This window comes from Akebia trifoliata, chromosome 2 (genome assembly GCF_017979445.1).
Source record: "Akebia trifoliata isolate Shusen 1 chromosome 2, ASM1797944v1, whole genome shotgun sequence".
Classification (NCBI taxonomy): Eukaryota; Viridiplantae; Streptophyta; class Magnoliopsida; order Ranunculales; family Lardizabalaceae; genus Akebia; species Akebia trifoliata.
In genome coordinates, this window is record NC_141376.1 from 19044514 (window position 1) to 19116602 (window position 72089).

Genomic DNA, 72089 nt, shown 5'->3' on the forward strand with positions numbered 1-72089 from the left:
GTTCAGGGGGTCGACTCGACCTCCCTATTGGAGTCGACCCCTTCACCCAGTCAACCCTTAAGGAGGTTCGACTTCCCTATTAGAGCTGACCCCTTCACTTTTCCAAACCTAAAAGAGGTTTGGTCTTCTCAAGGAGTCGGCCCCTTGCTATTTCATCTACAAGGGATCTAGACTCCTCAAGGATCCAATCCCTTGCAATTAGGTCTAGACACCTCAAGGAACTGGCCCTTGGTATTTTCATCTAAATGAGCTTTAGACTTCTAAAAATATAGCCAACCCCTTGGTATTTATATCTAAATGAGGTCTGGACTCCTTAAGGAGCCAACCCCTTGGTATTTTCATCTAAAAGAGGTCTAGACACCTCAAAGAGTCAACCATTTGTTATTTTCATCTGAAATAGGTTTGGCCTCCTCAAAGAGCCGACCCCTTGATATATCATCCGGTCTTTTCCTCAAACACTAAATTGATTCTACCAAGTTCTATCAACAATAGCAACTACTATAGTTGTTACTTCTTATTTCTATCATGTCCTACTTAGCATCTACTACTACTATTGCTACTTCTTCTTCTCTTCCTACTCTTGCTCAGTAGTTGACACTAGTATTGTTGTTATTACTACTATTATTACTCTTCCTTATAGTTTTTAAAATTATTCTAAGGAGATTGATACACTAAGTAAATTATGTGAAGTTACTCGAGTAACAACATACTATAGTACTATAACTAATCACCATAAAGCTATCCATGTAGCAAAGGGCATTACAATATGCTCAACCACCAAGGTAAAATATACATGGTGCCCAATAGAGTTGCAAGCACATAACTCGACTGAATTAACTCAAAAAATTGAACAAATACTGAGTTTGAGCAATTACATATGTAAGGTCAATCCTCGTGGAGGTTATAAGAACTATGAGTAGTGCGTCTTCATTATCATCAAAGCATCATGGGTTTTTATTATCATAAATGTTAGAGATCATAGGTGAATGCTTACAACTAAGTTTACTACCTCCTTTAATGAGTCCAATTTATAAATAAGGAAACTTCTCCCATTCAAGGCATGAGGCATAAGCCTCACATAATACTCTTACACTAATTATCTTCTTCTTGCTCTACAACTTAACTAAGATCTAACTTGATCGTCAGAGGCTCCTTAGCTGACACCCCATCGATGTCTTTTTAGGTTAAGACAACACCAAATTGCAACTAGAGACTTAGAAGTTTCATCGGAGAAGATGATTGGAGTTGTTCGTTTATTGTAATACATATCCCGGGGATGAGTTACTTATTATTTGTAATGTTGATCTTAAAGAAGATCTGATCATCAATTATAACACGTATCTCTAGGAGTGAGAGATCCTAAAAATCCCCACAATTAGTATTTTTTCATTTTGTTAAATTTTGCAATTGTTGGTGAAAAGCTTGATTTAGTCCCAAAATGATGATTTATATGGTCCAAAGTTACATGTGCCTAGCATAGCGTAATTTCTAAGTATATGTCATGCGTCGAGGATATTTTTGTCGTTTTGTTAATTTTTTGAATTTCTAACGAAAAGCTTATTTAGTCTAAAAATGATGACTTCTATGTCCTAGGGTTGTATTTACCTAACGTAGTGTGATTTCTAAAATTATTGAAATGTGTAGGCGAACCTAAACGTGTACATTTTCTACATCGGGTGTAAAATGTGACAGCAATCTTAAGCGTGCATAATTTCTACATTAAGCATGTCGAAGAAGAAAAGAAATTGAAAAGGAATCAAAGGAATCTAAGAAGAGTTCAGAGAGACTTCAATCAAGCTTTTCGATATTTTAACATTCTCTGCTCATCATTAGGAACCACAACAACCAGGGGTGAGGAGTTGTCGAATCAAGCAGCTGGAAAATGGGGTGTCCACAAGAGGTTCATAGGGGTAGACAAAGATGTTGATATTTGAAAGTTGAAGTGATGAGTAGGGTAAAAAAGATATTCAAAATGGTAAATTTTGGGGAAAAATCAGATTTTTTTATTCACAAATTGAAGATCTCGTGTTTGGTCATTTTCTATTAGTCTATAAATAAAGAAAAAGGTCAAAGGGACATCTATCAATTTTAAAATTTGGAGGGATTTGTCACACATTATCAATATGTGGAGGGAATATAAAACATTAATATAAAAAGAGTCGTGCTAGAGTGACCTCAGCGGGGGACACCTTGACGGTGGTGCATGCATGTCCATAGATGTGTTTTATTCATATCTCAGAAAAAATGCATCCACGGGCATGCGTTTGCCACCACATCAAGATGTCCCCCATGTGTCCCCCACTGAGGTCACTCTAGCATTAATCATATAAAAATTAATACTAAAGTCTCAAAAAAACAAAAAGATACTCCAGAAGAGAAACGCATAGTTCGTGAAGAATGGATGGAATCCATGTGATTTTAGAAGTTGGCATGAACAATTCCACGATATTATGATTCTGTATTAGACCGATAAATGCACTAGCCATAGCAAAATAAACAATATGTTTTAAATATCTCAAAATTTGTTTCACAATAGTCCAATGTGTTAAGAAATATAGGGTTATTTTGTTTTATTGTTTATTAAGGGTAGAATAGTCTTTTCAGTTTTCTTTGATTTAGCCTATATATAGTCTCTTTGTATTTAGGTTATATTATCTTTTTGTACTCAATTGCATTATGTAGAATCAATAAAACAGTAACCTTCTTTTTTTTTTCTGGATTGTTTAACATGGTATCAAAGCTTTCATGGAATGAGGTTTAATTTTACACAATTTTTGCGGATCCAACTTTTTTTAAGAAAAAAAAAAAAAGACGACGAGAGGGTTTTCGTTCAGTTTCTACAATCTGAAAAGTGGCGATTTCAATAGGATTTTCGTTCAGTTCCTGCAATCTGAAAAGCAACGATTTCGATAGGGTTTTCGTTCAGTTTCTACAATCTGAAAAACGACGATTTCAATAGGGTTTTCATTCAGTTTCTGCAATCTGGTATTTCGTTTTCCTTTCTTTTACGATCTGGTTATCTTTTTTTTTTAATTATGGCTACTAAAAGAGATAATTCGCTTCAGTTTGTGAGTGTGAGGTTGGATGGAAAGAATTATTCGTATTGGAGTTACGTGATGAGAAATTTTTTTAAAGGTAAAAAGATGTGGGGATATGTTAGTGGAACTTGTGTGAAGCCTAGGGATACTGATAAGGGTTATGCTGCTTTAATAGATGCCTGGGAAGCAAACAATGCAAAAATTATTACATGGATTAACAATTATGTTGAGTTAAAAGTGCCAGTTGCTACTGCTACTAGTGTTGATTTGTCTTCTTTTCATTTGAATCCTTCTTCTAGTTTTTATTTATGGCATTCTCGCCTAGATCATGTTTCGTTTTCTCATTTGAGATTTTTAGCTTCTACGGGGGCTTTAAGAAATTTGCAAACTTCTGATATTTCTTATTGTAGTGGATGTAAACTGGCAAAATTTTCAACTTTACCTTTTAATCAAAGTATTTTTGTTTCTTCTTCTCCATTTGATTTGATTCATTCTGATGTATGGGGACCTTCTCCTGTTGCCACAAAAGGAGGGTCTCGATATTATGTTTCTTTTATTTATGATCATACTCATTATTGTTGGGTTTATTTAATAACACATCATTCGGAATTCTTTGAGATATACACAACCTTTCGTGCTATTGTCAAAACTCAACATTCTACTGTTATCAAATGTTTTAGGTGTGATTTGGGTGGGGAATATACTTCTGATAAATTTTGTGAGTTGCTTGCCTTAGATGGAACTGTTCATCAAACTTCGTGTACAACTACTCATGAGCAAAATGGTGCTGCTAAAAGAAAACATAGGCACATTGTTGAAACTGCTCGTTCTCTCTTGTTGTCTGCTTCTGTTCCTAGTGTGTTTTGGGGTAAAGCTGTTCTTATTGCTGTAGGTTTGATTAATACAATTCCATCTTCTCATATTTCAGGTTTTTCTCCTTTTGAAAAGTTGTATGGGTATGCTCCTGATTATTCTTTCTTTAGAGTTTTTGGTTGTACTGGTTTCATTCTTCGTCCTCATGTAGAACGCAGCAAGTTGTCCTCTCGATCTGCTATTTGTGTTTTTCTTGGTTATGGTGAAGGCAAAAAGGGGTATCATTGTTTTGATCCAATAACTCAAAAACTTTATGTGTCTCGTCATGTTGTTTTTTTCGGCATATACCTTTCTTTTCTATTCCATCCACTACTCATAATTTGACTAGATTTGATCTTATTCGTATAGATCCTTTTTCTGAGGATTCTAATAGTTTGTCATCTCAGGTTCCTAGTACTTCAAATACTCCTTCTCATGTTCTTACCCCGTTATCTTTACAACTAATTTGTACTGATCATTCTGCTGGTACTGACACTTTGCTCTCTGGTACACCTGAAGCTCCCTCTTCTCCTATGGTCCCTCAAGCTCCGTCTAAGATTGTGGATCCACCTCTACGTCAATCCATACGCATTTTTAAGTCTACAAAGTTATCAGATTTTGCTTATTCTTATTATTCTTCATCTTTTACTTCCTTTTTAGCTTCTATTCATTATCTCTCTGAGCCCTCTTCCTATAAAGAGGCAATTCTTGATCATCTTTGGCAACAAGCTATGGATGATGAACTTTCTGCTTTGCATAAGATAGGTACTTGGAATTTGGTTCCTCTACCTCCAGGTAAGAGTGTTGTTGGTTGTCATTGGGTGTATAAGATCAAGACTAATTTTGATGGATTTATTGAGCGATACAAAGCTAGGTTGGTTGCAAAAGGGTACTCTCAACAGTATGGTATAGATTATGATGAGACATTTGCTCTTGTTACAAAAATGACTACTATTCGTACTCTTATTGCAGTGGCTTCGGTTCGTCGGTGGCATATCCCTCAACTTGATGTTAAAAATGCCTTCTTGAATGGAGATCTTCAAGAAGAAGTTTATATGGCACCCCCTCCTGGTGTTTCACATGATTCTAGATATGTTTGCAAGTTCAAGAAAGCGTTATATGGTCTTAAACAAGCACCTCGTGCTTGGTTTGAAAACTTTTCTATTGTGATATCTTCCCTTGGATTTACTTCTAATAGTCATGATTTTGCTCTTTTTGTTAAGTGCACTGATGCAGGTCATATCATTATCTTTATATGTTAATGACATGATTATTACTAGTGATGATATTGATGGTATCTCAATTTTGAAGATAGAGTTAACTAGACAATTTGAAATAGAAGATTTGGGTTCTCTACGATATTTCTTGGGTATTGAGATAGCTTGCTCACCCAGAGGTTATCTTCTTTCTCAGTCGAAATATGTTGCAGATATTCTTAAGCAGGCTAGACTTACTGATAATAAGACTGTTGATGCTCCCATTGAGGTTAACGCAAAGTATTCTTCTTCTGATGGTTTACCTTTGTCAGATCCTACGTTATATCGTACTATTGTTGGGAGCTTGGTATATCTCACTATTACTCGTCCAGATATTGCATATGTTGTTCATGTTGTTAGTCAGTTTGTTGCTTCTCCTACTATAGTTCATTGGACAGCTATTCTCATATTTTGCGGTATCTTCAGGGTACAGTCTTTCAGAGTCTTTTACTTTCATCCACCTCTTCCTTTAAGCTGCGTGCATACTCTGATGCTGATCATGGCAATGGTCCCACAGATCGCAAGTCTGTTACTGGTTTTTGTATCTTTTTGGGTGATTCTCTTATTTCTTGGAAGAGCATGAAACAATCTATTGTTTCTCAATCTTCAACCGAAGCAGAATATCGTGTTATGGCATCTATTACCAAAAAGATTGTTTGGTTACGTTAGTTACTTAAAGATATGGGAATTTCTCTTTCTCATCCCACTCCTATGTATTGTGACAACCAGAGTTCTATTCAGATTGCTCACAACTCGATTTTTCATGAACGAACTAAGCACATTGAGATCGATTGTCAACTTACTCGTCATCATCTCAAGCATGGCACCATTACTTTGCCCTTTGTTTCTTCTTCTTTGCAGCTTGCAAATTTCTTTACCAAGTCGCACTCTATTTCCCGTTTTCGTTTTCTAGTTGGCAAACTCTTGATGCTTGTAACTGCCGCATCGTGAATTTGAGGGGAGATGTTAAGAAATATAAGATTATTTTGTTTTATTGTTTATTAAAGGTAGAATAGTCTTTTCAATTTTCTTTGATTTAGCATATATATAGTCTCTTTGTATTTAGGTTATATTATCTTTTTGTACTCAATTGCATTATGTAGAATCAATAAAACAGTAACCTCCTTTTTTTTTTGAATTGTTTAACACAATGATCATTAATTGGATTTTGTATGAACTGATAAACTTTGTTGTCAAAGAAAGAAATGTCAGGGCATGTGAGAGTAAAATATTGTAGAGCACCAACTGTTCTACGATAAGTTAATAACATCAAAGACAAATCACCAAGACGTGAACTAGTAGCCATGGGAGTGGTGTATGGCTTGGAACCATCCACTTATGTTTTGTAAAGCAAATCCAATATATATTTGCACTGGGAGAGAAATGACGTTTTTGGTCCTCATGTGGCCTCGGTCCAAAGAAAGTAATGTAAAAGGACCCAGTCATTAATGGAGAAAGTTTGTTGAAGTTTGATTAATGAGTTGTGGAATGAGCATGGTAAGAGGAGCCAATAATTATGATATCATCAACTTTTATTAATTTATATATAATATCATGTGTGCCATACTTGATGAACAGAGATGTATTAGTAGCCTTAGATGCAATGAACCCACTAGTAAGAAAACATCAGCTTAGCTGATAGTACCATGCCTTGGGAGCCTGTTTGAGATCGTAAGGAGACTTATGCAGTCAAAATACATGATTTGGAGCTTGAGGATCAATTAAGCTAGGTGGTTACTTCATATAAACTTTTTCGTCTAACATGCCATGTAAGAAAGCATTTTGAACATCTATTTGACGGAGAGATCAGCCTTTAGAATATTGTGCAAGGCCTAACGATAGGGTCGAAAGTTTCACCAAAATTGAGCAACTCTTGTTGATGGAAACCTTTGGCTATTAACCAGGCTTGGTAGTAATCAATGAACTCATCGGCCTTTTGATTGAGGCAAAGAACCCATCTGTACCTGACTATGATCATAATAGGACAAGGCATTAATCTCATCAATCGAGGCATGTGGATCTCTATTTATCTTAGTAAAACAAGTCGGTTCAATAGGTGTAGAAATGATGGCATGTGTTGTAAATACCATTGGACCTAGTAACCATTGGGCGAAAAGGGGCATTAGGCATTTTTTTGGGGGTGTTGCATGAAAGAAATTGTCCACCATGTTGATAGAAGTAAACTCGGGTCAACAGGTAGGAAATTATTATTTGGAAGAGCCTAGTTTGTTATAATGTTTTCAGGAACGTCAGAGTTTAGGAAGGGGCACCAGTGAAGATCAAGTGTTGGTGGTGAATTCATGGGTGAGGGACAAAATGGATGAAGGGCCAATGACTTAACAGGAAAGTTACTTTGTAAAAATAAGACAGTCAACATGTACAAGGTGCACGATTAATCATGCTAAGGTCTTCATATAGCAACATAGGTTATTTTATGAATGATATAAATCAAGTGGAAAATCATACTAAAACAGATCTAGGCATTAAGAACAATAGTAAAGACATGTAATTGAACATTTATTCATTTTTTGTCGATAAGAGCTTCGAGGAACATGACTGATTCTACTTCAGTCGAGGTGATCGATTGTCCCAATATACTTCACTGGTGTGGAATGCCACCACCATTACTTCTTGATTTCGTGGCCGGCCATATGCAAAACCACACGTGGATGGCCTCTTTTTTGGCTTAGATTGGCCATTGACCAAGGCTCTTTTACGAGAATCAACTTGCATAGGTCAATCATTTGACTACTCTAGACTTTCAATTATCACTAACAAATCATCTAAATCTAAACCAATCAAAGTGAGCATGTGAACCTCAAACCATGTATAAACTCTACAAAGACTGCTTTTACAAACAAGGGTTTGTTCTCCATAAAAGGGAAGAGGAACTTCTCAGATATTATGAGTGATGTTTGGCGTCCCATACCACCAGGGAGGTCAGACACCCCAACTGTCGTATCAGGCAACCTACTGTATCCGAAAAAGCAATGTTAAATTACCCTTACATTATTCATTAATCCTTTAGTGGATCACATATAATATTTATCTAGAGAAAATACATTCTTTTCTTTGAAAATCATTTTTGAAAGATAAAAACAACACTTAAACATAGATTCCCGGTCACGAATAAATGAATAATATATATCTAACCCAACTTGGCGACCGCCAATACAAAAAATTCACTCATCCTGCACAGCCTACAATCATTGCAGCCTCACCACGCTGGGCCTCTCAACACGTATAACAACCAATGGGCCACCTCCAAGCCCCTTAACAACAATACAACCTCCAAGCCCCTTATCAACAATACAACCTCAAATCAATCTGAGGGAGAAAGAATATTGCTGCAACGAAATGGGAAAATGAAGTTCATTCTCTTTACTTACGGGAATCATGGTTAGTTTGACCATGATTCATGGTTGCATGGGTTGGGGTTGCCACATGGCATCATGGATCATGGCATGTATGGGAAGAGACACATGTACTTTTTTTATAATTTATCGTTTGAAAGAAATGATGGATTGATGTCCCATGATATGGCCAAGTGTGCTCAAGTCTTGATGTGACATCATTATGAGTCCTTGGCCATGAGACATGGCATGCCATTGGAAGAGACCCATTGTTTTTACCGTATGAAAGAAATGATGGGCTGATATCACATTCGAACCAGAATTTGACAGTCTTTGTCGAGAAAAGGTATCCCAATCCATATTTATATTTGTTGGGAAAAATCAATTCATCTCTTCTAACATAACCATAACTTTTTTTTTTTTTTTTTTTAATAAATATAACTTTTATAAATGAAGAAAAAGGAGTAAAGGAGGTTGAGATAGCCCCCCCAAACAACAAAACACCAACAACACCAAAGAAAGAAATAAACAACGGAAAAGAAAACACGTCTAACAGGAAATTATGAATCACAAATACTTCCTCGATTAAATACAAAATCTTGAAAGCACACTCCCTCAAAATCCTTACTCATCTTCGACCAAAGAAAAATCAGTCCCCAAAATCTCTAAGATCACTTGTTGAGATGAGCTTTCCTTACTGTGGAATATCCTATTGTTGCGTTCTTTCCAAAGACCCCAAACAATGACGGATGAAAAGATAGCCCAGAGATGCCTCTTTCTAGCAAAGAAGATATTGAAACTCCATCCCTTTAAAAAGTCAAAAAACGATCAAGGAAAAATCCATTCTACTTGGAATCGAGATATGAACATCCAAATAACACGAGAGAAAGAACAATGAATAAGAATGTGATTGACAGACTCCCCATCCCTATCCCTCGAGTAAAGATACCAAAAATTTGGGATAATCCACCCCCGACAAATCAAATTATCCCAAGTAAGAATTCTACCCAAAGAAACTAACCATATAAAAAAGGATACCTTAGAAGGAACAAGAGCGGACCAAATGACAGAAAGAGATAAGGAAACCTCACCCGCATGAAACGAGCAAACAATCATAACTTTTATAAATTTATCCTTATAGATTCAGGACTCAGCCATTATTACCCATGCTCTATCTTGATAAAAATGACCCAAATAGAACTTCATACTCGAAATGTCAAATCCTTAAAGTATTAACATTTTCAGGGATCTATCGGCTCAGGCCCAGCTCCCAAGCCTGACTGAGCCCTAAACATGAATCCAACCCAGACTGACCTAATAACACTTATCCAAACCCAGTTCAAGATGCCTCATGCTGGGTTTCGATAGTTCTACTCCACTTTTTGCCACATTGTCCCCCTTACCTAATAGCTAAATATTCCATACCCTACAACATTTATATCTGGAACATGTTCCCAGTAATCTAACGTTTGTAGACAACACTCCTGAAAGTGTTATGTGTTACCCTAGGCCTAATAGATGTGGAGCTTGAGATTCCTCTCACGGACTTGGACAGAGCTCTTCTCAATTTTTACAGTTTGACTCTTATTAAACCAAACCAAACCAAACCAATGGTAACTGCTGGAGCGTCCTTTGTGGCCTCAATCGCTATAACCCCCACTTGCCTTCTCCTCAACCACTACAACATTCCTCCTAGTCATTAAACAGATCTAACGTGTTACAATCATGAAAGCAACCAAGTGGGTCTCTATTATTATACAATTTTTTGATGACACCGAACTGATCCAATGGCGTGAGCACCCCAAACCAGGCCGTCTTTGAGCACACCAACTATAGATAGACAAATGTAATAAATAGCAGTGATCTAGTGTGCCAGAGAATGTCATCTGACTGAATGACACAGTTGCAGTGCGAGTTTGTTTTTGTTTTTTTAATGATAAGTTGCAGCACAAGTATGTCATCATCTGATCTCAATCAAAGTATAAATGAGCAATGCCCCACTTCCCGTCTTCCTTAGTTATGATATTATAATTACTAAATAATAAAATGCAATTCGAAAATCATATAAAAATTTTCGACTTACAAATACCTGCTATGGATCCCATCCGTGTTGGCTCATATGAAGAAACAGACCTAATTCTGCATGTCTAACGAATACCACCCAATGTAGTTCCACCCACATTGCACAGTTATTATAAGAAGATAAATGTCCTAGAACTAGCAAGATCTACCATATCTTTATTGTCCAATCATCAGTGATCCGCACATTTGGCTTGCGGATTGTAAGAACAGTGGGACTCCATACCCCTCGAAGATTGAGGGGGCCAGGTTCAATGCCGACTCGGTGATTTCCAGGCTCAATCAGAGCATTTTTACTGCCATGGACAAGTCCCAGTAGTATAATCCTCTCGATTACACAAGCCGAAGAGAACTTGCCTGAGGTGGGGGGAGCCATATTTGAAGACACAAGCTTGCCATCTGAGAATACGAAATGTCGATGTATGTAGGCCCCATGCTCAAATTCAAAACTCTTTCCATCATCAACATAGAGCTCACCTTCGGCCACTGAGGAACCATTCAGAGCTATCACCTAAATAAACACATTCAAGTGGACAATCAGTAGACATTGATCAGATAACATAAAGCCACAATCAGAACAGCAACCATTTTTAAGCAACTTGTAATTGTAATTCTCAAAATTACTAGAAAGTTGTATGAAATATGGAGAAGACAAATACGAAGGAAGCAGTTACCAGATAAGAAAAGAAATTAGATGAAAACCTAACCATGGTTGTATAATTGTTCTTATCTAAATTTCAGAGGATACATGTTTGCTGGTTGTTGTTTTAGTCAGGATGGATTGGCCGGATTCGAGCTGTGCTATTGTTCTAGCTCAATGGGTAATCTCTACTTCACCCCTTAGTAGATTGCACTCAGGCTTTGCTTTCTTTTCTAACAAACCGAACAAACTAAAAGAACCAAAATGGCATAGAATGGGACAATATTTCTGATATCAGATGATTCTTTAGGACCTTATCAATATATATATATGGGAAGTGTTCGGCAGCAACCATTAGGTGGCCAACATGCTGTCCTATATGGGTTAAAGTTTCGGGTTGGGCAGATTTTTTTGTGAGGATGATCTCTAAGCAAGGAGATTATCATCACAATAAATCAGCCCATCCTGAAACTTCTAATCCCATGAATAGTGATTTACAAGTTGAAGAATTGTGGACCATCAATTTTTACCATTAATCCTCACCATAGAGATCATCCTCACAAAAAATCAGCCCAATCCTAAATTTTTAAGCCATATAGGACAAATTTTGTCAACCGACGTAGTTGTCTTAAGATGGTCAGCCGAACACTACCCATATATATATATATAGGGTTGGGATCCATTGACTCCTAAGAAAGACTTGTGAAAAAACCACATGATTCCTACCCTTTAAACATAAAATCCAATGGTTGAGATTTATGAGTAACTTCATAACACAACTCTCGGAGATACTTATCCGGAGGATAAATCTCAACCATTGGATTTTGTGTTTAAAGGGTTGGGATCATGCATTTTTTTTCATGAGTCATTCTTAGGTGTCAAGGGATCCTGATCCATATATATATATATGGGTGGCATTTGGATGCCCTAAAGAGAGCCAAACATTGTGCCAAACAATTTTTCAATGTATGGGTTCGGAAGTTTCGGAATGGGCTGATTTTTGGTGAGGATGATCTCATCATCAAAAATTGGATGGTCCACAATTCTTCAACTTGTAAACTAGGGTTAGAAGGTTCGGAATGAGCTGATTTTTGGTGAGGATGATCTCTTCACCATAGAGATCATATCCTCACAAAAAAAAATCAGCCCATTCCGAATTTTCTAACCCCTATTTTGAAAAATGTTTGGCTCTCTTTAGGACCTCAGACCGCTTCTCTCTCTCTCTCTCTCTCTCTCTCTCTCTCTCTCTCTCTCTCTCTCTCTCTCTCTCTCTCTCTCTCTCTCTCTCTCTCTCTCTCTCTCTCTCTCTCTATATATATATATATATATATATAGAGAGAGAGAGAGAGAGAGAGAGAGAGAGCGGGCCATATACATATTGATAAGTAACTTAGCAATATTAGTCTGACTCAGGTGGAACATCCTCAAAGAGAGTGAATAACATTTTCAAAGGGAAGTTCTAAGTTAATACAAGAGGTACAAGATAACTTTAATGAATAGAAATATTTTGGTGAGTTGTCTCATCTGGATCCGAAGAAATTGCTTCTAAGGTTAGACAGAGGGACATATACATCTTAGTACAATCTACTAAGGATGTCGTGGGTCCAAAATGGTAGAGATAATTGGGTTAAAACTCTTCAAAACTGAAGCAAGAAAAATAAATAAAGGAATGGACAAACACACAGTTGGAAAAAGAGAAAAGTAGGATGAAGATCCCATCAGTTCTAAGTCTCTATTCAGAGTTCCAGGAATTTTCCAATGGCTTGGCTGTGTTAAATAAGATTAAATGGGTTAATTGAGTACAAGACCTACCAGTGTGTAAGGATCATTAACCATCTGTGTGGAGCTCCGGCGGAATCTATCTTTCCTTGGTACAATGGTGCCTGCCTTCTGGAAAGCAGGAATGCTCTCTTCTGAAACCTCCAGCTTGTGAATCAAGCCTCCTTTGTATGCAACACCAGTTCTCAGGTCATACCAAGACTGTCCCCGAGGCAAATATACAGATACATCTTTCGCCCGCTGATCCAAAAAGATGTTCAATTAAAAATATTTCATAACAAAACTTCAGAAAACTTAAAAATGACAAAATGGATAGAAAATACTAGAAGCAGACCTCAGTATAGATTCCCTGAACTAAAAGACTGTTTCCAACCATGAAAGCCTCATCATTGTTGAAAGTATTTTCATCTGAAGGGAACTCCATCCACAATGGGCGCATAATTGGAACACCGCTTGTGCTTGCCTCTCTGAATAATGTGTAGAAATATGGAAGTAACTTGTATCGAATGCGTATGGAATCCCTCATCAGTTCTGTATTCCGCTCTCTGTGGCACAGTATTGAAAATAACTAACAAATTCAGGCCTAGCATAGTAAACTATAAGGTCCAGAGCCTAAGATTTTGAAGCATAAATTTTATATGACAAACAGTTTGAGATTTGCATAAGCTGCTGGTAAGAGTTGAACCATAGACATAATACTCTGGTGGGTCGTAATTGAATTGTTTGTCTTCCGCTTGTTAGAAAACTATCAAAAAGATTGTCCCTGAAACTAGCCTAGAAATAAAGGTAGTAGAAAATAACTTGCCAATCTTCGATGCAGGCTTTTAAAATACCTACAATCTGTGTTACTTGAACAACAAAATGGATGTCATACCCATGGCCAATATTTTGATTATAAGTAGTAAACATTGTCCCATGGACCCATGTAAGGGTTGAACTAAACCTGGAGCTTTATAGCTTCATCTAGGGTCATGCTCTTCCACAAACATATTTTCCTGAATGGAGTACTTAATCTATAATGCAGATGGTATCATTGTTGCAGAGTGTTTAATGCAAGTGAAGAACATTTGAGGGAATATGAAGATCTCAAGCCACACATCTGAAACAGATCTTAAAATACAACTCAGCCATATCTGCATATTATGTTCCTCAGTAAGATTCAGTTCACATCCACTACTCAATGCCAGCATGTCTTGCTGACAAAAGAAATGCCACGAAAAGATCTATATACAGTTTCTTGCGTATACATAAACTAAGGCCCTGCTTGGTACACTGTAAAATGCAAAACTTTGCATTTATGGTGTTTTGCAATTGTTGAATAACTCTTATTTTATTAATTTTCAAGGTCTTTTTGTCCTTTTTAGTCTTTTCACTTATTAGACCATGTAATCACCTTAAAGCCTAATTAGGGCTAAGTACTTAATCACTTTTTATTGTTCTCTTCTTTCAACTTGGTATCAAAGCCTACCTCCATCTCCTTTTCTTCCTCCTTGCTACAACCCCATCGCACAATCTCTCTTGTAAATCCACCTCACAACCTCTCAGTCTAGTTTAAATCATCACCCCTATGGGGGTTGTTTTACTCCATCCCTAATCGCAATATGCAATAGGATTGTTAAATCTCATTGAAGCTTTATTGCAACAGCAAGGTGGTTGTTCTTAGGCCAACCAATAGCTCTAGAGGCTTGTGGCAACAAGTTCTAGGTCGTTTGCCCTAGAAACTCACAACAGGGCTGTTGTTTGCATTGTTTGGAACCCACAACCATAGTAGAGCTGCTATTTGGAACCCACAACCATAGCAAGGCTGCAGTTTGGAACCCACGACCGTAGCAGGGCTGCTGTTTGGAACCCACGACCACATCAGATGCATCGTCTGAGGCCTGCGATCACCACAGGGGTGGTGTTTGGAACCAGCAACCACAGCAAGACCATCGTCTGAGGCCTACAATCACAAGGGTGGTGATTGGAACTTGCGACCACAGCAGGTGCCTTGTTTGAAGGTTGAGACTACCACATGTGTGGTATTTAGAGACTACGATCCCAGCACAGATCTGTTTGAAGGCTGTGACCAGTACAAAGGTTGTTCGGAGCCTGTACTCACAACACAGGGGCTGTTGTGATCCCAACACAGGTCTGTTTGAAGGTTGCGACTAGTATAGAGGTTATTTGGAGATTGTACTCACAACATAGTGGTTGTTTAGAACCTGTACTCATAGCAAGGGTGCTGGTTGAAGGTTATGACAGTTATTTGGGGGTTGCGATCATTTTCTCCTTAAGAGTCGTCCCCTCGTCATCTTTGAACTCTCTTCAAACCAAAGTACACAGACTCTTTAATGGCCTCTGAGACGTCCTCTCTCTCGATCACCAGTAATAGTGATGGTTCGAGTGGTCTTCCTTCTCACTCAACTGACTTTCCAGGAATTTAAATTACCATCGTGAAATTAGATGGTCCTAATGATCTTCTTTGGACACGATCAGTTGAAATGTTCATTGGTGGAAAAGGAAAGATCGGTTACCTCACAGGGGCAGATAAACAACCTGCACAGACCGACACTTCTTACTACTACTGATTTGCTAATGATTTTATGATCCGTTCTTGGCAGGTTACATCTATACAACTACACATTGTGGCTGAGCTTATGTTCTCAACAACAAAACAGATATGGGACTCCACAAAGAGCATTTACTCACAACGTCAAAACAATGTCAGGATCTTTGACTTAAAGCGTGAGATTTCCCGTCTTTCGCAAGGGAACTCTTCAGTTATCACCTATGTATCACAGCTACGTGCTCAATGGGAAGAGTTGACCTTTTATTCCTCATCCTACGCCTAGAAAGAACATCTTGATGAGACATTATATACGTCAATTCTAGATAAGAATCGAGTTTTTCAATTTTTAACCAGTCTACAGGAGGAGTTTGAGTATGCGAGAGCTCATTTATTGGGTAAGGATCCTTTTCAGTTCCTAGAAACTACGTATTCCTATATCTCGGCTAATGAGAGTCGTCGCGTAGCTGTCCTACCTCATTCTTCAAGAGACCACTCAACTATGCTTACTCGCTTACTTTCTCCACAGCCTCTTAGTGGGTCTCTGCCTACTCATCAACAATATGTGTGATCATTGTGAAAAATTGGGTTATGTGAAAACTCGTTATTATGCATTTCATGGTCATCCTAATCAGCAACGTCAACAATTTCAACGATCTTCAGCTCTTGTAGTCTCTCAGCCAACTACTGATCTAGTACCTCTTTCAACTACTACCTCATCCTCGGATTCGGTATCTCTATCCCAGGTTGAGTTTGACAAGTTCAAGAAATTCTTCAATCAAATGGAGACTTCATCTCAACCAGTCTCTACTTTCGCTTACTCAAGTACCTTTGCATTTACACACAATGTTTCCACCATTTCCCCACTATGGATCATTGATTCTGATGTCTTATATAACATAAGCAGTATGTCCTCCCTGCTCAAAACCAATAGTGTTTGTTCTAATCATCGCAAGGTTCGCTTGGCTGATGATTCTTTGTCCATGGATCATTGATTCTGGTGCCTCGTATAATATGACCAGTATGTCCTCCCTACTCAAAATCAATAGTGTTTGTTCTGGTCATCGCAAGGTTCGCCTGACTGATGATTCTTTGTCCTTTATAGCTGGTTAAGGTCATTTTCCCGTTACATCTTTATCATTAACTAACACATTGCATATTCCTCAACTTACTCTTAATCTTATATCTGTTAGCAGCATTATCAAAAATTTGAATTACAGTGTAAATTTTTATCCCTCTCATTGTGTTTTTTAGAATTTGGGGTCGAAAAGGGCAATTGGCACTAGACGTAAAGTGAATGGCATGTATCTCTTAGACGTACCCAGTTCACCTAACACCTATTTTGCTTCTCAGCTTAGTAGTAGTAGTCAATCTAATAAGGTTCTTATAATGCGTTGGTACTTACGCTTAGATCATATTTTCTATGGATATTTAAAACACATGTTCCCTACTTTATTTAACAATAGCAATTTACTTGATTTTTTTTATGAAACTTGTCAATTAGATAAACATGTGCGTTCTTCTTATCCTATTAGTATAAATACTATTGCACCTACTATATTTGACCTAATTCATTCTGATGTGTGGGGTCCTTCCCCTGTCACATTAACTCTTGATTTTTGTTATTTTGTCTTGTTCATCGATGACCATAATCGTACCACTTGGATATATCTTATAAAACACAAGAGTGAAGTTTATGGGATCTTCAACCAATTTCTTGCTATGGTTCATACCCAGTTTGATCGTACCATCAAGATCTTCTATTCTAATCATAGTACTGAGTACACCTATAGTGAGGTCTTAAAAATTTGTTTAGAGTATGGCATTGAACATCAAATGTCCAATGTTCAGACCCCTCAGTAGAATGGTCAATCCGAACAAAAAAAGCATCATATTCTAGAGTTAGTCTGTGCCCTCTCTATTGGCATGGAACGTGCCACAATCCTATTGGGCAAATGCAGTTTTTATTGCTATTTACTTTATTAATCAGACCCCCTCCCGGGTTCTTTAGTTTCCCACGCCCCTCTCTCAGCTCTATTCGGATTGTCCCATGTTTTCACTTTTTCCGCGTGTATTTGAGTACGTCTGCTTTGTTCAAATTCTTGACCAAACTCGTACTAAACTTGACCCTAAGGCAGTAAAATGTATCTTTTTGGGATATTCCTCTACCCAGAAAAGATACCGTTGTTACCATCCTCCTTCTCGACGACGTTTCATTTCACGGGATGTTTCTTTTTTTTAGCATACCCCATACTACAATGGGTCCGTTAGCATTCAATCTTAGTGGTTTACCCTAGATTCCCCCAATGATCCCTTCCCTGTTTTATTTCCTCTTCTCATGTTTGTTCCTCCCTCTCCACCCTCTATCAGTTTGTCACATCCTCCACTGCAAGTTTTCTTTTAGTGTCCACACGATACTACCATCACTCCTATACCAGACCAGCTCGCCTCCTCGCCTCCAGTTCTGCATCCTTCTATCCCCTATGATGATCGTCTTATTGATACTCGTAAGGGTAAGCACACTTGTACTTATCCCATTTCTAATTATATATCTGATTCTGCCCTCTAACCCTCCTATCGGAGTTTTCTTGCTTCTATTTCCACTATTTCTCTTCCTACTACTGTTGCAGAAGCTATTAACCATCCTAAGTGGCGAGCAGTTATGATTGATGAGTTGCATGCTCTTGAAAAGACTCAGACTTAGGAACTTGTTCCTCTTCCATCTGGAAGGACAGCTGTGGGATGTCACTGGGTTTCACCTTTAAGCATAATCCGGATAGTTCTATTACTCGTTATAAGGCACGTCTAGTGGCCAAGGGTTATGCTCAAACTTATGGAATTGATTATCAGGAGACATTTGCCCCAATTACCAAGATGACCACCATTTGCGTTATTCTTTCTGTTGCCGCTATCAGAAGGTGGTATTTCTTTTATTTAGATGTCAAGAATGCATTTTTCAATGGTAATCTTCAGGAAGAAGTCTATATAGTCCAACCTACTGGGTTTCTCACATCTGTTTCTCCTACACATGTATGTCGTCTTCACCGTTCTCTTTATGGATTGAAGCAATCTTCTCGCGTATGGTTTGAGCGCTTTGTTAAGGTCATGCATCAATTTGGATTCCATTAGAGTTCTACTAATCACACCCTTTTCTTGCGTCACTCTCAGGGTAAAATTGTCGCTTAGATTGCTTATGTGGATGATATTGTTCTTATGGAGATGATGATGGCATTACCGAGGTAAAAACTTACTTAAGACGTCAATTTGAGATTAAGGACCTTGCGCATCTTCACTATTTATGGGTATTGAGGTTGCACGGTCCCATTCCATTATATTTATTTCTCAGCGTAAGTATGTCATTGATTTACTCAATGACTCGAGTCAACTTATTTCTCGTCTCGCTGATACTCCTATTAAGCAGAATCACAGGTTGGCTGATCCTGAGGGGGAGTGTTTGGAGGATATTGGCCAATAACAGCGTAATTGATTTACTTGTCTATGACTTGCCCTGACATTGCCTATGCAGTTAGTGTTGTAAATCAATTTATGCATTCGCCTCAAACATCTCATCTTATTGTTGTCTATCGTATTCTTAGATATCTTAAGGGATGTCCTAGTTGAGGTATTTTATTTAATAATCATGGTCATCATCGCATTGAAGTATGAATAGATGCTTCTTATGCTAGTTCAATGACTGACAAACAGTCCATTTCTGGGTATTGTACTAAGGTTGGTGGCAACTTTGTAACTTGGCACAGTAAGAAGCAGGATGTGATTTCTCGGTCTAATGCTGAATTAGAGTACTGAGCTATGGCACTTGGAATGTGTGAGTTGTTGTGGCTCAAGACCTTACTAGTTGATTTGTGTCTTCCAGTGACAACTCCTTTTTCACTATATTGTGATAATAAGTCAGCTATTAACATAATAACAAATCCGGTTCAGCATGACAGAACGAAACATATTGAAGTTGATTAATATTTCATTAAAGAGAAAATTGTTTCAGGACAAATTTGTATTCCATTTATTCCTACATTTTAGCAACTTGCTAATATTCTTACTAAATGTGTTAGCAAAGCCGCCTTTGAAGGTGCCTTGTCCAAGTTGGGTGTTGTTGACATCCACACACCAACTTGAGGGGGAGTGTTGAAAATCTTATTTTATTAGTTTTACAGGTCTTTTGTCTTTTTTAATCTTCACTTATTAGATCATATAATTACCTTAAAACCTAGTTAAGACTAAGTAATTAATCAATTTTTACTGTTCTCTTATTTTCACCTGTAATTACAAGTTTTTACAATTTTTCATGGGTGAGTTGCTTGGTAATGTCATCTCCGCAGAGTTTTGCAAACGCTTGGTTAACAAATAAAATGTAAAAAAAAAAAAAAATTATATTTTTATATTAAAATAATTTTTAACAAAAGTTGACCACACATATTACAATATTCTTTGTATACTCCATCTCATGGAAATTCAACCATTTGAAAAATGGTTGAACATGTATTTGATTCGAAAGTCCATCGAGTTGAAAAATTATAAGACTCAAAGAGTCAATTAAAACCAGGCATTTCTTCCGATCTCCCCTACTGATACCGAATTGAGTTGTACGAGTGATAAACCATTTAACTCGATATATCTATTTATCAATATATATGACATGTTCGGGGGACATCTAAAACTGACAACTATTTTTACACAACCACCCGGATGCTGTCCATTTTTTCAATGTTTTCTACAACACCGCCCCATGTTGTTGGATCTTGTAAAATGGATGGCATCCGAGAGATGTAAAAATAGTTGTCACTTGTAGATGTCCCCAACACGTGCTATATATATAAGAATTCTCTGGGATATCCAAGTTTGTGACAAATGAAAAGGTACATAATACAAATAAATTAATTTTAAAATTTAGAAATCAAGTGAATCCAATAAGTAAAGAATGTACTACCCAAATAGCCAAGGTTCTCTCCTTTTGGTGTCATGATGAGCATGGGCTCTAAAGAAAGGATAGTAGGCACCTAGCTGGTACCAGCGAACTAACAGTTCTGTTTCAGGATTTCCAAAAAACCCACCAACATCCGCACCTGCATGAAATATTATATGAACTTCTTTCCTGAAGAGAAATAAAAATTGCTACAAGCTGACTAAACAGCAAACTCCACTCACCAGAGAAAGAAATTCCTGTGAGACCAAGAGTCAAAACCATAGGGACTGAGACCCTGAGCTGATCCCAATCTGCCGAATTATCTCCTGTCCAAACAGCTCCAAACCTTTGACTTCCTGGAAAGAATGCTCTTGACAAAACAAAAGGCCTGTCCTTTCCATCTCCTCGCTTTAAAAGTCCATCAGCTGTAGCCATGTGAAAGTAGTACCCATAAGCATTATGTACCTCTCGATGTTCTACACCTCCATAATGTACCGCATCCCTAGGCATAGTGACCTAGTTAAGAAAAGATAATTGTAAAACTTAATCAGGAGAATAACAATTGAGCCTTAAAAATTTGGACGGTTGGCAATTCTATCAATCAATTTCAATCCACTCTTTTGTATAAGACATAACCACCAAGTCTTTTTCTTCCTTGTCCATAACTCAACTATTGCAAAGGAAAAAATTACTCCACCAAGTATAGCAATTCTATAAATCAATTTCAATCCACTCTTTTGTATAAGACATAACCACCAAGTCTTTTTCTTCCTTGTCCATAACTCAACTATTGCAAAGGAAAAAATTACTCCACCAAGTCTAGTACAACCTAAGGTTTTGATGGTGGTCAATTGAAAAGAAACTAAGGTTTAATTGAGTTAACTTAAAAGATCTAGGGTGCTGGAAATTGAGGTTAGGGCATAGGGCTTTACAGGTTTTGACACTATAGGGGCTGTGTAGAATAGAAGTTATGACTCATGAGAATGTTTGGGCTGCATGAATTCCAGTTTTAATGATTACAATGGCTGAGTTTAGTAGAGAAAATAAAATGGATAGTAGTAGAAAAATTAAGTAGTCGCACCACTAAATTTACCTACTCGTATGGAGTCTAACCAAACAAAAAGACAGTGAGTCTCATCAAAAGAGGGAACTTGAACGAGCAAAGTAAACTATTCATCTGATTCCATATCAGAAAGCAGTAGCTTACATACTTAAAATGGGTATAGTAAGTCTCACAACTGACTAAAAAACTGAAGTGGACACTCCAAGGACACTTAGTTGTCTAGATAAAAAGGCTTAAAATAGAACCCTAACCTTAATCAAACTCTAATATCTGGACATTTAAATATGATAGAAACCACAAATAGTAAGACCTTAACATACTAAAAACTAGAGGACCAAAATACTTTGATATCATATGTTTTTGGCATTCTCCATTTTACGCCTGACTGTTGAGCACTCTATTGAATGACTATTCTAAATCATTACTAAGTTAATCTTGTCACAAATTTGTTGCCATGCAACAAATTTGTCACTATAGTAGTGTGGTCCATTTTGGACGGTTTAACCTTGTGTTACATGGTTTGTCAGTTGGCTCGATTTGAATTCAAGTATGTAATTTACCAATCTAAGAACATTAGGGTGTGGAAGGAGAGCAAGAATGGGGAGTTTTCAATTAGATCCTTCTACTATTCACTTGTGAGTGATGGCCCTATGACTTTCCCCGAGCCACAATTTGGGGACCGAGTATCCTGTCCAAGGTGGCATTTTTAACTTGGACAGCATCGTTGAGAAGAATACAAACTATGGACTTGCTGATGCATAGAGGTTTTGCAGGGCAAACCCATGTATTTTGTGCATGAGTGATGCGGAGTCTGCAGATCACATTTTGCTTCACTGTAAGGTGGCAACAGTGATTGTTGAGTGTTGTGTTATCCACCTCTACTCCCAAGTGTAATGTACTCACGTATCGTGCCCGAACTCGACCTATGACCCCTCTTATATTCATAATTGCTCCTTGATATCAGACCCTAGGTTCGTATAGGTCTTGGATTCAAGTCTCCTTAAGGAATTTTCCACCTTTATGGGTGAGGGGGAGTGTTGAGTGTTGTGTTAGCCGCCTTCGCTCCCGAGTGTCATGTGCTCACGTATTGTGCCTCAGTTCAATCCTCGACAAATCGGACTTTTGGGGTAAATGGTTGTCAACAGAGATTTGGTCCTATTTTTTTTGTTTGTTCGGAATGGCGGATTGTGTGCCTAGGTCGGTGAGGTCCTAATGCAAAACGCAACTGATTTTGAGAATTACTACAATTTTATTTCGCAAATGGCGAAATCTTCCTAGTCAAGGAGAATTGATGGGGACATCAAATATACAAGAGTAGATTTTAATTTTTATTTAGTTTTCTATTTTAAGACTATAATTTTATGTTTTTTTAGTTTATTTTGATGTTTTATTAGCCTATGGTGTTATTATAGGTGTTACAGGACAATTTGATAACTCTATATTAATTCTTTAATGAGTTTTCATAGACTGAAAATTCAAGGGAAATAAAGTTACGAGATTGGGATATAGATGGTATTTTTTCTTTTATTTATTTAAGTTGTTTTAAGTTTATTTACAACCATTAGATCTCTTTATTTTAATTGGATGATTGATATTAGATTTAGGGCTTAGAGAACATTATAAATACTTATTTCTTGCTGTAATTTTCTTAAATAATGAATAAAATTGAGAATGAATGGAATAAAAATGAAGCTTTTGTTTTCTTTTGAATGTTGGTGCATTCAACATAGTTGATACCATGTAAATCATTAGGTGATTCCGAGATAAATATCATTTTTTCTTTCTTTAATTTTCTTCTTATCCTCTACCTCTTCTTCAATCAATTTTTTCTATTTTTTTATTTATTATTATTTGTGAGAGATTAAGAAACCTCTAATCCTTTCAAGAACCCAACCCATAAATTTTGTTTTCTTGATTTGTTTTCTAGAAATCTTGAATTCTTGATTCTTGATTTCTTAAAGTCTTTGATCCTTGAATCTTGGTTCTTGAAACCCTCTGTCTTGATTCTTAATTCTTAAAACCTACTAATCCTATTTTGTTTTACCCTTTAATCCTTCCCCACTTTCTTTAACCCTTACTTTATTAATCTCCTAAACAAAATCTACCCTATACCCCAATACCCTAAATCCGGGATTTTTCCTAAATCAAATTTCATTTTCTTATCACTCCTATTGTTGCCCAAATCCTTAACTCAATTCCCCAACCAAATTTCCCTAAATCCCTATTTTGCCTAAATCAAATTCTATTTTCTTATCTTTCCTCATTATCCTGCATCAGGGCCCTATTCGATCTTGGTATGATATTGGATACACTTTTTGTGGGATTAAACGAGCCCTATGGAGCATAACACACTTTGCCGTTTGTTGGGGCCTTTGGTTGGAACGTAACAATTACACTTTATTAAGAAAAACTTTCACCTCCCAAGATATCATCCTTTCAATTTTGGGACTCTTGTTTTTGTGATCTAAAGTCTTTAGAGATTTTAAGGGTGTGAGGTTTGAAGACTTTGTAGCTAATTGGGAAGGGGTGTGTTGTATTAAGTTCTAACCAAATTATGATGATCTTGCAAAATTAATTGTAATTGATGATCATAGTATGACAACGTTAAAGGATATGTCGTCTCTTGACGAGACAGGTCAATTATCATACTTTTTATTGAATATAATAATACTTTATTATACTTATTCACACCTATCAATTTCTTGTATTAGGAAATCGAACCACATTTCAAGATGATAAGAGCTTGGATGATAGTGTTGAAAATGTTATTTACAATGCTACCACGCATGTTAATCCTTCTATGTCTCTAGTGAGTGCATCTACGGATCGAAAAAGAAGTCATCGTGTTAGTAGTCAAGATAAAGTTTTACAGAACTTGGTTGATGCGGCAGATTGGCTAACCGTTGCATTGGAGTCTAGTAATGTACCAGATATAACTGTTATACAAGATGAGTTGCAAAATATGCCTCATATTTCTATTGATATTTTTTTGGACGCAATATACCTTGAAAACAACCCAACTGCTATTAGGACATTAGATGAAGCACTACAGGGTCATGCTTGTTTCGTCGTCTATCTCATGAAAACCGTTAAGATAATTGTTGCAATTTCTTATAGCTAGTTTATACTTGCATGAACAATGTTATTTTTTATAGGTTGAACAATCGTTATTGATAGAAAGGTTTTTAGTTTCACCAACACAAAACGATTTATCATTCGAGATTATTTTAGATTAGTCAATTTTTTTTTATTTTTAGTTGTTTTAGGACTTTATTTTTATATTTTTTGGACTTATTTTCATGTTTTATTGGCCCATGGTCTTAGTATAATATTTAGGAGTAGTTTGGTAACTTTATGATGACTTTTATTCAAGTTTATTAAAGTTGAAAATTTAGGAGAGAGAAAGTTACGAAAATTAGATTATTTATTTGGTATTTTAGTTTTATTACTATTAGGACTTTTTGTTGATTTTCTTTATTTATACATTGTATTAGGGTTTCTTTACGAAGATGATTTTCTTTATTATGGTAGGTTTCTTTTTGCAGGTTGTGATCCATCTTCCTTCAAAGAGGTGTCATCCATTGAATTTCAAGCAATTTTGCAAGGTTTACAAGGTGCATATAGCATTGGCATTAGAGGGTGGAAGTAAGTTCAGACTCTCAATATGCGGTGAATTGTTTAAATGGTGTCTTCAAGCGCTCTTGGAAGCATATCAACCTCATTAGATCCATCGATTCTATTCGGCAAAAGTTTGAAACGCTTATTTTTTTCTTCTCTTGGAGAGAATCTAAAAAAGCTACCGATTGGTTAGCAAGGAAAGGAGCTGCATCTCCTTATTTTATTAATTTTGTAGATCAATTCAATGTCCCCCATGAATTATCTCTCATCCTCTTTGAGGATTTGACTTGTAATTTCTTAAGGCTTTAGCCTCCTTTTAATAATATAGGGTTGGAATAAAAAAAAGTTTTTTTATTGCTTGGATGAAGGTGAATTCAACATAGTTGATGCCATGAAATTTTTTTTGTTTTTTTGATAAATGATACCATGAAAATCATTGGGGTGATTCCAAGGTAAATATCATTTTTGTTAAATCTCCTTCTTATCCTATATCTTCTTTTGTTTATTTGTGAGAGATCAAGAAAACTCTAATCCTTTCAAAAACCTAACCCGTAAACTTTGTTTTCTTGATTTTTAAATAATTCTTAAATTCTTAACTTTTGAATTTTTTATTCTCGAAACCTACAAACCTCAACCCTTAATCCTTTCTCCATTCTCTTAACCATTAATCATTACCCTACAAACCTTAACCTTTAACATTTTTCTCTACCCTAAAATACTTGCAAAAATATTCATTTACCTTTTGGGTTTACCCTTACCCTAACCCAATTCCAAATCCCCAACCTCCTCTTATTTTCATCTTCTTCCCTTATCGTCCAGCATAGCTTCTTGTTCTCTTTTCTCATAAAACTTTTACTTATCAAACAAAAAAAAAAAAAGCAAAGCAAAACAAAACAAAACAAAAGATGACAGTTGTGACAACTTAACATCCATTCAAAAACCCACCTTAAAGCATGAAGCCCTTATTCAAGGAGAATAAAAATATTCACTTAATCAACTGGTTATTTGTGTCTATTTAACACAAGACACGTCGACCATAAATGCTTGATTATGGTCACAAGAGGAGTCGATTTTCACTACATTTAATTAAAGCAGATGAAGGCGGCTTACAAACCCAAGTCTGGGGTATTGCCACTCACAAACTTTTCTAGATTACAAACAAACACCATCCCAATGCCCTCTACATTTTTATTCACAGTTAACATATAATGTTTTCACGGTATCAACAAGAATGCAACTAGCAGAAATATCCATCTCAATGGTAGCATAGAATGAGCAATGCATAGAATCGGAACTAAGAAACATACCTCAGGACCATTGAAGACAGAGGGCTCATTCATGTCATTCCAAATGTACAAGTTCGGAGTTGAACCAACATAATTTTGGAGAGAAAATTTCTCAGCCCACCACAACCGGATCTCCGGATTCAATATATCCGGGTAGGACGAGGAACCTGGCCAGCACCACCCATCGTAATCCCTACCAGAGGCATCCTTCACATAGTACCCTTTCTTGGTAGCCTCTTTGTGCACATAGTATGACTCATCCCTCTTAATATGGGGATCTACGATCGTAACCATATGCCTTCCCTTTAAAGCTAACTTCCTCTGCATCTCTTCAGGGTGAGGGAAGTGCACTCTATCCCAAGTGAAATACCTTTTACCATCCGTGTGTTCAATATCGAGCCAAAGAACATCATACGGGATATCAAACTCATCGAACTTAGAATCAACATTCTCAACATCCTCCTCATCCCTATAGTTCCATCGACACTGATGGTATGCAGTTGCAAACTGTTGGGGCATCGAAGGTTTCCCCGTAACACTGGTGTACTGCCGAATAACATCCTTTGGTCCAGGACCCACGAAGAAGAACGCATCGACAATGCCAGCCTCACTCATCCAAAGTGTATCCATCCGTCCTTGAGACGACGGAAGAGAAATCCCAGACTCAGCATCCCAACCTGACCCAAGAACATCTATCTGCATTTCGGCCGCATTCAACCAAAAAAACCCAGATGTTCCTCCAACTTTACCATGTGAAATCATGAATGGTATCGACCCGTAAAGTCCAAACGGAGAATCATGAATGTATTCGAAAACATCGAGATTAAATAGACGATAAGGCTCGGAATGTTCAATACCAGGGCCCTTAGTAGGCTTCAAAGCAACACTTGAAGCATGTTCAGGGATCCCAGAAACAAAATCAGCTCCATAAAATGATACATCGAAGCTAATCGATTGCGGACCGTAAGGCCTAGTATCAGTGTGGCTTCGGAATCTCTCTTCCCAATCTTCCCCTCCTTCGCCTTCTTCCCCTTCTTTCCTAATCCTCAATTGTTCAAAATCGAAGAGTCCATGAGAATTCAGAGACAAAACACGATCACCATCTTTCCTACGAGCGTAAATCTCAAAGGGATCGTGTCGAAGAACAACTTCATAACCATCAGATAAATAAAAAATCGAAGAAGAAACAGAATCACCATCGATTACCTCATTCGAAACCCTTTGCAACCAAAGCTTCTTATCGTTGAATTCGGGTAAAATCACATCAGGGACTTCGAATCGCTGCTTCGGTGGATCTAAGCTTGGATCTTCATCGATCTTGATCCTCAAAATCCCATCTTGATAAACTGATAACCTAAGAATTAAGGGTTTCGAGATTTCATGATCTTGTTCTTCATTTTCTCTGTTCTTAGGAAGAAGATTGGCGATGAGATCGCCATCCTTAATGGAGACATCAGTAGCTATAAGAGAACAAAATCCAGGTTTCCTCGATCGTGCTCGCTTGCAGAAAGGGGTTTGATTACAGTTCCTGAACTCTTCTTTCTTCCAAGATGAGACTGAGATCAAAAGTTGGAGTAGAACCAGTAGCAGAACTAGAAGCAGAGATGTAGTTCGAATCATAGTTCTTCTCTCCATGGCTGAGTTGACTCGATTAACTCGGCATGCTTGATCGAACTTTTTTATAGTCGGAGAGAAGAAGTGAAGAAATTTTTTGCATTCAAAGAATATGATGGTTCAAGGGATCAGTTGGGTTGTTTGGTAACTAACGCAAGTCTAATCCAGAATGTCATAAAATAATTTCTTTGTTTTTTTTTCAAAAATGTTTTCAATTTTTCAATATGCTTTTACGTTTGATCTTCAAAGGTTGTTTGGCAATTGGTACAAGTTTATTCTGATCCTAACACTAACTTTCACTTTTAACACTTTGTTTGATAATCATTTTTAATAGTTACTTAAAAGGATCTCGGTGGAGGGACTTTTTTCTAAATAATTCTTAAGTTTTGGATAATCTCATAATAGTCCATTTAGTAAAAAAAAATTCTTCTTAACAGTCCTTGGATCTCATCTCCCACATTTCTCACGATTGAATGTCCTAATCATTCAAATTCATCATTTTCATCTAAAAAAAAAATTGAATTTTTGGCATCTCAACCGAGTTACGAAAATTCCATTCCATCATAAAAGATTTAAAAAGAAAAAAGAAGAATTTTCATGGATTTTTTTCAAATATTTTGAAGATGTATGTAAAAATAAATTAAGATTTTGACACCTTTTTTTAAGTTTTTGGATGAAAATCAATCAAGAATAGTTCTTTTAGGTTAAAATCGTCTAAATAACTCATTATCTCAAGTTCTTAGTCAATCTTTCCATATATTTTAGTCGAAATAACTCGAAAATTGAAAATGGGTGGGTTTTACCAATGTCTTAAAAAGTGTTGAACACCAAAATAAATAAAAAGTGTTAAGTTTGACAGCAAATAAAAAATGATAAACTCGACAATAAATAAAAAAACAGTGAGTTCGTCAATAATGGGAGATCATTAAAAAATATAAAAAGTATACTAAGTGTTATTATCAAGCTACCACGCAAAACTTAAGGACTATTTAAAAATAAATCCCTTTATCCTTTAAGTAAGTTTCCATTTTTAATAAGTCATTGAGGCATATAGTCGGATTTATAACGGATTATTGACTTTATAGGTGTTTGAAAGTTAAACAATAAATAATTATCAAAGAATGAGAATGAGAATGAAATTTTTCATTAATATCATAAATAAAAAATACTTGATTGACACTACAAAAAAGATAAGAATTAGAGGCTAAAAATAAGGGCGTCTATGTAAAAAGCCTTTAAAACAAGGGATTTGCCTGCGTTTTTTAGGAAAACGCCTCTTAAACCCACGAATTTTTTTTTTTTTTTTTTCTCTCCAAAATGTCGATCGATTTTAATGGCGTCTTCTCGTAACAGCCACAAAATCAAGAGCATGGGAGGCAATCTTTCAAAAACCGCCGGAATTTTTATATGCTCAGATTTAACGCTGATCGATTGGAGGCGTTTCCGGAAACGCCTTTGAAGAAGGAAGAACCGATGGATTTTTCTTTGCAAAATTTGAGGTAATTTTCTTCAATCGTCGAGGCATTTCCAACGGCCATTTAGTGAACCGCCATTAGAAACCCCAAATCAAGGCTCCGCCATTAGAGAGACGACGAATCGAGGCGTTTTCAACATGGATTCTGCGCGGGTTCCAATTTGGCGGTAATTTTTCGTTTCCTCTTCTCCTCCCTCACTCTCTCCCACTCCCACTATATATTTCTGTCCCATTCTCTAATTCTCCCATTCTCTAATGATTTATCAAGGTTGAAGACGAAGAAGAAGAAGAAAAAAAGTAAGAAGAAAGAGGGTTTTTTTTTCAAAACCCCAATCTGTCGATAGTTGGAACAGGTAAATTTTGTTTCCCATTTTCTATGTATCAATTGGTTTTCTATGAATTTTTTTTAATCGTTAGGTTCAACATTAATTCGAATTAATTTATTTTTTTTTTCAGAAAATTTTATTTACAGTATTTGGTTGATCAGAGAGAACCAAGTCTCCAAAATTTCCGTTGTATTGTTCGCTCTAAATAATGTAAGTAGTCACCCCTCTTCTCAAACCCTTTGTTGCTCTATTTTTCAATTTTTTTTTAATATTTCTTTTAATTTGTTTATGTTTGATGGTAATTTGTGCTGTTTTTTGAAGAAAAATGGAAGGTGTTTGAATATAAAATATTATAGATGATATTTATATATGTAATGTACATTAAATCTTATACATATTTTTATCAAATCGAATAAAGATCAAATTGGGACCGATTAAAAAAATACTATTTTTTCTATTGGATCAGATCTGAAAAGAATACATTATTTTGGAAATCTGTTTCTTTTTTCTTTCTTATTTTCATATTTTTATACTTGGGTAACATCTTGGATGGACTACACCCCACAACCCAAGTGGTTTAATGATCCTAATACCTAACAATTTAATTAATTTGCTTTGATTCAGTTATTGAAGTTAAGCTAGAATGAAATATAGCCAATTAGCTGGATTAATAGACTGAACCAATCAGTGAGATCTTTGGGCTGTAGCTCAATTGTTACTCATTAATAGCCCACCTGGTATGATTTTGTGCATGATTCCCACACTTTGCACAGTGCTTCTATCATATGCTGCCTTTAAATCCCTCCTTAATAAGATGGAATTTCATTGTGGGATTTCGTATTATAGATGGTCAATATGGATGGTGATTGTGACTCAGATTCTTACCATCATAGTATGTTGTATTGCAACTGGCTATAGATGGTTTACTGTGATGAACAACATTGACTTTAAGGAAATCTGTGGTAGCATAGGAGGACAAGATACACCAGATTTACTGCATATCGATGTTGCGTCAAAGTTCAAAAGACTAAAATTTTTACTAAATCTTAAATTTGGCTTTGGTGTTTTTGTATTAGAGATCATCATTGTAATGCTATTCCTTGCATTCTTGACTTTGTTTGCTGCATATGTGATAAGAGTCATTAAAAAATGCTTTGGGAAACAAAGAAACAGTGAAGCCATAGATTTGGTGAGAGAAAAACAACTCTATATCAAGTGGAATATGGGATTAGTACGCTGGAAACAGAAGAAAGCTGATGACGATATTAAGTGGATGGTCGAGAAATTTAAAATCGATTACCAAACTCATATCTTCCAATTTTTTTGCAAAACTGCCCCATCTCAAGAGTTACTAACTAACAGACTTCAATTTTCATCACAAGATAGAGTATCTTGTCTTTCGATGGTTATCCTTGTAAGAATGGCCATTGTTTCTTTTATCAACGAACTTAACGGTATGAATTAGTGGAAAATATAACTATTTGATAAAGAATGACCTACTATTATGAATGAGTTGATTCTGCAAGATTCATTCGATTTCATACCTATTGTAAATTAGATATTAAAGATATGCATGTTTCCTAACCTAAACTCTTTTTTTGTGCTTATATTCTGTTATTTGATTCCTAGTCAGTTTTTCAAACAGATCAATTTAATGACTAAATCCATTCCACTGTTACCTATCCTTTAGATAGGATTTATAACTTCACGTCTGATGTGATTGAAGCCTTAGGTTGAAATTATCTGCCATCAGATTTATATTTGCTCTTTATCATGAAATAGTTTTAAAAAAAAGTGGTGGCTGCTGGTGTTTCAAATGGTTAAGTACATACCTTCTGCCTACCAAATTTTGTCTATTCCTCCCCTGTCCTCATTTTGTAAACTTTTCTTAAATGATTAAAAAAAATTGTTAGATAAAAAATCATATAGCTATTTTCTTTTTGGTATGTGTAAGCATCAGTGAATGAACTTTATGATAAATTTGGCAACTTATAAGAAGTTGTGTTTCCATATATCTGAGAACTGTACATATAATTGAATTATGTTGACACATTGGGGAAGCTTCATTTTTTTTCACTCCCAATGTTTCTTTTTTGTTCACTTATGCCCTCTTGGTTTCCCACTTTTCTCATTGTTCACTTTTTTCCTCACCTTTGGCCCCACCTTAAATGATACATTAATTCTGCTTCCATATCAATCCTTAATTCCTTAACTGTACATATAATTGAATTATGTTTATTTTTACTTTATTTTTTTTCACTCCCAATGTTTCTTTTTTTCTCATTGTTCAAAATTTTTTTTTCTAATAAGTTCATTTACTAATGCTTACAATTCTGCTTCCATATATCACATACATTAATTATGTGATATATGTGATCATATATCACATAGCAATATGATCACACTTGCATCAAAAGTGGTTATATGCCAATTCATAAACCTTGGTTATGTCATATGATAGGATTATATATCACTAATCCTAACTATCATATTGGCCCATTTTAATTAAAAAAACGAGTATGAATTACAATACCATCAACACAAAAGGTTGCCTTGAATTTGTAATCAAAGTGATTCTATTGTTATTACTCAATTAGTAGTCTTTTTTTCCATTGTTGTTATAAGAAAAGTTGGAAAGTTGTTTTATTTTTTTTTCCATATATGAAAACGAGAAATGAAATCAAGAAACCTCACATAAAAAATTCTCATTGATGGGAGGAACTAAAAATATAATGAACAAATTCTGATTGAAATGACTAGAAAACACATTAGTTTGGAAATTCCAATTGGATTGCCAAGAACATATAAACCTTAAAACAAGATATAGCGAGATCACTGGTATTTATTCTTCATAGAATTCATAAGTCTTGCTCCTATCTGGTTCACTAATTAATAAGTCACCCCCTCGGAAAGTCCTACACTAATTTTTTGTAAACATGAACATCTTTATGTTCATGAATTCTTTTTTTATTTTATTTTATTTTATTTCATGATTTACATATGAATTGGGGTGTTGTTAGCAAAAGTTGGTGTGACAATAGAACCTCTATAATAATAGGCTTTGTGCTTGTACTTTATTTTTTCTTCTTTAATTATGTTTACTAATGATATAGTTAATATAATTGAATAGCTATATATACTATTATTGTAGGGCATGGTGAACCTAATGGTGGAGGCAACCAACATTCTAACAAATTCATGGGAGACTAAAATTGAAAGTGAGGTTGGAGTTGCTGACATAAGAGCTGATATGTTGGTGAATGATGGAGAGGAGATTGTTAGGGAGTCTGAGTGCCCATATTGCAGAAGATTGTTTTGTGCACAGTGTAAGGTGCCATGGCATTCGGAGATGGTGTGCGAGGAATTTCAAAGCTTGGATGAGAATGACAGAGGAAGAGATGATCTTAAGGTCATAGAGCTTGCTAAGGATAACAAATGGATGAAATGCCCCAATTGCAAGTTTTATGTGGAAAAGAAAGATGGTTGCTTACATATCAATTGCAGGTTAGTTTGTTTTCATTAATTTATTTCCTGACTTACTCCCTAGCTATAGCTACTACATAAATATTGCATTCTCTTTTGCTGGGAGATTGGGCTTTAATTAATTTGATGATGTTCATACATATAAGTAAATTAAAAATCTTTTATGGTTGCAATTTGTTGCAGATGTGGATTTCAATTTTGCTATCGATGCGGATCCAAGTGGACTCAAACCCATAGATGTTAATTCGATCACAAGGGGAGCTTTGAGATTTTGAAGGATTATAGTTGGGGAACAATTCAAGGTCCAGTAATGTCAGTACCTTATTAAATATAAAACTATGTATGCTGGTGTCCTTGGAAGATTAAGGTTGATGTTTTTATTATGTTTAATTTTCTTACTGTGCATGGAACTAGTTCAATATTTTAATTTAAATAGGAAGCAAATATGTATCAAGTCAGTTTTCATTCCCAAGAGAGTTTCTATTGTTAATTTGTCCACATTAATCTCTATCAGACCTTGCCCTACCATGATTCAGTGATGTAGCATCATTGGTCCATTCTTTTTTATATGATATTTGGGGCCTTACTTCAATTATGGACTAGACCAAAGTCTCATGTAGGCACATTGTTACAGATTATTATTATTATTATTTTGTGATTTGATACAGCATCCAACGTGGATTGAACTAAAATCTAGATTTGAGCAGGCACGTGGATAGCGACAAGCTGTGTAACAAAGACACAGACATGTGCATAGGTGTCCTGCATTGATATGTTGTAGAAAACCATGACTTAGGTGTCCTGTATAATAGAGGTGTCGCATTAGTTTCTCATGATTTTCTCCAATCCATGACTTAGGTGCTAGACAAATATTTAAAAAGATGGACGTAGGTGCCCTGGAGATTGGAGATTATCTTGGTACTCTCTTTATTTCACTCTCTTCTTATCTCGCCTATATTTTATGCTGTCTTTTGCTTTAGTTCACCTTTTTTTGTGCTGTCATCTGTATCCCATTTGATTACTTTCAACCATTGGAGCAATCTTTTCCGCAACAGATTTTGTTTGCACATTGCAGGTATGGAAAGACTTAAAAAGTTGTGTATTGTTTGAACTTCTCAAAATAGGAATAAACAAACACTATAGTTTATTTCATTTGCTGGTACAGGTGCTTAATCAGGATGAGACACCTCTATTATACAGTTTAGTCTTCGAGGAAGGTGTTGTTAATGATGCTACATCAGTGGTACTTTTTAATGCAATCCAGAGTTATGATCTCACTCACATCAATTCCAGCACTGCCTTGCATTTTGTTGACAACTTCTTATATTTATTTACCATAAGCACATTGTTAGGAGTGTTTGTAAGTCTCTCTCTCTCTCTCTCTCTCTCTCTCTCTCTCTCTCTTTCTTGTGTGTGTAAGATAAGCCTTCTTCTCTTTCTCTTGCAGAGTGGTCTACTTAGTGCATACGTTATTAAAAAATTATATTTTGGCAGGTTTGTTAATGACTCCACTGTTTACTTCTTATAGGCTATATCTTTAGAGTTATGTTTTTGTATTGGAAAATTTCTTTCTCTGTGTACCAAGTTAAATGTTGTTATCTTTACTTTTGGTACTTGGTATTTGGTAAAACAGTTTCCCTTAAAATTTTAGGAGGTAAAAATTGTAGTGGTTACCCCGTAGACTGCAGACTGTCTACCAGCCTCAGTGTAGCACATGTGGTGCATGTGCAAGAGAGTAGAACCTACCATTCTGTAAGGCTCCACCCTGTCTATGTATATCACATTTGGCACATCATCCTTGTAGTCTAACTGACACCACCTTCGTGTTTTTTTTTTTCCATAAAAGCTAAACTAAAACTTAGTAGCAATTAAATTAAAACTTGTTTGCAATATATGTTTCCCTACCCTCGCTCCCAAGTCCCCTCTTATACCACTCCCACTTTGTTCAACTAAGTTTGTAGTAAGACTGCTTCAACAATAACAAGTGTGAAATGGTGGACCCTCCTAATGCACCAAGTTTGAACTAGCCTTTTGGGGATTTGTTTGTTAATATTAAGACAATGAGATGAGCTCTAATCATTGACTGCATGTATCCTTTTTTCTCAGATCGAACACAATTAACTCCTATTAATTGTGACCAACCACAAGCCTTATCCAAATCTGTTTGTAGGAATATGGTCCTTTCAAGTCTTCCATTGGCGATAGTCAATGAGGTAGCTAGCAAGATGGATTTACATTTAGGGAATCTCCATGTACTTTATAAAAGGTTGCTCATTATTTAAGTCAGACACTTGGCAAGTATCTTGTCGGTGAAGTTGAATGTTTTTTTACTAGATGGACTTGGTTGTAGTGGCACCCTTGAACTTTCAAATCAAGGTTATTAATGTGGGGTTGATTAATGTAGGAGTTGTTTTTATGACTAAGCTGGGATTGAACCATGTCCTGGTTAAACTAACTCCGAAAGGATAGGGATATGTGAGTTTGAAACTTGATATGGATAGATATGGAACCTTATGACATTGAGTGGTATTGCTGGTCTCTGTAGTATTGTAAGTCGAAATTGCAGGTTCATATGTTAAAATGTATGCTAAGTGGACAAATTGGGTAAATAAATAATGGCCATCTTGTTTGATTTTATCCATTTATTTGTTTCTTTGTATTTCAGGGTGATCTTTAATGGTAATATGCCGAAAACAAGTGAGAGCATTCATTCACAAAAAGGTACAATGTGATTTTCTTTTACTTTCCATACTTCTGCATCACTTTCGCTAAATTGTTAAGTAGATTACTTACCCAAAACAACGAACCTCACGATATCCAAGTATTTTGGTTGTATATGATTTATGGCTTCACCATTTTATTTTGCCAGAGTGAGCATGGAAATGGGGTGGAGTATGGGAGATGATTGGCTTCAAGTGCACACTAAATCCAAGAATCATATCACATTTGTTTATAATTCAGAGAGTTGTCTCTTTTCTTATAGTGAAAATATTCGTGAATGCGTAATTTATTTTTGGATTTCATAGATACATTTTTGGTAGATTGTAGCTTATGTTTGGTAAAATATTCATTTACAGGTTGTGGTATCTTTTTATAAACAAGTGATAAGTGAAATTTGTAGTGCCAATAGCAGCTTTTTTTATTTATATAATTGTAGGTTTTATTTTGGAATGAATATTTTATTAATATTTTTTTTACAACATAAGAGGCGGTTTTGAACTGCCTCTAATGTTGTTTTTTTTTTAAAAACTAATTTGTTATTAAGGGCGGTTTTCAAACTGCCTCTAAAATATAAAAACTGCCCTCAAATAATAATATTTCGAGGCGGTTTTAAAATTGCCCTTAAATTATTATTATTAGAGGCGGTTTTCAAATAGCCTCTAAAATATAAGAATTGCCCTTAAATCATATTCTTTAGAGGCGGTTTTTAAACCGCCATTAAATTATTATTATTAGAGGCGGTTTTAAAATAGCCTCTATAAATATAAGAACCGCCCTTAAATCATATTCTTTAGAGGCGATTTTAAAACCGCCATTAAATTATTTTTATTAGAGGCGGTTTTCAAATAGCCTCTAAAATATAAGAAAATGCCTTAAAATCATTATTTAGAGGCGGTTTTAAAACCGCCCTTAGTCGGCCACTAAAAGGAATCAGCGACGCCACTATAGTGGGCGGTTTGACAAAACCGCCCTTAATCATATTGGAGGCGGTTTATTGGAAATTGGAGGCGGTTTAAAACCACCTCTAAATACCTCATTTTTTGTAGTGTGACTAATGGAAATAGAAACTTGTTTACATGGGTTTCTTGGTAGAACATGCTTTGTTCATTTTTTCATGTCTTAAAAAAGTGGGGGAAGTTCAAGTTTTTCTTATTTCCTTGAATCTCTCCTTAACCTCTCTCCCCTACATGCAACAAATAATGGCGTTGTAGGGTTAATGAGCCCAGAGAGAGAGAGAGAGAGCTTTAAAGCTCTTGGCTTCCCTCTAAGATTTTAATAATGTATATAGCTTTTTATAAATCAATTTTTTTTATAAGCAAGCTCTTTATAAATCATATTTAATGGATGAATCAATTTTTTTCATTTTGTTATTCCGTTTAACAGATTTTAAGAACGTTTTGATTTGCAATGGAGTAGGGATCTCTTCATCGAGTATAACATGTATGCCTTCTATATGTATTTCTCTTTATTGTCTTTCAACAATTTTATTACCTAAGATATTGCAAACAATTCTATGAGTGTAATGTATTTTCTCCCCATAAACGCAAGTTATCACTATAAAATTTTAGGTTTTTAGCGGGGGTAAAAAACCGTCGCAAATACCAAAAAATCATCGCTATTATCAATAGTGACGGCTACGTGTAATGCCACTATAGGTGGCTTAGCTAAAGGCAATATTGAGTCCTATAGTGGTGGTCAAAAACTGCCGCTAATTGATGTATTACCGTCACCATAGATATAAATGAATTTCTATAGTGACAGTAGTGGCCGCCGCTAATTTATTTTTTACTATAGTTACAAATATGATTTGAATACCTATAGTGGCAGTAATGGCCGCCGTTAATTAGTTTTTTACCGTAGTTATAAATACGGTTTGAATGCTTATAGTGGCAGTAATAGCCGCCGCTAATTAGTTTTTTACCGTAACTATAAATACAATTTGAATGCCTATAGTGGCAGTAATGACCGTCTCTAATAAGATTTTTTTTTAATTTTTTTGTTTCTTTTATTTTAAAATTATTTGTAATTAAATACCTATTTTTATACAATCTGTTAATTAAACACAATTGTTTAGTAAATCAAATTAGTTAAGAGACAAGTATAACAAAATAATAAGCTAATTGAATTAAGAGTCAATGCTTATAAATCCATGTTTGATGTTAATATATCCATGTTTGTTACTCAAAAAACAAAAACTATCTATCATGGTGGTTGTTGTGGGCACTGATCATTATCAAGTTGATTGTGCCGCTCATCAACCTATAATTCATATACATTAATCAAAATAGTCATATCAATCAATATTTATTTATTAATAAAATATTTTAAAACACAACATATTCAATTATCAGTGAGAATTATATAATATTATATTATAATTAATTTATACCAATGTTGTCTGCCATGCATTTTCCTTCACTGATTCTGGCATCGCATGCCAATCAAGGATATCAATGGGAAACATATGGCTATCGCGGGCCAATATACCCAAGTATCCTTGGAGCTTAGACACATCCTTCCCTACAAGCTGTCTATAGCTATCTCGCACTATTTCAAGCATTTCTCCTGGCTTTAGATTCTGTAATGAGAGGCATCAAGTGCGGTCTCTTTTTCTCTTCGATTTTGTCCTCTCACCAGATAAACTTTGTCCAGGTTCCATCTGCAAATGTTAAGTGCAATAAAAATCGGATCAATCGAAATATATTCTCAGAGTAGTGAGTATTTTGATTTGTTATTCCATTTCAGATATTATTTCTTATGTTCACACAAGATTTATTCTAAACTAGTGTACTTTCATATATATATATATATATATATATATATATATATATATATATATATATATATATATTTCAGCTGATATAAACTTACTGAGTGGTTTCTAAATTTTGGTCTTGGGACTTGTATATCTTCCTCAACAAAAAACATTAACTCTCTCACAGAACTCACTGGGATTTGCTGAGAATTCTACATTAAAAGGTCCCAATTGCCACATGACCATACACAAACATTCTTCAACCCCATGAATTGGTCATAAGGATTCACTCTTTGTTATTTCAAAAGAAAGACGACTTAGTAGTGGTTCAGTCAATAATCCTCTACTAAGTACAAATTGGGTTTCAAACCACTCATAATGAATTAAACCCCATAGGAGGATTGAAATCATGTTTCGAACCTGAATAATTGTTGAAGGCTTTCTAGCTTGAATATGGTAAACTAGCCACTGATTGTATAGATATGCGATCTATCCCTTGGTGAATCTAAACACAAAAAAGATAAGTTTGATTGGTGATGTGTATCCATTGATAATAACATTGACTTAAGAATGATTTCTAATCGAAGGATTTGAGTTCTTTTTCAAGAGATCAGATGTAGTGGATACAAGTTATCAAACACTATGATTTTTGGTACATAGCCATTGATCTTGTACTCCTTAACCATATCACTTTCCACAACTTAAAAAGGCCATCACAAAAAAAAACTAGAGGGCATCGAGTAGTAACACCTTCATATACAAATAAAAGAATATGGATCCACTACTATTGTTCTAAAACTAACAATCCCGACTCATAGTGAAGATAGCAGCAGTGGTACTAAAAAAAACACTCCCAGACACATATGACTTTGAGACTATCAGAAGCCAATATTCGTTCCCAGACAAACAACAAGCTCTAGATGTGGTATCCTCAGTTTCATGTCCTACAATAACCATAGTCCCATTACGAGGACTATCAAATTAAACAAAATAAAGCGACCACACCTTTGTTCAATGATTTTGCACTTTAGAAGAGATCCACTTTCTTTTTCTACATGTCTTGTTTCCACTTGGGCTGCCTATAGAAAGCTTATTTTACCATGACCATAACAGTTTGGAACTCTTTGTCTAACAGATAAGCCTGTTAAATTGAACAAAATAGAGAAAAAAAATAAGGAAATAAGGAATATGTAGGCTATAAAGCTGGCAATCAATGAAATCAGACCCAAAATGGTTTGTTCCTTCATTATAGTTGGCAAAGGCTTTTATATATATATATATGTATGTATGAAAGACAGATTTTCTACTGATCATATTGATTATTTTGAGAGATACATTTTGACTAGTGTGTTTTATTGGTTGATGCTCGCCAGCGAATTGTATCCGAGCATGTCGACATAATTGATAACCTTATAATTTCTGTTTCGGTAACTTCGATTTAACCATAATACTTTGAAGCAAATTAAACTTTTATGTTTCTTTCTTCAATATTTATCACTATGACCTTCTTTATCTTAGATAGGTCCTCTTAATAAACAATTTTTAAAATTGAATGACAAGAATGCATGGAATGCAAAAGATGTTGCTGATTCTGTCTTATCTGACAAGCCTGCACTGGTATTTGGTCTGTTCAGCTCTTTACGTGACACAGCCTTAAGTTTGCAACAATGACCCATGGGCCTTATTAGAACTCAGGGGGTCAGAACCACTTTCTTTTGAGTAACCCATGGCTGATTTGGATCTTCTAATGTACTATGACCTCCATCAATTGGATAGACCAAATCGAAAAGTGTAACCATTGACTAAGTACAGTAGTGAGGTCCAACAGTCCGTGATGGGAGGCTTCTCCAAATTGTATGTAAAAAAAAATCACCTTATAAACTCAATACTGGCTTGAACTCACATTCTATTTACTGTTCAGCGTGTCACCTCCGCATAACGCTTGGTAGAGAGTTCTGTTCTTGATACACATTCAAGCAAAATAAGCTCAGAAGTCAATTGCATTATCTAGGATTTGTTGTTTTTGTTGTTGTAATCCAATATGCTAGTATCAACCTGACCAAACTGAATGTTCATTCTGACTAGTGTGTTTTACGGTGATCAATATACATGAAAATTTGTTTGATAGGCATACCTTAGAAAGTATAGCAACCACAATAGCAGAAATGCAAGGGATCTCTGAAAGTGCCATCGATCTGCGGGGTATACAGATCCGCTTTTGACTTTTGAGGTTTGGAAGTCACCACATAGTTATTACGGTCTAGGAATCGAACACTGACTCTAAAATGTAAATAACACTAATCTATGAAAGAACATACGGGTCTGAGGATCATGTTACAGGGTTGGAAGGTGTTAGGCACCAACCCCGTCCGATAAATGCCGGTATCTACTTTTTCCAAATAAAACTATATTGCTAAAAAGTCTTAAATAATAAAATAAATTTTTTCACCATTACGAACGCAACAGTTTTGTTTCCTCAGAGCTAATAGAACAGCTTCTCGTACATCACTCATCGCTTCATTCTATCACCGGATCTGATTTATGATCTCCAAGTTAAGGTATCTTCCTTTTAGATCTATGAGTTTTCTTATTTTTATAAATTTCAATGTGTTTTATAAGGGATTTTAGGTGTTTATTAAGCTAAAGTTGGGGTATGGATGTTAAGTAAGGAGTTAAGGCTTCAAAATTAAGATTTTGATGAGGCTTCTTGACCTACTTTTTCTAGGGTTTATTTTTTTATCTGCGAAAATAGGTTGTAGAGACTCCTATTTATAGATTTTTTAAGAATTTTTTAGATACATTTAGAGTTAGATTATGTTTCTTTTAGATAGTTTTAGAGTTTAATTAGAATTATATTAGATAGTTTTAGAGTTTAATTATGTTTGTTTTAGATAGTTTTAGAGTTTAATTAGAATTCTATTAGATAGTTTTAAAGTTTAATTAGAATTCTATTAGAGTTAGGGATTGACTTTGCTTTTATTAGATTAATTAGAATTTTGACTTTGGTCTTATTAGATTGATTAGGGTTTAGGGTTTTGACTTAAGTCTTACTTGATTGACTTGATTTTAGGGTTTTGACTTAAGTCTTACTTGATTTTCTTGATTTTATAATTTTGAATTTAGTCTTACTTAATTGACTTTAATTTTAATTAAAATTTCACTTTACATTAATTAATGTTTTAATTATTAATTTCAAAATTTTTAATAATTAAAATTATAAAATTACTATTTTACCCTTGAAGAGGACTTTTTGCGTTTTAAATCATTTTTCAATGTTCCAAGATATTTTGAAATTAATTTTTCATATATAATTCAATGGAAATATTGGTTTGTGTCATTTATGAAATTTTTTATGTAAAATGATCGTGAACTATATGAGGGGTATTTTCGTAATTTTGTCAAATTTTGTAAAAATTGGTGAAATACTTTATTTGATTTCGATTTGTTGTTTTATGTGTTTTAAAGGATTTTCCTAAGCGTAAGGGGACTCTAAAGATGTTTTGATGTTAGGGGTATTTTGATAATTTGATCATTTTTTAGTGATTTTTATCGTAAAACTTCTTTTTGTCTGCAAGATGATGATTTATGTATTTTTGGAGTTATGTTTTCCTAGCGTAGCATAGTTTCTACAGTTTTGTTAGTTTGAAATACCTCATCTGAATTTCTAAAACATATCCAGTAACAAATAAAGCAGTGGACTAATCATCCATCATTGACGAGTTGATTAATCAGGCGAATGCGAAAATGGGATGTCTATAGATGCCCCTCTTTGGCAAAGGGTTGAAGCAAAATTAGATAGCAAATCTATTTTGGTATATAGTGCGATATCCGAATGTCAAAGTTAGTGACAGTTCATTTTACAGCCTGATTTAATAATTCGTCTGGACATTCGGATCATTGAAGGTAAAACTCTCCCTAAACTAAAAGGTGTCAGGTCTTGAAGTGCAAGCTCTCATTAACGGTGTCAGATCCTCGAATTTTAGAAAATTATCCTTAATTAATGCAAAAGTGCACGTGTGTGCAATGGTGTGATGCTTACTGAGTAAAAATGTGTCAGGTCCTAGAGATCTTCTCTCACTGATAATAATGATTCAAAATTGAAATGTGGTTATGCAACGAAAGCAATCATAGCAAGGTTGAACAATGATGTAATTGGAGTCATAACATTGTAGGAATTTCGTTAAATCCTATTTGAAATTCTTTTTTAGAGTTCGAAAAAGTTTTAGTCTCGTTTATCGGACTCGAGCCTATTATAACAACGCTTCTCAAGCTAAGGAACTTAAACAATCCTGTTAATTCATTCTATGATTCAAAAAAATTAGAGTCTCGTTTCTCGGAGTCAAACTTATTAGAGTTATGCTTCTTGGGCTAAGGTTTACTAGAACTTAAACAATCCTATTAATTCATTCTATGATTCAAAAAAAGTTAGAGTCTCGTTTCTCGGACTCGAACTTACTAAGCCAGGTTTCTCGGGCTTAGATTTATAAGAACTTAAACAATCCTATTAATTAATTCTATGATTTAAAAAAAATTGGAGGCTCATTTCTCAAACTCGAACTTACTAAGCCACGTTTCTCAGGCTTAGATTTATAGGAACTTAAATAATCCTATTAATTCATTTATGATTTAAAAAAAAGTTTGAGTCTCATTTCTTGGACTCGAACTTACTAAGCCACGTTTCTCAGGCTTAGATTTATAGGAATTTAAACAATCCTATTAATTTATTCTATGATTCAAAAAAATTGGAGTCTCGTTTCTCGTACTCAAACTCAGTAAGTCACGTTTCTCGGGCTCAGATTTATAGGAAATTAAACAATCTTATTAATTCATTCTATGATTTAAAAAAAATTGGAGTCTCGTTTCTCGGACTCGAACTTACTAAGCCACGTTTCTTGGGCTAAGATTTATAGGAACTTAAACAATCCTATTAATTCATTTTATGATTCAAAAAAAGTTGGAGTCTCATTTTTCGGACTTGAACTTACTAAGTCACGTTTCTCGGACTTAGATTTATAGGAACTTAAACAATTCTATTAATTCATTCTATAATTTAAAAAAAGTTGGAATCTCGTTTCTCGAACTCGAACTTACTAAGTTACATTTCTCGAGCTTAGATTTATAGGAACTTAAACAATCCTATTAATTCATTCTATGATTCAAAAAAAGTTGGAGTTTCGTTTCTCAGACTCGAACTTACTAAGCCATGTTTCTCAGGCTAAGATTTATAGGAACTTAAACAATCCTATTAATTTATTCTATGATTCAAAAAAAGTTGGAGTCTCGTTTCTCGGACTCGAACTTACTAAATCACGTTTCTCGGACTTAGATTTATAGGAACTTAAACAATCTTATTAATTCATTTTATGATTAAAAAAAAGTTGGAGTCTCATTTCTCGGACTCGAACTCAATAAGTCACGTTTCTCATACTCAGATTTATAAGAACTTAAACAATCCTATTAATTCATTCTATGATTCAAAATCGACCTCAATGTTTGAAAGATCGAGCCTTTATTAACTTATCATGCATTTGGATTCATAATTATCATTGGACTTCATCAGATTTTTAAGTAAGATTTTTCTTTTTATCATGTGATTAAGAACAAAACGTTGGAATTAAATGAATTTAAAAAATACCCATAGTTTTAAGGTTGGCTTTAACTGAAATTTGACTACGAGACTGATGGATGGATTACGCTTGCAAAATATGGACTCTGATGTATGACAGATAGAAGAACTGACATTCCTTTAAATTTAAGACTCTTAAGATTATCATATATGTAATAAGGGATTGATCATTTTCTTTCAAATTTCTTTTGAAAAATGCTTGAGCTGGACTTAAAAAATCTTGATAAATATTAGAATGGAAGATCTTTCTTTTAAAAGTGGTTAATGATTCTACATCTTCCATTAACGAACACTTGAACAAGTAAACATACTCTTGAAGATCTTACAATGTTAAAGATGACTTCCGATTTTTTCGACTTCAACATTGTCTTTGTTGGATGTGAACTCTTGGTTGAAAAAAAGAATGTTGTGGCTTGAATGATTCTGCATTTCCTAGTTTCTGCACAAGCTTCCTTATGAGTTTTTCTTCTTGATGAGACCTTTCCTCCCATTTGATGATGTCTTAATTTTTATTTAGGTTGCCTTTTTCAGGTTTTCAACCTAACAGATTTTTTTTTCTTTTTCTAAAGATGCCTTGATTTTTGTCTAGGTCGTCTTTTCAGATTTTCAACCTAGTAGGTTTTCTTTTTTATGGTTATATCCTAACTTTTGCCTAAGTTGCCTTTTTGGGTTTTTGACTTAGCGGGCTTTTCTTTTTTCTCGATGATCTTGAATATTCAACTCGATAGCTTCTTGGTTCCCTACACCTTAATCGAGTCAATTAGTATTCAGGAGGATTTAATAGGTGGGCTTAGGATATGATTTAGAAAGAAAGGATAAAAGACTCGACTTCCCAAAATGCCTCTAGTCTAATATTCTCTTTTTTGTCATTCTTTTCTATAAATTCTTTTGACTCTTTTTTTTTCTAATGCCCCTAGTTTGACATTATTTTCTTTTCTGTCAATTTTTTCTATTGTCCCTAGTTTGGCATCCTCTTATTTTGAACATTTCAATAAAGGACTTTCCTTTTGGATGGTATTTTTCTTAAGAGAATATATTTTTTTGCGTGACCGGGCTTGAAGTAACTTATCAGGTTGCCTACGTACCCCAAAGATTTCTTTTTCTTTTGGGATCAGGTTAAAGCGTAGTTCATACTTAGATTTCCCTCCCGAGGTTGGTTGGTGTGTTTAGAAAGAAATAGGCTATTTGATTTTTTTTAGAGGCTGCGAGGGGCTAAAGAAAGTTTTTTTTTGGTAAGATAGGGAAATGGTTTGACCAAAGAAGGTCTCCTTTAGTGAAATGTTAATTGATTTGGTCAAAGTTCTAGGAACTCGATATCTTGATTACTTTGTCGAGTATGGTCTTCTTTTGAGAAGAAGTAATCTTCAATCTTCTTCTGAGAAAGAGTAATTTTCAATCTTCTTCTACAAAATTGAGTGTGATTGAGTTCTTTGTATTTAATTGTTCAACTTTTCTAAAATTTTTAGAAAATATTTTATTGTGAATGAGAACTTTCTCTCTCGAGTGAAAAACATGATGATCCCTTCTTGTAGGTCTTAGCACCTTTGTCGATGGTTTCAACTGCATCATTCTTAATCGATGAACTTTGACTTTGAAAATTATCATTGACTTTATATCCTCATGAGACTATATAGGAACGTTGTTGAGCTTCTCAAGTAAGTTTATTATTCTTTCATATTCCTCTGAGGATAATGTAGTACCCATTTGCACTTTTTTAAGTATACTATTTAATTCTAATATTTATCAAATTTGATTAGTGAGCTTTGAGGCATTCCTCATATCCGATTTTATGTTCACATCATTATTGTACACATGATAATCAAAAACTTCTATATTTTATTGAAATTGAAAAACATAGACTGACAAACTTGACTAAAACTTGAAAGTTGAAGAAAGATTAACGTAACTAAAATAACTAACTAGATTTAAAGACTAACGAACACTGGATTGAAATTCAAAGAAAACTCAAGGACAATTATCTACAAAGCAAGAAGGTTCTTCTGGGTGGATGGACATAATACTATGGTTCAAGGGTAGAATACATGGATTTGACATTGGTACTTTCGTTAGACAACTCTTTTGATAGTCCCGAAATAGCACAGATGACGATTTAAAACATTTGGGAACACCTAAGATTAAGCATTTATTCTAAAGGTTTGACTCTTAATCACATGATTAAAATTTTGAGATTAGCCTAAGTCCGGTGAGAAACATTGAATCCAGTTGTACTATAAGTCTATAGTGACCAAGAAGATGAAAAAGATTTGTCACGGGTCTACCCCTGATTGGGAGAGAACCTTTGATCAGACAAAATATTTTGACCGTACGATTGAATCTATTTAGTATAAAATGGTCTAAATCTTTGAAAGTAAAACCAAATGATCCAACTGGTTTAGTGTTGATCAGTTTGATCCATTTATTGATTGGCCCAATTGATTTACATTTCACATATTAGGTTCGACCGATATTGCAGGTCTAGTTTGAACGGTCTGGATCGGCCCGCCCACTTACCTGTTGGTTAGATTGATTAGAGCAACCTGAGAACGCCCATAGTTGGTTCGGGTCGTGACCTATAGAAATGTTCCTAAACTCTAGGTTTACTATATGTAATGTAATTTATCTGGCTACCCTTGTCCAAGTATACCTATATACCTCTCGAGAGTACTCAATTAGACGGTACGTGGTAACTTGGTTTGATATACTATATGAGTGATAATCTAAAACTTCAACTCACTTCTCTGAAGTCAAAAGCAACCAGTTTAATTCCCAGATCAGAGGTGGAGTACGATGTTTGAGCAACAACACTCTTAAATCACCTCTTTTTTAGAATAGACGTAGTCTATCCTTCTAGTACCGTAGTACATCGGAGCATGATCTCGCTTAGGCACTAGTTTTGACCAAGAAGTGCAGTTGATGTACTTATATTATCTTTGATATACCTATGAGTACGAGTCAAGAGTTGTAACTTTCATAAATGGTTTGACATCCAACGAGGGGACTGACCACGTACTAGTACTACGTTGGCAATCGGGACATGTGACTATGTGGGTTACAATAGGTCAAAGGCTTAGGTCTCTCCTGTCCGGGTGCATCGATATACCTTTTCAAAGTCACCTAATCAGACGGTATTGATGCCCCAGTTTGATATACCCTAAGGTACGTGACTGGAGTTGTGATTTTCATGAATAACGCCGTATCTTCGAAGAGACCGAGCCATGCACTAGTGTCACATTGGCTATATTCGGACATGCAAGTGTGCAAAACAGTAAATATGTTTGTGGTGTGTATAATATAGGGTGGGGTATGCCCGGGACGTTTTTTTCAAATAAATGGGTCCGTAGGCCATATCAAACCACAAAATATGGATATCCCCTAGCATCAAAAATTAAGACCAAGGCATGCACATAAAAAATATATATCAAACAAAATCTTGACATGTCAGATAAGTGATTAATTAGTATAACACAATGAATAATCAATCAGATCCGATATTGAAATAGGCACAAAATTTTTTATTTTCTTATTTTGTTTTGTTTTTTTTATCTATGGTTCATCAAGAATCACTTTAGGTGATCCAATATAAATCAAGATTCTAACAAATATTGAATTGATGATAGAATGATGGTGGTAGAGATAAGGAGCGATGAACCCATTTTTTTAAATTAAAACAAAAAAACTAGAAATACATCCCAAACGAAAATCAAAGAGAAAGATCCTAGTGCCAAATGAACTTGCTCTCATAAAATAAATCAGGAACATTAACTGTGTTAACACTAGATAAATTCGGATTTTCTGTGAATTAAGAAAATACAATCCGAACTTGCATCGATAATATCTAAGGCTCCCAATAACGAAATCAAGTGAATTCAGGTTCTAAATTAATCTACTCGATGGGATCTACGTTTCATTAATAGGTACCCAGACCTAATTTTGATTGTAAAAACATTTTAACATTGCTATCCCAACCTTCTTTCAGCAATAATTCCAGATTTACAAATTAATCTGAACTTGCATTCATGATATCTAAGGCTCCCGATAACGAAATTGAATGAATTCAGTCTAAATTAATCTAATCGATGAGATCTACGTTTTATTAAACGTGCCTAGACTTAATTCTCACTAGAATGTTCTGTAAAAATATTTTAACATTGCTATCCCAACCTTCTTTCAGCAACAATTTTATATTTACAGATTAATTTGAACTTGCATCGATGATATCCAAGGCCCTCGATAACGAAATTGAGTGAATTCAAGTTCTAAATTAATCTACTCAATGAGATTTACATTTTATTAATAGTGCCCAGACTTAATTCTCACTAGAATGTTTTGTAAAAATATTTTAACATTGCTGTCCCAACCTTCATTCAACAATAATTCCAGATTTACAAATTAATCCGAACTTGTATCGATGATATCCAAGGCTCCCGATAACGAAATTAAGTGAATTCAGGTTCTAAATTAATCTACTCGATGAGATCTACGTTTTATTAACAGGTGCCCAGATTTAATTCTCACTAGAATGTTCTGTAAAAACATTTTAATATTACTGTCCTAACCTTCATTTAACAACAATTCTAGATTTACAGATTGATATTCTAGGTAAACCTTATGAGATACTTCAACGCCATTGTTGAGATTATTAAAATTTCAAATTAGAATTCTTGAAATCGCCATTAACGAGAGTCAATAAAGAGAGAGAGAGAGAGAGAGAGAGAGAGAGAGAGAGAGAGAGAGAGAGATAAGAGAAGCGTCTCTATTTGCTGCACCTTTCAGCACACATATGAAGAAGAAGATAGAAAGAACAAAAAAAAAGTTTTCACTATCGGAGCACCATGCTTAAGTGCTATTTTTTTTAAAAAGAAAACATTCTTCTCATCCAAACCACATTCCATCATTTTCTTATTAATATTTGAAATCTTGAATTATTTAAGATCATCACAAATGACCCTTGATTGGATCATAGAGCAAATAAATAAACTAGAACACTCAAAAATCAAACAAATGATCTACAATCAAGCCAAACTAACTAAACAAATAAATCAAAATAAAATACAATAAAAACTTGGCCGATTTGGCAATGCTTCCATACTTGGGACTTGCTACTGAAAACGCCCTCGATTCGTGGGGTGTACGGATTTACTTTTGACTTTTGAAGTTTGAGAGTCGTCACATAGTTATTACGGTCTAGGAACCGAACATTGACTCTAAAAGGAAAATAACATTAATCTACGAAAGAAAATATGAGTCTGGGGATCACGTTATGGGGTTGGAAGGTGTTAGGCACCAACCCCGCCTGACAAAGGCCGGTCTTTACTTTTTTCAAATAAAACTACATTGCTAAAAAGACCTAAATAATAAAAATAAAAATTTTTACTTTTACGAACGTAACGGTTTTGTTCCCTCAAATCTAATAGAACAACTCCTTGTACAACACTCATCGTTTCGTTCTATCATCGGATCTATTTCTGATCTCAAAGTTGAGGTATCTTCTTCTTAGATCTGTGAGTTTTCTGATTTTTATGAATTTCAATGTGTTTTAGAAGGGTTTTTGGGTGTTTATTGAGCTAAAGTTGGGGTATGGACGTTAGGTAAGGAGTTAAGGTTTCAAAATTAGGATTTTGGAAAGGTTGGGGAGGTTTCTTGACCTACTTTTTCTAGGATTTATTTTTATATCTGCGAAAATAGGTTGTAGAAACCCTTATTTATAGATTTTTTAAGAACTTTTTAGATAGAGTTAGATTTAGATTATGTTTCTTTTAAATAGTTTTAGAGTTTAATTAGAATTCTATTAGATAGTTTTAGAGTTTAATTATATTTTTTTTAGATACTTTTAGAGTTTAATTAGAATTCTATTAGATGGTTTTAGAGTTTAATTAGAATTCTATTAGAGTTAGGGATTGACTTTGGTCTTATTAGATTGATTAGGGTTTTGACTTAAATCTTACTTGATTGACTTGATTTTGAAATTTTGACTTTAGTCTTACTTGATTGACTTTAATTTTAATTAGGATTTCACTTTATATTAATTAACATTTTAATTATTAATTTCAAAATTTTTAATTATTAAAATTGTAAAATTATCATTTTACCCTTAGAGAAGTTTTTTTTCCTTTTAAGTCATTTTTCAATGTTCCAAGATGTTTTGGAATCAATTTTTCATAAGAAATTCAATGGGAATATTGGTTTGTATCATTTATAAAAAATTATGTGCGAAATGACCGTGAACTTTATGAGAGGGGTATTTTCATAATTTTATCAAATTTTGTGAAAATTGATGAAATAGTTTATTTGATTTTGATTTGTTATTTTATGTGTTTTAAAGGGTTTTCCTAAGCGTAAGGGGGGCTCTAAGGATGTTTTGATGTTAGAGGTATTTTGATAATTTGGTTATTTTTTAATGATTTTTATCGTAAAGCTCCTTTTTGTCTGCAAGATGATGATTTCTATGTTTTTGGAGTTATGTTTTCCTAGCGTAACGTGGTTTCTACAGTTTTGTTAGTTTGAAATACCTCATCTGAATTTCTGAAACATATCTAGTAACAAATAAAGCATTAGACTAATCATCCATCATTGACGAATTGATTAATCAGGCGAATGTAAAAATGGGGTGTCTACAATTTCTTCAACAAGTTAGAAGATAACACACACAATAGTGAAAATCCGAAGCAAGGGAGATTTGATTAGTAATGTAATCATATTCTTTGGACTGCAGCATTTAGTTAGTATTATAATCATATTTGGGCATGCTTAGTTGTAACCACATGGGATCCATGTGATTTGATTAACAAGGGATGTGTCATGCTTCAAATTGTAGACTTGAATCTATATGATTTGATTTCTCTCATCATTCAAAATTTGAAAGGAACTTCTATTTAAGTAAGATGAATGCTATCAAGAATTACAAGGCTTATCTATATTTCTGCTAAATGCAATGACAAACTTGAAAATAAAAATGACAAGAAACATTTAAAAGTAGACTGAAATGGTTTTTGACATAAAAATGGTTTTTTCTTTTTTGGCAAACTAGAAGGATCACACAATAATCGATATTAAGATCTCAATTCATGTTTAAAAATGGAAATTCAAATCTTTTTGATAGTTTCCGTTTAGAATCTTTCTGATACAAAGTTAATTGCAATACAGATTTACCCACTTATATATATCTTCTATCATACATTGAGAAATTAAATATGCAAAATCAAATAAGACCACTCATGTCAGTTTGATTCTCCCAAACAAATTAAGAAGATAGTTTTTCACAAAAGTTCCTAAAAATACATTCTTGGTGTCAGAGAGAAGACGAGTTGGACAAGATATATAAGGCATTCAGTAATGTTCACATTTTATATATATATATATATATATATATATATATATATATATATATATAATAGCATTCAATGGCTAACATTTTGGCAAAACATTATTCAAAACATGAGTTAAAAGTTTTGGAATGGGCTGATTTTTGGTGAGGATGATCTCTACAGTGAGGAGATCATCATCACCAAAAATTAGCCCATTCCAAAACTTCTAATCCATGTTTACAAGTTGAAAAATCGTGGACTGTCCATTTTTTGTAAACTATTTTTGATGGGGTTAAAAGTTTTGGAATGGGTTGATTTTTGGTGATGATGATCTCCTCACCGTAGAGATCATCCTCACAAAAAATCAGCCCATTCCAAAACTTCTAACTCATGTTTTGAAAAATGTTTTGCCAAAAAGTTAGCCATTGAATGGGACTTATATATATATAGGGTCAGGTTCCGTAGACACATAATGCTACTCATAAAGCCATAACATTTTTGTCTTATATGGTTAAAAATATTCAAAATGGGCTGATTTTTTGTGAGGATGATCTCTATAGTGAGGGAATCATCCTTGCAAAAAATCATCTCATTCCAAAACTTCTAAGCCCATAAAAAATGGTTTACAAAAATTCGACGGTCTAAAAATTTTCAACTTGTAAACATGGGGCTAGAAGTTTCATAATGGGCTGGTTTTTGGCTAGCATGATCTCCTCACCATAGAGATTATCCTTACAAAAAATTAGCCCATTCCAAACATTTTTTCCCATATAAGACAAACGAGTTGTAGCTTTATGAGTGGCTTTATGTGTATACGGATCCTAATCCCTATATATATATATATATATATATATAGGGTCCCGTTCAACAACAAACATTTTGGCAAAACATTTTTCAAAACATGGGTTAGAGGTTTTAAAATGAGCTGATTTTTTGTGAGGATGATCTCTACGGTGAGGAGATCATCCTCACCAAAAATCATCCCATTCCAAAACTTCTAGCCCTATGTTTACAAGTTGAAAAATCGTGAACCGTCCATTTTTTGTAAATAATTTTTTATGGGGTTAGAAGTTTTGGAATGGGCTGATTTTTGGTGATGATGATCTCCTCACCGTAGAGATCATCCTCACCAAAAATCAGCCCATTCCAAAACCTCTAACCCATGTTTTGAAAAATGTATATATATATATATAGGGAGGCGTTTGGAGCCATCTGTTTTAACAAAAGAAGCTCCATTGTTGGATTTAGAGGCATTGGACAGTCGAGATTGAATTAAATAGCATATACGTTTAACTTATAGATTTATGGACTTTTTACAGTGCCATCCCTCATTTTTGAGCTTATTAGTACCACCTCCCTGGCACAATTACAACCTGAGAGTGAAAAAGAACAAAGAGTTCTCGTCTGTTCTCTCTAACAGCTGAAACCCTCGAACCTCTCTCTCGCTCCGCTGAAACCCTCGAACCTCTCTCTCTCTCTCTCCCTCGCTCCGCTGAAACCCCTTGATCCATTTGAAGACAAACATTGGTAGGGGAGGTTTAATAAGAAATATTACATTCTCAAATGTGTACATGGAAAATACTCGGAAAGGAATACAGATTACTGGGGATGTAGGAGACCACTCGGATGACAAATTTGATCCGAATGCTCTACCTGTCATTAAAGGTGTTATAATTCGGAATGTGTGGGTGAGAAGGTTCAGCAACCGGGGTCGATACAAGGGCTGAAGAACTCACCTTTTACGGGGATTTGTCTCTCCAATATTAAGCTTCACGGTGTGGCTGGATCGGTAACATCTTCTCCATGGAAGTGTTCTGATGTTAGTGGTACTGCTCTTGAAGTGAACCCATGGCCATGCTCAGAATTGACAAGCTCTAATGGGTCTAGTTCTTGTTCTATTTTTTTTAAGGTTTGCTGTGTATTCTTTTGAACCATGTTCATGGTGTGATAAACAGTTTGAAATTCTCTTTAATTTTTATTTTTTGATTATTAATTTTTACGTCAGATAGAGAGAGAGAGAGAGAGAGAGAGAGAGAGGTTCGAGGGTTTCAACTATTAGAGAGAACAGACGAGAACTCTCTGTTCTTTTTCACTCTCTGGTTGTAATTGTGCCAGGGAGGTGGCACTAATAAGCCCAAAAATGAGGGATGGCGCTGTAAAAAGTTCATAAATCTATAAGTTAAACGTATATGCTATTTAATTCAATCTCGACCGTCCAACACCTCTAAATCCAACGATGGAACTTCTATTGTTAAAACGACTGTTAAAACATATGGCTCCGAACGCCTCCCATATATATATATATATATATATATATATATATATATATATGGGTCCCGTTTAGCACCAAACATTTTGGCCAACATTTTAGCCAACCATTTTTGTCCTACATGGAGATCATCCTCACCAAAAATCAGCTCATTCCAAAACTTCTAGCCCCATGTTTACAAGTTGAAAAATCGTGGACCGTCCATTTTTTGTAAACCATTTTTGACGGGGTTAGAAGTTTTGGAATGGGTTGATTTTTGGTGATGATGATCTCCTCACCGTAGAGATCATCCTCACAAAAAATCAGCCCATTCCAAAACTTCTAACCCAACGCCAAACATTTTGGAAAAACATTTTTCAAAACATGGGTTAGAAGTTTTGGAATGGGCTGATTTTTTGTGAGGATGATCTCTACGGTGAGGAGATCATCATCACCAAAAATCTACCCATTCCAAAACTTCTAACCCCATCAAAAATGGTTTACAAAAAATGGACGGTCCACGATTTTTCAACTTGTAAACATGGGGCTAGAAGTTTTGGAATGGGCTGATTTTTGGTGAGGATGATCTCCTCACCGTAAAGATCATCCTCACCAAAAATCAGCCGATTCCAAAACTTCTAACCCATGTAGGACAAAAATGGTTGGCTAAAATGTTGGCCAAAATGTTTGGTACTGAACGGGACCCATATATATATATGGGAGCAGTTCGGCAACCCTAAAGTTTGCCAAGTTTGGTGCCAAACATTCTTTGTAAGTCACTTTTGATGGGGTTAGAAGTTTTGGAATTGGCTGATTTTTTGTGAGGATGATCTCTACGGTGAAGAGATCATCCTCACAAAAAATCATTTCATTTTGAAACTTCTAAGCCTAGTTTAGAAGTTGAAGAATCGTGGACCGTCCAATTTTTGTAAATTACTTTTGACGGGGTTATAAGTTTTATAATAGTCTGATTTTTGGTGAGGATGATCTTCTCATCATAAAGATCATCTTCACAAAAAAATCAGCTCATTCTTAAGCTTCTAACCCATATTTTGAAAAATGTTTGGCACCAAACTTGGCAAACTTTAGGGCTGCTGAACCGTCCCCTAGATATATATATGCCAATTCAGTCAGCCCAACTTGAATCAGTGTGGGCCAACCAATTTAGCAAATTCCCAAGTATTTGGTCTGGTCCTAAAATCATGGAGGAAACTTGTGTTTTTCCTTCTATTTCAAGAGTACAGTTGTTGTTCTGCCTCAAACATGTGGTGTTTAACCATGGTGTTCTTGCAGTCTAGTGTAGCACTAAGGCAGGAAGGAGTACCTAAACCATACTAGTTTAGGCTAAATATCATGGGAACAAGTTATTTTAATGTTGTCACTTCCCACTTCATGTATACTCTTCTTACTTGGGGTGAAGTTTACATTATGAAACTATGGCCACTATATTGAGAACTTAATTGGAATCATCCCACTTTCATTCTATTCTTTAGCTATGAAATTTATGAAACCTATCTATCGGATTAGATTGTTATTTGCTCCTGGTGTGCTCGACATTTGATCTCATATTCCACTTACAAACAGTGAAGTATCTGTTTCTTGTAGACTAACACTGTACATATAGTACTACCCACCATGAAGAAAGCTACTATATATATATGGGTTGGGTTCCGTAGACACATAAAGCTACAATGTTTTTGTCTTATATGGTTAAAAAGATTCGAAATAGACTGATTTTTTGTGAGGATGATCTCTATGGTGAGGGGATCATCCTTGCAAAAAATCATCCATTCCAAAACTTCTAACCCCATAAAAATTGATTACAAAAATTGGACGGTCTAAAATTTTTCAACTTGTAAACATGGGGCTAGAAGTTTCATAATAGGCTGATTTTTGGCAAGGATGATCTCCTCACCATAGAAATCATCCTCACAAAAAAATCAGCCCATTCCAAACATTTTTGCCCATATAAGACAAAACATGTTGTAGCTTTATGTGTATACGGATCCTAATCCTATATATATATATATATCAGGTTCCGTAGACACATAAAGCTACTCATAAAACTACAACGTTCTTGTCTTATATGGTTAAAAAGGTTCAGAATGGGCCGATTTTTTGTGAGGATGATCTCTGTGATGAGGGGATCATCCTTGCAAAAGATATTCCATTCAAAAACTTCTAACCCCATCAAAATTGACTTACAAAAATTGAACGGTTGAAAAATTTTCAACTTGTAAACATGGAGCTAGAAATTTCATAATGAGCTAATTTTTGGCAAGGATGATCTCCTCGCCATAGAGATCATCCTCACAAAAAATCAGCCCATTACAAACATTTTTACCCATATAAGACAAAGCACGTTGTAGCTTTATGAGTAGCTTTATGTGTATACGGATCCTAATCTTATATATTATATTATATTTAGTTTATGTCTTGAAACCACAAGCCATAAAGAGCTTGAGATGCAAAACTCCAGCTGAAGTTTCAACAAGTGTCTGACCTTAACAGAAACACTACTTGGGGCTGATGTCCTTGAGAGCACAGATCTACTCCTTTCCTATGGCAGACATCACAGTCACAACTAGATCCTTCCCCTCTCCAAAACCATCTTTTGATCTAAGCATTATATCAAAGAGATAATAACATCAAATAGTTTAGTTTTAAATTAAAAGGAAAATAAATTGTCACGCTTGCAGAGAAAAAGCTAAACTTTCAGAAGATGCCACAAATAACATAAATACAGAATGAAAAAAAATATGGGAAATGTTCAACACCCTACACTTTACCAAACGTGTTTCGTCCTACATGGGTTAGAAGTTTTGGAATGGGCTGATTTTTGGTGTGGATGATCTCAACAGTTAGAAGATCCTCCTCACCAAAAATCAGCCCATTCCAAAATCTCTAGTCCCATGTTTACAAGTTGAAAAATCGTGGACCGTTCATTTTTTGTAAACCATTTTTTATGGCGTTAGAAGTTTTGAAATGGGATGATTTTTTGTGAGGATGATCTCTTCACCATAGAGATCATCCTCACCAAAAATCAGCATATTCCAAAACTTCAAACTCATGTAGGACAAAACACGTAGGGCAAAGTGTAGGGTAAAATGTAGGGTGTTGAACGGGACCTAAAAAAAAAAAAAATTATATATATATCTATATATATTGTTGTTTGGCTTCCATAAGGTGTGCACATAAACCTACTTTCTCAAGCCAAAAGTTTGGAAGAATATTTCAACCAACCACCCATGGCCCCATAGCCCTAAATCATTCTAGGAAAGCCCTGACAATCCCAAAACCATAGCTAACTTAATAATTCTAGGAAAATCCTGATCCCAACCACCTTACTTTTGGAGGGGACAAGACCAAATACCATCTCAAAACAATATAGCAATCCTCTAAGAAATCTAAGCTAGATGGGAGAAGCATCTACCAAACTATATATTCAACAGGTATAGAAGATTTCCATCTTAGACATCTTGAACTCTTTAAACCCATTCAACACAACATGAAGTCTTAAAAACTCCAGTTCATGTAATCATAGGTTTTTCCATGATTTCACTAGCAATTGAGATTCCACCTAAAGATATGAACTAAAAATCCTAGTAAATTCATAGTTATCTAAGCCCTTATCACAAAATTAATAGATTACTTCATTTACAAATAAATAATAAAAGATGAAGAACAAGATCATCAATATATATATCAGTGGTAGGGAAAAAAATTAAGACGATACTTCGAAATAAAATTACGAGAGAACACCTATGTACCTGGCAAAGCTAATACTCTGGAAGAACTAAAAGCTTGTTGACCTTGATCTTGTAGAGTTGAACTTACTTGACTACCAGACTGACTTGACACGTTTTTTACTGTCCCATACTCTGCGTGCATCTTTAAATCGAATCACACATACAATCAGGAGGGATGATACACTTGCAACTAAAAAAAAAATATTCCTTTTAGTACGATAAAATCCTACCAAACTCAAACTACATATTATTCAGCTAAAATTGAGAAATTCATGCACCCAAGAAACATTTTTGACAATTTAATCGATCTATCAAACAGTAATGAGGAATACTCAATAGTAATAAAGAATAATTAAAGTGACAAGTACTTTAAAGATCACTAACCTTGTAACTGGTCCAAATTTTTTTTATTGAAACAAAGGAAAAAAGAATGAAATTAGTACTTAAATTAAAATTAGATTCAATTAAACGATCAAAAAGGGTCTTAAAAAATGCAGTCATCAAATAGTAAAACAAATCCTTAAAAAAAATTTGTTGAATTGGTATGAGAAAAAGAAAGAGGTTGAGTGAACAAGGAAGATAATTTGAAGAGAGGAATTACAGAGAAGAAACATCACCTCTCGGGATCTGAAGGTACGAGGTGGCCATGGATGGGGGAGAAGAGATCGAGAACCCTTTTTAGGGATTTGAAGCTCAACTTCTTCATGGATTATGGTTCTACTGGTTTCATTTAATCGAATGAGTAGATACATACACACAAAGAGAGAGAGAGACAGAGAGAGAGAGAGAAGAAGATATCTCTTCAACAAATTTTCACCATTAGAGAAAAAGATGTAGAGAGATTTACGCCATTAGAGGAGAAGAAGTAGAGAAAGACGTCGTCTTCGGCGAAAATGCAGAGAGAGCAGAGAGAGACGATTGTCTTCAACTAATTTTTGCCATTAGAGGAGAACATGCAGAGAGACATTTGATTCCGAATCAAATTGGTAATTTTGGCGCGAAGGGTTTTGGGAATTTTTCTACGGAGAATTGATTTGGTAGGTAGGGAGTAGCGATAGTTTAGTGAAAAACAGAAACTTTAGTTTATTCTAGACGAGAGGTGACTTAAGAGTGTTTTTGCTTAGCATCATGCGCCACGTCTCAACTGGGGATTAAACTGACTATTTTCGATTTTAAAGATTTGGGTTGGAGAATATCACTTTGAATACTTATACAGTATATCTAATCAAGTCGCCACATACCGTCTGATTGAGTATGCTTGAGAGGTATATATGTACACTTGGGCAATGGTGGCTACATAACTTACATCACATATAGTAAACCTAGAGTCTAGGAGCCTTCCTATAGCTCATGACCTGTACCGAATATGGGTGTTCTCAGGTTGCTCTATCTAATCTAACCAACATATAAGTGAGCAGATTGATCCAAACTATTTAAACTAAACCCGCAATATTAATCCGACCCAATCTGTAAAATGTATCGATCAATTTGAACCAATTAAACTAATTGGCCCAATCAACAAATAGATCAAACTAATCAACATCAAATCAGTTGGACCAATTGATTTTACTTTCAAATATTCAGACCATTTCATACAAAAAATATTTGATCTTAGGATCAAATTAATTTATCTAATTAAAGGTTCAATCCCAATCAGGGGTAGACTCGTGACTAACCTTTCTCACCTTCTTGGTTACTATAGACTTGTAGTGCATTTAGACTCAATATTTTCCTTTGGACTTGGGTTAATTTATATCAAAATTTTAATTATGTGATTAAAAGTCAAACCTTCAAAATCAATGGTTAACCTTGATGTACTTCCACTCAGGTAATAATTATTCTCAAACATTTTAAATCGCCATCCGTGCCACTTTGGGTCCGTCAAAAAAGCCATCTTTCCAAAGTACTATCGTCAAGTCCAAGTAGTCAGCCATTGTTACAAGAAGAAATAAGTATTATGGAGGAACCGATGCTCTGTCAGATTTTGGAATCTTTTCAAGCACAAATTATTACTTCTATTCAAACACAAATTGAAGACTAAAAATAAAAAAAGATAAAACTATAGAATCTCATGCTGTGTTTGACCTCGTCGAAGATCAAGAAGATGATTAATTACATTCTTAGCTCATCGAATAACTCAGGTTGAAACTGCTTTGAAGAATATCAAAGACTCCAACAATCTTGCTCTTGGATTATGGGCAATGACGTTATTTCCCACGGTCTATCTACCAAAGAAGTTCACAGTGCTAGACATGGAGAAGTTTGATGGGATTGGATGTCCTAGGACTCACTTGAAAGTATATGTCGACATCATGCAATCTCAAGGTTTAAGTGAAGATCAGATGACCCAACTTTTTTAAAGAATCCTTACAGGTCTTGCCCTACGCTAGCTAATGTCATTGAACTCATCTCGGGTAAGAACATGGTATGAATTGATGAATGAGTTTATTGGTTGGTATTATTTCAACATAGATATTGAACTCACAATAAGAGATTTAGAAACTATCAAACAAAAGTTCGATGAAACTTTCACTGAGTTCATTGCTCAATGGAGAGCTAAAGTCATTCAATTGTACGATCGACCTCAAGAAAATGAACAAGTCAAGTTCATCCTCGGGAATCTCATTTCAAATTATGCCAAGTATTTGATGTTTCAGTACCTTCCTACTTTTCAGTCCCTCCTTGAGGCTGGAAACCAAGTTGAGGATGCCTATTCTTCAAAACTTTTTGGTAACTCGTCTGAGTCAAAACCCAAACATTTTATACCCATTGCCAATTCCTTACAAGTGACCAACACTTTTTTTCATACTAGCTCCTCAAGCCACTCAGTCCTCATAAGCCAAGCCTAGAAGATAATACTTCAATCTTGAAATGTCCCTTAGTGTCACCTATCAAAAGTTCATGAAAATGGGATTGCTGACACTATTACAACCTAAGCCTTTGCTCAATCATCTTCCTCCAAACTTGAACAATGGGTAATTCTTTGAATTCCATCAGATGCCTGATTATATTCTTGATAGATGCATTATTCTCCATCATGTTATTCAAGACTTTATTGAGCAAGAAAAGGTCACCATATCCGTTCCTACCGCGCCTATTGTTAAAACTAACTTTTTGCCTACATTTCAAAATCAATCACTCTTGCTCTAAACCTAATATCTATATCCAAACCCAAATCAGTTGACCTAGTTTTCTTCATTCACTTAATTGGGCTTAACAATAAATTTTTCCCATGTCAGAATGAGCCCACCTACCCTAAGGTAGTGACAAAACTAAATAACAGAAAGATTATTGAAGCAGTGGGTTATTCAGCATATGATAGGCTTGAATCAGAATATGAATAGATAGTAGAAACAAACAAGTTCAAGTCATTCATCAAAGATATCCAAAGTGGTGAGACCCTAGAATTGTGTCCGTCCATTCAAAATGATATCCTCACTTTAAGTCTTATTTTTTTACCTTCAGTTGCACTAGTATTTGAGGTTAGTTAGTCATTTTGACTATGTTAATCTTTTTTTTTTTAATTTTGGGCTTCAGTCAAGTTCGTCAGTCTTTGTTTCTTTATTTCAATAAATAAAGAAGCTTTTGACTATCATATGTGCAATAATAATCTTAACATGAAATCTAACACGAGGAATGACTTAAAGCTTACTAATTCAACTTAATAAATATTGAATTAAAGTGTACACTCAAGAAGTGCAAATTGGTACTACATTATCATTAAAGGAACATCAGAAAATGATAGATTTACTCAAGAAATTTAGCAGTGTTCTCGCAGGGATTTATGAGAATATAATAGTTATAAGCACCATGTTGCCATTTATCAGAATAGATTGCACCAAAATAGATCAAAACATAAAATCAAAAGTGATTTTTAAAGTCAGCTTATTGGTAAAAAATGATGCAATTGAAATCATCAACAAAAGTGCAAGGATCCGTAATAAAGGATTCATCATGTTTTTTACTCGAGAAAGAAGAGTTTTTATTCGTAAGAGAATAATAGATTTTTCAAAGTTCTGAAAGAGTTGAACAAGTCAATGTCAAAGACAAATGACTCAATCATACTCGATTTTACAGAAAAGATTGAAGGTTATTCATCCTTAAAAGAAGACCTTACTTGACAGTGTAATCAAGACATCGAGTTCCTAGAACATTGACCAAATTAAGTAGCATTTCACCAAAGGAGATCTTCTTTGGTTGAACAATTTTTCTATCTTGCCAAGAAAAATATAACCTTTCTTTAGCCCCTCGCAACCCCTAAGAAATCTATAGCCTCTTCTGTCTAAATCACACTAACCAACCTTGTGATAGAAATCTTTGTATGAACTACGTTTTGATCTAATCCTAAAAGAGAAAAAAATATTTGGGGTACGTAGCCAACCTGAAAAGTCACTTCAGGCCTGGTCATACAAAAAAATAATATATTTTCTTAAGGAAAGTGTCATCCAAAAGGAAAATCCCCTATTGAAAGGTTCAAAAGAAAAGAATGACAAACTAGGGGCATTAGAAAAAAAGAGTCAAAAGAATTTACAAAAAAGAAAAAAATACCACACTAGGGGCATTAGAAAAAAGAGAATCAAAAGAATTGACAGCAAAGAAAGAATATCAGACTAGGGACATTCTGGGAAGTCAAACCTTATATATTTTCTTTCTAAACCATGTCTTAAGCTCACCTGTTAAGTCCCCCTGAATGCTAATTAACTCGATTAAGGTGTAGAAAAACAAGAAGTTGTCGAGTTGAATATTTCTGATCATCAAGAAAAAAAAAAGAAAAGTCCGCTAAGTTAAAAATTCGAAATGACGATTTAGGTAAAGGTTAAGGCATAACCATAAAAAAAAAGACTTACTAAATTGAAAACTTGAAAAGGTGACCTAGTAAAAAAAATCAAGGCATCCTCAAAAAAAGAAAAGTAATACCTGTTAGGTTGAAAACTTGAAAAGGCGACCTAGAAAAAATTAGGGCATAAAAAGAAGGAGAAATGAAAAATCCCATTAAGAAGAAAAATTTTAAAGGAAATTACTAAAGATGCAGAAAATTATTCAAGTCACAATATTCATTTTTTAGTCAAGAGTTCATATCTTTCGAGGATAATGTTGAAGTAGACGAAACTCGAAAGTTATTTTAAATATGTTGGATCTTTAAGAATACGTTTATTTGTCCAAGTATTCACTAAAGAAAAATGTAGAATCATCGACCACTTTGAAGAGAAAGAATTTCTATTCCAATAATTATCAAGATTTTAAATCCACCTCAAGCATTTTTCAAAAGAAATTTAAAAAAAAATGATCAAATTTCTTATTACACCTATGATAATCTTAAGAGTCTTGAAAATTTAAAGGAATGTCGATTCTTCTATCTGTCATTTATCAGAGTTCATAATTTTTCATCCATACTTTTTAAAAGCAATCCATTCTGTTAATTTCATAGTCAATTTCTAGTTAAAAGCTAGCCTTGAAACTAGGGACATTTTTTAAAGTCATTGTGATTGTAAAGTTCGTTCTTAATCACATGATAAAAAATCTTAAAATCTGGAAGAGCCCAATGCTATTATGAATCCAGAGGCATAATAAGTCAATAAAGACCTGATTTCTCAATCTTTAAGCTCGACAATAGTTATGTTCTAACTAACCTAAGTCCGAGAAGTACAATTATAAAAAGTTAGAGTTCGAGAAACGAGACGCCAACTTTTTTAAAGTAGGATTTTAATAAGTTTCTACAAACCCAAGTCCGAGAAGCGTAGTTCCAATAAGTTTAAGTCGGAAAAACAAGACTTCAACTTTTTGAATCATAGAATGCAAGTTAAAATAGGATTTCAATAAGTTCCAACAAATCCAAGCCTGAAAATAGTGGCTCTTGCAAGTTTGAGTCCAAGAAATGAGATTCCAACTTTTTGATTCATAGAATGCAAGTTAAAGTAGGATTTTATCAAGTTCCTACAAATCCAAGCCCGAGAAGCGTAGCTCCAATAAGTTCGAGTATAAGAAATGAGACTCCAACTTTTTGACGTAGGATTCTAATAAGTTTTTGCAAATCTCAACCTGAAAAGCATGGCTTCAGTAGGTTTGAGTCCGAGAAACGAGACTCATACTTTTTGTGACAGGATTCTAATAACTTCCTACGACCCCAAGCCCAAGAAGCGTGGCTCCAATAAGTTCAAGTTTGAGAAACGAGACTCAAATTCTTCAATAAGGATTTTAACAAGTTCCTACCAACCCCAGCTCGAGAAGCATGGCTCCAACAAGTTCGAGTTCGAAAAGTGAGACTTTAACATTGGAATAATGATTTTAATAAATTCCTACCAACGTCAACACGTAAGCATGGTTCCAGTAAGCATGAGTCTTAGAAACGAGACTCAAACTTTTCAAACTCCAAAAAAGAATTTCAAATAGGATTTAATAAAGCTCTTACATCACTTGATGCCGATAATGCTATAACTCAAATTATTTCGTTGTTCAACTATGTCATAACTTCATGATTACTTTTGTTGCATAAGTGCATTTAAATTTGAATCATAATTGTCAGTTACAGAGGATCTCTGGGACCTGACACTTTTTTAGTCGTTGAGAATTTATTCTTAATGATCCGATAGAATATTTTGTAGGCATCACACAATTAAACACAAATGCACATTCAGTGCATTTGCATTAGTCATAGATAATTTTTTTAATTCAAGGATTTGACATCGTTAGTAAGAGTTCAGGCTCGAGGACCTAACCAACTTTTAGTTTGGGGAGAATTTTACCTTCAAAGTCTGAATGTCCTGACAAATTGCTAAATCAGGCTGCAAAATGAACTGTCACTAGCTTTGGTATTCGGATATCGCACTATCTACCAAAGTAGATTTACTATCTAGTTTGCTTCAACCCTCTGCCAAATAGGAACATCTGTAGACATCCTATTTTTGCACTCACCTGATTAATCAACTCGTCAATCCAATTGGGACGGATCCCAATGATGGATGAATATTCCTATGTTTTTTTATTTGTTACTATATATATTTCAGAAATTCGAATGAGGTATCTCAAGCAAGCAAAACTTTAGAAATCACATTACACTAGAAAAATATGACCCGGAACATAGAAATTATCATTTTCAGACAAAAAAAAGTTTAATGAGAAAAATCATAAAAAAATTACCAAATTATCAAAATACTCTTGACATCAAAACATCCCTAGAGTCTACATTATGCTTAGGAAAATCCTTTTGAATGCATAAAACTACAAATTAAAATCAAAGAGATTGTTTCGCCAATTTTATAAAATTTAATAAAATTACGAAAATACCTATCATAGAGTTCATGATCATTTCACGTTGAAAACCCATAAATGACACAAACTGATACTCCCATCGAATTTCTTATGAAAATCTGATTCCAAAACATCAAAAATTAACTTCTCAACCCATAAATCTTTCTTGAGGGCAAAACGGTAATTTTCCAATCCTAAAATTTAAAATTTTAAAATTAATAATTAAAATATTAATTAAAGTAAAGTGAAATATTAATAAATCAAATTAAAATTTTTAAACAAATAAAACCAATTAATTAAACCCATGGGCCAAATTTTAAGTAGTAAACCACTTACTTAAGTATGGTCTAAATAATATTTATAAAAAACTCTTCCATCTGGGGTCCCAAAGAATTAAAAATCTTCATTGTACGTAAGAATTAAAATCCTAATGTAAAAACCTAATTAAACAACTTAAAGAGACATAGTCAAACTGAAAAACTCCTAAAAAAATCTATAAAAATGAGCCTCCACAACCTAAATTTGGAGATCAAGAAAAACTCTAGGAAAGAGAGGCTAAAAACTCTCCCAAACCTTATCAAAACCCTAAATCTAAATTCCCAAGTCCTTATCTAACGCCCAAACCCCATTTTTTACTAAAAAAAGACTCAGAAATTCTCAAAAAAATACTTTAAAAAATAAAAAAATATTCAGATCTTGGAGGAGAATACCTTATCTCGGAGATCAAAAATGGATCTAGTGATTGAAGTAAAAGTAGGAAGACTCACACGAGGAATGCTTTCGTCAAATTTTAAGGGAATCAACCATCACAATCACCCAAGTAACAATGGTAATATTTTTATTTTAATTTTTAAGTCGTTATTTTTACTACGTAATTTTTTTTGAAAAAGTAGAAACCGACATTCATCGGATGGGATTGATGCCTAACACCTTCTAATTCCTTAACATGATCCTCGGAACCATTCTTTTCGTAGATCAATATTTTTTCTATCTATTTTGAGTCATATTTTGATTTTTAGACCTAAACTAGGTGGCGACTCCCAAAACACAAAAAAATGAATCCTCACCCGCAGATTGAGGGTGTTTTCAAGCTTCTTCTATGACTGAAAGATACGAAAGAAGAGGTTATCAAAGTAGGTTAAACAAAAATAGGCGAGGTACTCCTTGACTTGATCAAAGGCCTTCTGATATTGTTCATTTCAAACTGTCGGTTCATTCTTCTTAAGAAGCTTATAGATGGGTTTACAAACATTGGTGAGCTGAGTGATGAATCTGTTGACATACTAAATTCTGCCTAAAAAATCTCGAATTTACTTTCCAGTCTTAGGAGGTGCCATTTTCTAGATAGATTTGATTTTTCCAAGGTCTACTTCGATCCCTATTTGACTGATCATGAATCCCAATAGTTTTCAGAAGTTACTACAAATACACATTTTTATGAGTTGAGACGCAGCTGGTACTTTGGAATCCTTGTGAAAAATATTTTCAATGCAACGACATGTCCTAGTCGTTCTTTAGATTTAACTATCATATCAATCACATAAACCTCAAACTCATTGTGTATCATGTCATGCAATAAAGTCAGTTGTTTTCTGGTAGGTGGCTCTTGCGTTCTTCAAATCGAAAGACATGACTTTATAGTAAAAGATTCCTCACTGTGTGATAAATAATGTTTTTTGCATATCACGAGGATCTATTTTTGAAAATACTCTTGATTCACTTGCATAGATATACTTTTTTAATGTTTTGAGAGTCACCACCTAGTTTTACAATCTAAGAATTGAAACATGACTCAAAATAGATAAAACAGTATTAATCTACAAAAGAACAAGTTCGAGGATCACGTTACAAGATTGGAAGGTGTTAGGCACCAATCCCGCTAAAAGAACGTCGGTCTCTTCTTTCCCAAAAATTTACATTTAAAAAATAACAACCTAAAAATTAAAATAAAAATGATACCTTTTTTTTACTTGGGTGACTGCGACAGTTGATTCCCTCAGAACTGACCGAGAGCGTTCCTCTTATGAATTTTTTTACTTTTATCTTTGTCACTAGATTTGCTTTCGATATTCAAGATGAGGTATTCTCCTCTTAGATCTAAATATTTTCTAACTTTTCTAGGTATTTTAAGGGTTTTTGAGTATTTTTTGAGAATTTCTAAGTATTTTTTAAATAAAAAATAGGTTTTGGGTGTTAGGTAAGGACTTGGAGCTTCAGCTTTAGGATTTTGAGAAGGTTGCGGAGGCTTCATTTTATAAATTTTTTTGAAAGAGTTAGTGTTTGATTAGGTTTCTTCAAGATAAGATTAAGTTGTTTAATTAGGTTTTAAATTAGAATCTTGAATCTTACCTACAATGAAAGAGTATTTTGTAATTTTTTGAAAAATCCTCTAATTATATTTTTAATTCTTTGAGACCCCAGATGGCAGGGTCTTTTATAAATATCATATGGGTCCCACTCAAATAAATGGGTCACCACTTAAAATTTGACCCGTGGACTTAATTGATTGAATTTATTTGTTCAAAATTTTAATTTAATTTATTAAGATTTTACTTTAAGTTAATTAATATTTTAATTATGAATTTCAAAAAAATTTAGGATTGAAAAATTATCATTTTGCCCTCAAAAAGGACTTTTGGGTTGAGAGGTTGATTTTCAACATTTTTGAATGTTTTAAAATCAATTTTTCGTAAGGAATTCAATGGAAGTATCATTTTGTGTCACTTATGAGTTTTTGGGGGTGAAATAGTCGTAGATCCTATGAGGGACATTTTCATAATTTTGTCGAATTTGATAAAAATTGGTAAAATGATTTATTTAGTTTTAATTTGTTGTTTTATGTATTCGAAAGAGTTTTCCTAAACGTAATGTAGGCTCTAGGGATGTTTTAATGTTAAGGGTATTTTGATAATTTGATCATTTGATAATGATTTTTTCATAAAACTTCTCTGTCTTAAAATGATGATTTTTATGTTTTGAGTCATATTTTCCTAGTGTAACATGGTTTCTAAAGTTTTGCTTCCTTGAGATACATGATTCGAATTTCTAAAATATCTCTAGTAATAAATAAAAAATATTAAAATATTTATTCATCATTGGGAATCTTCGCAATCGGGTTGACGAGTTAATTAATCAGGCGAGTGCGAAAATGGGGTGTCTACAAATGCCCCTCTTTGATAGAGGGTTGAAGCAAACTAGATAACAAATCTACTTTGGTAGATTGTACGATATCCGAATGTCAAAGCTAGTGACAGTTCATTTTGTAATTTGATTTAGTAATTCGTCGTGATGTTTGGCTCTTTGTGGGTAAAACTCTCTCTGAACTAAAAAATTATCAAGTTCTCAAGCACAAGCTCTCTCTGACGTTGTCAGATCCTTGAATTTTAAAAATTCTCCTTAACTTATGGAACAAATGTGTGTGTACTTAAAATCTGAGATAAATCTTAAAAAGTCTGAGCAAAATCTAAGCAAAAGTTAAGTAAAATCTAAGTATACCTGAGTATAATTGAGCATAATCTGAGTATAAACTGAACATAATCTGAGCTTAAGTTGATTGTCTTACTCTATCTACCTTGGGTGAAAGAGTAATAAACTATTTTTTGGGAGTCCTACTCTACCTACTCGGGGTGAAAGATTAATGAACTATTTTTTGGGGAATCCTACTCTACCTACTTAGGGTGAAAGAGTAATAAACTATTTTTTTAAATCCTATTCTACCTACTCAGGGTGAAAGGGTAATGAACTTATTTTTTTTTGGAATCCTATTCTACCTACTCGGGGTGAAAGAGTAATGAATTATTTTTTGGGTAAGTCTTACTCTACCTACTTGGGGTGAAAGAGTAATGAACTTTTTTTCTAGGAGTCCTACTCTACCTACTCAAGGTGAAAGAGTAATGAACTATTTCCAAGAGTCCTACTTTACCTACTTGGAGTGAAAAAGTAATGAACTATTTTTTTAGACAATTCATACTCTACCTACTCAAGGTGAAAGAGTAATGTGCTATTTTGAGGAGCCCTACTCTACCTATTCGGGGTGAAAGAGTAATGAACTATTTTTTTTAGAGTCTTACTCTACTTACTGAGGTGAAAGAGTAATGAACTATTTTTTTCGGAGTCGTACTCTACCTACTATGGGTGAAAGAGTAATGAACTATATTTTTGGAATCCTACGTTACCTACCCGGGGTGAAAGAGTAATAAACTTTTTTTTGGGCAATACCAAATGTGATATTATAAACACTTATGTTTGAACCTCAAGGTTTTTGAAAAATTTTATGAACTTTAAACCCAAATTTTAACTTCCTTTTAACCTTAGGGGTTTTCCACAAAATTACTATAAAAAAGATAACCTTAAATTCGAGGTTCCCATTATCCTTTAGGATTAATATTGATCAAGCTTGAGAATAAAATGCCCCTAGTTGGATAGAAAACATTGCACTAGAGAAAATTGAACACGAATTGAAAAAATAAATGCCCCTAGTGTACAGGAAAAATCTACATGCTATAGAAAATGAAAGTACCCCTTATTATGAAGGTTTGAAATATTTGATTACCACAAGTACAATAAAGATTCAACTTTTAACTTTGACTTTGAAAATTTTGAGTAAGGCTCAAGAGAATAAAATATTTTATTTTGAAATTCATCGTAAAATCTAGCCTTCTCATTCTTGATTCACTTGGGAAAGTAAAAATTTTCAGATTAATCATAGATAAGATACTCGTTAGTTCTGAGTTTTTGCCTGGTTTAAGTTGGTTATTGAAACTTGGTCATTCGAAATTCTAATGTTTCAATTTGGACTGTCTGTTAGCTTTTTAACTCAACGGAGATTTTCTTTGATTTTTTTTATTACTCTAACTTTTGCCTAAATTGCCTTTTCAAGTTTTCAATCTAGCGAGCGGATTCTAACTTTTGCCTAAATTGTCTTTTTAGGTTTTCGATCTAGCGAGCTTACAATTTTTTTTTTACTTTTATTGTTGTCATCGCCGTCCTTTCGAATGTTCAACCTTGCGAACTTGTTTTAATTTTTGCTTAAGTCACCTTTTCGGGTTTTCAACCTAGCAAGTTATTTTTTCTTTCCTCTAATTGTTGCCAAGGTCGTCATTTTGAATTTTCAACCTTGTGAGCTTGCCTTAATTTTTACCTAAGTCACCCTTTCGGATTTTCAACCTAGCAAACTTTTTTTCTTTACTCTAATTGTTGTCAAAGTCACCCTTTTGGGTTTTCAACCTAGCAAACCCCGTTTTTCTTTTTCTTCCATTTTGAATTTCTGGAGTTATTGTATGATCATGCTTTGTCACCTTCCTTGACTTTTTTCATACGGTACTTAGGAGGACTCTCATGGGTAAGTTTAGGACTGGGCATAAAAAGAAATGAAAATTTGAGTTACTGTATAAATTTTGACATTTCTTTTAAATTATTTTATTTTTCTTTGAATTTTCTTCCCCATTTTAACAATATTTCTTTCGAAAATTTTCATTTGTAGTACAATATATATTTTCTGAATTTTCTTCCCCATTTTGATAATATCTCTTTTTGATTTTTTTCTTTGTAAGGGAATAAATATTTTTTATTTTGACATGAAGGCTTGAAGTAACTTCTCAGGTTAGCTACGTACCCTAGAATTTTGGGATCAAACCAAAAATGTGGTTTGACTTTTCCCACCCTTGGGTTAGGTGATCGGGTTGAGAAATAAAAAATGCATTTCTTTTTCTTTTTTTGAAAAAAGTTGCAAGGGCAGAAAAAGGAGATGTTGAACTAGATAGCAGGAAAATTGATTCGACTAAAAATGACTTCCTTAAATGTAGTACCGATTGATTTGGTCAAGGTTTGTTGGTTCTGGTAGTTCAATTCCACCATGATCTTAAAGTCTGACACTTTTTTCAGGTAATATTTCTTTGATGAATGAATCTCTCCAATTGGGTTTAGACTTCCTCCTATGGTCAAGGAGGGGTGCTCAATTTTCTTTGAAGTTTGATGGTTAAATCCCTGACTTGTAAGTGATAAACTTTGACTTTCTTGTCAAACGTGCAAGTGACTATTCTATGATAAGTTTACATGTGGTATAAAACTTCTAGGTCATTTTTCTTCGATCAATTTTAATTTTTCATACCATTGATGAACTTAATCTGTTTTCCTACAATTGACTTTCCATCAAGACCTTGAGATACGGGATTTCCATTTCAACTGGTAAGATTGCTTCCATGTCATACACTTAGAGAGTAGGGAATAACTCCAGTGGAAGACTATATTGAAGTACGATACGTCCACAGTGTGAATAGTAGCTTCTTTGACCAATCCAGGTGCGATTGACACATTTTCATGATGATTATTTTGGCACTCTTATTAGTTGCTTCAACCGCTCCATTGATTTGCGATGCTAGATCTTAAACTTTGAACAAAGAATAATTGCCTAAGCTTTGAAGTACGACCCATTATCAGAGATCAACTCCAAAAGTACCCCCATATCGGTTGATAATATGTGCTTGAATAAATTTTGCAACTTGAGATGTAGGGATGATAGTGTTGATACATTTTGTAACATCTCTATTGATATTTCCATTTCATCAGACGGGTATCTATTTCGTGTTGAACAACACCCAACTTACACCTAATATATCCTCATAGGATCATGCGAACAAGTCTTTTGAAATTTCTGAGTAAATTCATTATCCCTTCATGTTCATTTAGGAATAGGATGGTTTCTATTTGAATTTTATGAGAATTATTTTTTCCTCGAGGTCGATGACATTTGCTTCTTGATTAAAGGATGAGCACGACATTTATCTTCTCATTCAAAAGGGACTTCCTTATTAGAAGAATCTATTCTAAAGTCAAATTTTTAGTTAATCCGTTAATGTACTCAAGGTATTCAAAAATTTCCTTTATCCAATCAGATTCAAATGGGACGACAGACACCTCTATAGACTCGATAAACTAACTTGACTCAACAGAAAAAGAGTAGGGTCGATCTAAAGAAAATATGACATTGTTGAATTGATAAAAAAAGATGGACTCGACCTAACCCAAATAACTTATGAAAACTCAAGACAAATACCCACAACGGGCTTGATTATAGACTGAGAACTCAGGACATTGCTAACAATCGACA

At 34.5% G+C, this 72089-nt stretch overlaps 1 protein-coding gene and 1 long non-coding RNA gene across 2 annotated transcripts; one reads left to right on the forward strand and one right to left on the reverse strand.

The window, feature by feature from the left end:
• Positions 1-10538: 10538 nt before the first annotated feature.
• Positions 10539-28154, reverse strand: RSW3 (Glycosyl hydrolases family 31 protein). The gene is made up of 6 exons (XM_086431956.1): positions 26455-28154; positions 20709-20982; positions 20491-20626; positions 13332-13542; positions 13031-13237; positions 10539-11089 (listed from the first exon to the last, which is right to left on the reverse strand). The coding sequence occupies exons 1-6, from the start codon at positions 28066-28068 to the stop codon at positions 10727-10729; spliced, it is 2805 nt and encodes a 934-aa protein (XP_086288082.1). The 5' UTR covers positions 28069-28154; the 3' UTR covers positions 10539-10726.
• Positions 28155-29228: 1074 nt separating this feature from the next.
• Positions 29229-36983, forward strand: LOC147409868 (uncharacterized). Its single transcript, XR_015175440.1, has 10 exons — positions 29229-29688; positions 29790-29874; positions 29978-30057; positions 32999-33351; positions 33514-33632; positions 34189-34405; positions 34496-34690; positions 34778-34824; positions 35996-36051; positions 36200-36983. It is a non-coding gene; the product is annotated as an uncharacterized LOC147409868 (long non-coding RNA).
• The last annotated feature ends 35106 nt before the right edge of the window (positions 36984-72089 follow it).

Bases quoted from the DNA above. Each gene is read 5' to 3' on its own strand.
- RSW3 (XM_086431956.1), bottom strand. From the start codon at position 28,068: ATGGAGAGAAGAACTATGATTCGAACTACATCTCTGCTTCTAGTTCTG. The intron at 20,983-26,454 runs GTATGTTTCTTA...TTTCTTAACTAG, and splicing joins CTGTCTTCAATGGTCCTGAG to GTCACTATGCCTAGGGATGC. The intron at 13,543-20,490 runs GTAGTACATTCT...ACTGTGCCACAG, and splicing joins AGAGAACCTTGGCTATTTGG to AGAGCGGAATACAGAACTGA.